General features: G+C 47.5%; 1 protein-coding gene, 2 long non-coding RNA genes and 1 pseudogene across 6 annotated transcripts; 2 read left to right on the forward strand and 2 right to left on the reverse strand.

Moving 5' to 3' along the window:
* The first annotated feature begins 1,084 nt into the window (after positions 1-1,084).
* On the forward strand, positions 1,085-32,095 carry C4H17orf67 (chromosome 4 C17orf67 homolog). Its single transcript, XM_055580159.1, has 4 exons — positions 1,085-1,139; positions 2,061-2,161; positions 27,327-27,464; positions 31,792-32,095. Exons 1-3 carry the CDS (start codon positions 1,085-1,087, stop codon positions 27,441-27,443), a joined length of 273 nt encoding a protein of 90 aa, XP_055436134.1. The 3' UTR covers positions 27,444-27,464; positions 31,792-32,095.
* On the reverse strand, positions 13,441-26,074 carry LOC129648505 (sorting nexin-7-like; annotated as a pseudogene).
* A 19,427-nt stretch (positions 32,096-51,522) lies between the features above and the next one.
* Positions 51,523-52,789, reverse strand: LOC129649763 (uncharacterized). The gene is made up of 2 exons (XR_008713244.1): positions 52,438-52,789; positions 51,523-51,770 (listed from the first exon to the last, which is right to left on the reverse strand). It is a non-coding gene; the product is annotated as an uncharacterized LOC129649763 (long non-coding RNA).
* Positions 52,790-53,142: 353 nt separating this feature from the next.
* LOC129649762 (uncharacterized) lies at positions 53,143-62,321 on the forward strand. 4 transcript variants are annotated; one of them, XR_008713243.1, is made up of 5 exons: positions 53,143-53,417; positions 54,237-54,417; positions 56,550-56,770; positions 60,496-60,584; positions 61,929-62,321. It is a non-coding gene; the product is annotated as an uncharacterized LOC129649762 (long non-coding RNA). The 4 variants fall into 4 exon arrangements; XR_008713242.1 differs by having other exon boundaries at positions 53,160-53,417; positions 56,609-56,770; XR_008713240.1 differs by having other exon boundaries at positions 53,162-53,417; positions 56,580-56,770.
* The last annotated feature ends 8,519 nt before the right edge of the window (positions 62,322-70,840 follow it).

Here is a 70,840-nt window from a genome sequence, read left to right on the forward strand (position 1 = left end):
CAATGAGAAGTCTGCGCGCTGCAACTAAAGCAAGCCCGCACGGAGAAAGGAAAACCCAGCACAGCTACAAAGAACAAAACTTTCTTTAAAAAAAAGAGAGAGGATAAATGATTCATGGAAGGTTACGTTCAGTTCAGTTCAGTTCATTCGCTCAGTCATGTCCGACTCTTTGCGACCCCATGAATCACAGCACGCCAGGCCTCCCTGTCCATCACCAACTCCCGGAGTTCACTCAGACTCACATCCATCGAGTCAGTGATGCCATCCAGCCATCTCATCCTGTCTTCCCCTTCTCCTCCAGCCCCCAATCCCTCCCAGCATCAGAGTCTTTTCCAATGAGTCAAGTCTTCGCATGAGGTGGCCAAAGTATTGGAATTTCAGCTTCAGCATCATTCCTTCCAAAGAAATCCCAGGGCTGATCTCCTTCAGACTGGTTGGATCTCCCTGCAGTCCAAGGGACTCTCAAGAGTCTTCTCCAACACCACAGTTCAAAAGCATCTATTCTTCGGTGCTCAGATGGAAGGTTACATTGCTAGAAAGACATAAACCCCAGGCATGAACCCTGGTCTATCTGGCTACAAGGTCAGCTGAAAAAAATTTTCCCCTCATCAGGCTCCTGGCTAATTTCCTTGCCCACCTCTGAAATTACTGGGGAGGTCAAATTAGATTGGTGAATGGGCTTTGGAAAAATGTCATAAAATATGCAAATGTAAGAGATGATTCAACCTCAGTGAAACAATAGGAACATAAACAGAAGCGACAGATAAACACAAGCTACTCCAAGATGTCTATGTATCTGTTTAAATGAAATGGTTGTCGCATGTTGCTCTGTCAAATTCAAGCTCTGAAAGCCATATGACAGAGGGATAATTTCCTTCCTCAGGACGAAAATTTATAGGAATTCAGAGGAAAATATTTTGGTGATCATAATAAAAACTTCTGAGTCAGATGAGTTTTGCATCATGCCGTGAGCGCTGTGAGTCAAAGCACAAACAGCGTTTGGGCCGGATGTGGCTTCCTTCAAGTAGGCTGGCTCTCTGTGGGGGGATTCATTCTGCGACAGGCAGAGAGAGGGCCCGGCAGGATGAAGGGGTTCTTTGTGCTTGTGCTGTATCTCACCTTGCTGATTTTCTTCTCAGGTGAGCATTAACTCCCGAAACCGATTTCTTTGCTGACAAGATAAACTGGGATAAATCTATTTTATATTTTTAAAGTATTTTTTCAGAATTTCAAATAATACCTAATACATAATAATTCAATGCTTTTTTTCCCCTTAAGAGTAGGCTCCCAGAATTGCTATCATAAGAGATAATTTTTTTTATCTTTAAATGCATTTGAATACTAATTCTCAAAAATGCTGATCAATCTTAAAATTTGACATACCTTTTTTCCCACATTATTATTATTATTATTATTATTATTTGGGCTGTGCTGCCTGGCTTGTGGGATCTTAGTTTCCCGACCAGGGATTGAACGTGGAGTTCCCTGCAGTAAAAGTGGGAGTCCTAACCACTGAACCACCAGGGAATTCCCTTGATATACTTTTATTATGATAATGGCTTTTAGAGTTTGTGTATGATTATCAAAACTTGATTTACTTTAATTATAATATCTGTTTTGAGGGGTCGTGGGTGCTTACTAAGTTTAACATAATCTTGTTACGGGGGAACCTTCTAGTAACAATTTAAACTTGGTTTTAGTGTGTTGAGGCTTTGAAAGAATCTCACCAAAGCAACCCTGAGGGATAAGAAACACACTGATCAGGGACCTGAAGAAAATGTGTTTAAAGAAACATATCCATTAAAGTAATGGCCACTTTTAGAGAAATGGGTCATCGCAGTAGGTAAATAAGTTTTAGTTATGCAGCCCTAGCCATCTTAGGAACAATTAAAAATTCCTTTCTGAGCCTTTGGGAAAGCCAAGCCCTCTGAGACAGGTCTCTGAAAGAACTTTTGTGTGCTGACCCAAATTGGACTTGCAAATGCTTGGCCTTGGACAGCGAGATGGCACGTGGATGGGGGTGCCTGAGAGTCCCCCGAGGTCCTTCCTGACTTTTTCAGGGGCCTCTCCCATTCTGACGGAAAAGCAGGCCAAGCAGCTCCTGAGATCCCGGCGCCACGACAGACCGAGCAAACCCGGATTCCCCGATGAGCTCATGCGGGTGAGTTCCAGGCAGGCTCTGGGCTGTTTGAAGGGACAGGGAGGTGGCTGGAGTGCTTGTTCATTATGAAACCATCTGAGGTGGTCCTCCCAGCCCAGGGAGGGCATTAGATGGAGGCTCTATAGAGTCTCAGGTGCAGGGTGATCACCTTCTTCTCAGACCGTTCTCTCCCAGAGGTGCCAGCTCCACTCCCCCGCTGTTCACACAGGCTTTAAACGGAAACAGTGCAGCCCCCGCTGGGGGTCCCGGATCCCGAGTGGGCTGTCGGGCAGCTCCTCTGAATGGGACGTTCAGGAGCTGTGCCCCGAGGCTGGTGTCAGTCCCGTCTTCTCCTTCTTGCCTTGGGCCCCGGGCAGGCTGGCCCAGCATCCCCGACCAGTGGCGATGCTCTGTCTGGGCAAGGCAGGATCTCTGCCCTGCTGCGACCAGCTTCTGCGCTCGCCCCACGCCTCTGATTTCAGGCTGGGACCTCGGCTCAGCCCTGTAGGATCCTGGTGTCCGCCTGGTTTTTCTGAACCAGGAGCCCCTCTCCTGCCTTCATTTTGTGACTTGTGCTGGGTGCTACAAGACCCTGCCACCCTGGCTTGTCTCGCCTTCCCATGACGGAAGTACTGACATTCCCACTCAGGTGAAGGTAAGGGCTTTCCAGGTGGCTTAGCAGTAAAGAATCCGCCTGTCAAGGCAGGAGACATTGGTTCCATCCCTGGGTTGGGAAGATCCCATGGAGAAGGAAATGGCAACCCACTCCAGTATTCTCGCCTGGGGAATCCCATGAGCGGAGGAGCCTGGTGGGCTACAGTCCATAGGGTCACAAAGAATTGGACCGGACTTAGCAACTAAACAACAGGTGAAGGTAAGCAACAGCGACCCGGGCAGAGTCAGCACGTCTGTGAAGCTGTGTCTGCAGTCGAGGCTGGTCCCCACCCTGTGTCCGTGCCAGCCAAGCCCCACACTCACCTCTGTTCACTGTGTCCCTGTGACAAAGCCCCGAGGATCTGCAGCCACAGTGGCTTCGCTCCCTGTGGAATCATCGAGCGGGCAGCGGGATTAGTCCCTTTAAAAGGCTCTCCTTACCATGCCCGGCCGGCACAGTGGTGGCTGTGGGGAAACCGTTGGAGTTTGAATCTCCCCATTTTCCAACTATGGAACTTTGAAGACGTTCCCTCACGTTCCTCAGTACTCTTCAATATTCTTGACTGTAGAAAGAGGGTAACAAATAGTACTACTTATATTACTATGATATCATTGTTATAAACAATAGCGTAAAGCAGCTCCTTTGTGAGAAGAGAAGAAGGTAATTCATACTAAGGCACTTAAAAGAGTATTCAGCAAGCAGTAAGACTCCTCTGAGTACTAAGTGCCAGGGACAGGGTGCAGCAAGGCTGCAGATGGTCCTCCAGGTTTCTGCTCCCCGCCGGTGGGAGACACAGAGAAGCCAGCAAAGTGCTGTTTCCCAGAGTCGCTTAGAAACCAAGCGAGGGCTTCAGACTGTGAAGGGTGGATGTGGCTTTGTTCTTTTCGGTGGGAGAAGCCAGAGGCGGCTGGAGTCTCTGAGTGCAGGGGGAAGGGCGCGGGAGCAGGGAGGGTGCGGGGATGCTGGACTTCTCGGTTCAGCGGAGGACAGTCAGAGGATGAGTGAGTGGGGGAGTGCAGACTCGGGCTTTAGACACAGCGTTTAGAAGAGGTCCGGGATTGAAGTCCGAGTCTGTCGGCGCTCAGAGGTGGGCATAAGCAGAAGACTCCTAGGGGCTCAGGAGGAATGTGAGGGGATAGGGCGGAACCAGGCAGGGGGCCACGTGAGCGCAGGGGACAGGGGTTGGGAAGGGAAAGGGTGGAGGGTGACGGAGCCGATGGGGAGCAGGGTGCCTGGCTCCAGGTCCCTGGGGGGCCCCAACTGGTTCTTTGTGCTTTGGGGGTGTTGTCTGGAGGGGGTGTTGTCTGGAGGGGCTGTTCCACAGGCTCTTCCTCGTGGGCCCCGGAGGCTGGGGGAGGCTGGTCACGGGGCTGGTTCAAGGCCCCCACAGGTGCCCGGGAGATAGGCTGTGCTCGGCTCCAGAGTGGGCCGAGTGGTTTCTCCTCCGGCGTCTGCTCTGAGCTCTGATTGTGGAAGGGCGACCTTGCGGGGATTGGAGGCGGTTTAGGCAGCAGGTGGGCGGGCCTTTAGGTTCCGCTTCCTGCCTCCAGCTTCCTTCCTCTGCCTGTGCCAGCTACGCAAGATGCTCGACTCTGTCCTCAGACAGGGCTGCTTGTGGTCCTTCCATGCCCAGAATGCCGCAGAGCTCCTTCTCTGACTGTTTCCCTCTTCCCAGCTCCTGATCATCACCAGCCTTCATCTGTGACAACCCTCCGCTTGCCTCCGGCTTTGCTATGTTCTGGAATATTTGGCTTTGGGGTTTTGTTAATTTGGTCGTCTTTCTTAGGTTTGACCACCGACTCGGGCTTCCTAGGGGGCGCTAGTGATAAAAAAAAAACTTGCCTTTCAATGCAGGAAATATAAAAGACTTGTGTCGATCCCTGGGTCGGGAAGATGGCCTGGAGCGGGGCATGGCGACCCACTTCAGTATCCTTGCCTGGAGAATTCCTTGGACCGAGGAGCCTGGAGGGCTATAGTCCATAGGATTGCAAAGAGCTGGACACGACAGCAGTGACTTAGCATGCACGCACGCACCACTGACTCATCTTAACGCCTTGAACCTGCCTGATCTAGTTCCTGTGATTCTGTCTGGACTCACCCACCATTTCCTACACATCCTGTGTGTGGTACAGTCCTGTGTGTCCGTCAGCAAGACACTGACCTGTGTCTAGAATCCTTAGCCACTCAAAGTTAGAAAAGTGCTTGTTGTGACCTATAAATATGCAACAAAGCATTTAGTACTTAGTTTATACCTGTAGTTCTCACACGGGGGTGATTTTGTTCCCCTACCTCGGGGACATCTGCTGATATCTGGAGACTTCTTGGGTTGTAACAGCTGCTGGGGGGAGGGTTTACTATTGGCATCTAACGGGTTAAGGCCAAGACCGCTGCTAAATGTCTTACAGTGTGCAGAGAAGCTCCCACAACAAAACTCATGTGGCCCCAACTGTAATAGAGCCGGGGGTGAGGAAGCCTGTCTGCAGTGCTGAACAGCCTCTTCCTGTTTCACTGTGTGTGTCTCTCACACTGTCACTCACAATCACCTCCACCCACGCACGGTCCTGGCTGAACCAACACAGTTTCCTGAATCATATTTTTTTTTCCTTAGGAGCTTGTTTCTTCACCTTGGCTATGTGCTGGAATCAAATGGGGAGGTTAAAAATATGCCACCTGGGACCCCTCAGGGATGGGTGGCCCGAGGTGTGACATCGGGGAGGGGGTAGAGGCCCCCAGATGGCATCAGTGTGCAGCTGAAGCCCAGAACCACCAGCCCGGGCCTTCTCCGGGGAGGACTGCCACGGGTAACAGTGGGGAGCACGTTTAGAAAGCAGTGGAGTGTTGAACTGAGTGGTCTGGAGAGTCGGTGGCTTAGCTGTTTATATGCAGGTGAGAGAGAGAGTGTGTGAAAGGGATGAGTGGTCGAGCAGAGAGCCCTCCATTCCTACCAAGACAGGCTCCGAATTACACTCTACATTCGCTGTGCCCTGCCGAGCACTGGGCCTGAGGCCGTAGACTAGACGTTCTTCTTTCTTTTGAGAAGCGTGTGTCTGTGGTATGGATAAGGATGAACCAGAGCCTTCCAGCCTGACTCCAGTTATCTAATGAGGTCACCTGGCACACGGGGTCTGAGGAGAGGGCCTTGAGCTCTAACCTGAAAAAGGAGGGAGGCTGGGAAGGCTTCCTGGAAGAGACACCACTGAGCTGAGGCTCGAAGGATGTGGAGTTTGCGGACAGTGTGTGGGTGGGCGAGCTGGGATGAGAGCGCCCCGCAGTGTGATTCCAGGCTGTATTCTGTACAGACTCATTCTGGATTATGGCCTTTCGACTCGGGGTGAGTCCTTTCCCTTTCCTGGAATAGCCGTTGTCTCTGTAAAATGCAGAGTTTGGCCCAGAGTCTGGCTAAAATGTTCATCCCAGGCTTTCTAATCTAGAATCTGGAGAGAGCGCCAGGGCGACCGTGTTCTTGGTGCCAGTCAGCAACTGACAGGAAGAGCCCACAGCCAGACCTGGACTTGGCAAGGACCAGAGGGGCTTGTTTGGAGCTCCTGGAGGGGCTTGTGTGGGGGTCTCCCTCAAATGCCAGCCCCCCTCGAGCTGGCCCTGCTGCCAGGGGCCCAGCCTCCTGCACTTGCTGCCTGACTTGGTCCCCCCTGTGTCTCGTTGCTGACTTTTCCTTTCAAGGGATTTACTGAGGGCAAGATGAGCAATACCAACCACCTGTTGTGTAAAAAGAGGCAACTCAGCCCTTTTTAAAAATTACAGTATTTTTTAGTTGAAGTGTAGTTAATTTACGATGTTAATTTGTGCTGTACAGCAAAGTGAGTCAGTTATATGTACACACATACATACATACATATATATATTCTTCTTTCTGTATTGCTTTCCATTACTGTTTATCACAGGATATTGAATATAGTCCCTGTGCTACACAGTTAGTTGCCTTATCATTTCGAGTCACCGCTTTTAGCTGAGCGACTGGTGGACGTCACCACCGTCTTAGCCCACGTCGCTGTCGAGTGTGAGCCCTGCGTGCAGTGACCTCTGTTTGTCAGAGGTCACCAGGAGGCCGTGAGATGCCCCTCTGGCCGCATGAACCACACCTCGTGGCTCTTTACCTTTTGCCGAGACCACTTTCTACCCTCCTTCTTTCTTTGTTCAAACCATTTACCTACATGTTCCTTTGTTAGGGATGGACACACTGTTCTGTGTGTTCAGGGTGGCAGATATTGTGTGTGTGAGAGAGTTTGTGTATGACTGTGTGTGTATAGGATATATATATATACTTGAGGGTGTGTATATATGAAGATATGTGTGTGTACGACTATACGTGTGTGTGTGTGAGCGTTTGTATATGACTGTGTGTATAGGATATAAATGTATGTGAGGGTGTGTATATATGAAGGTATGTGCATGTGTATGACTATACATGTGTGTGAGGGTATGTGTATGACTGTGTGTATAGGATATATGTGAGGGTGTGTATGTATGAAGGTATGTCTGTGTACAACTATATGTGTGTGTGTCAGGGTTTCTGTATGACTGTGTGTATAGGATATAAATGTATGTGAGGGTGTGTATGTATGAAGGTGTGTGCGTGTGTACAACTATACGTGTGTGTGAGGGTTTGTGTATGACTGTGTGTATAGGATATAAATGTATGTGAGGGTGTGTATGTATGAAGGTGTGTGCATGTGTATGACTATACGTGTGTGTGAGGGTATGTGTATGACTGTGTGTATAGGATATATGTGAGGGTGTGTATGTATGAAAGTGTGTGCGTGTGTATGACTATACGTGTGTGTAAGGGTTTGTGTATGACTGCATGTATAGGATATAAATGTATGTGAGGGTGTGTATGTATGAAGGTGTGTGTGTGTGTACAACTATACGTGTGTGTGAGTGTTTGTGTATGACTGTGTGTATAGGATATAAATGTATGTGAGGGTGTGTATGTATGAAGGTGTGTGCATGTGTATGACTATACGTGTGTGTGAGGGTATGTGTATGACTGTGTGTATAGGATATATGTGAGGGTGTGTATGTATGAAAGTGTGTGCGTGTGTATGACTATACGTGTGTGTGAGGGTTTGTGTATGATTGTGTGTATAGGATATAAATGTATGTGAGGTGTGTATGTATGAAGGTGTGTGCGTGTGTACAACTATACGTGTGTGTGAGGGTTTTTGTATGACTGTGTGTGTATAGGATAATATATATGTGAGGGTGTGTATGTATGAAGGTATGTGCGTGTGTATGACTATACGTGTGTGTAAGGGTTTGTGTATGACTGTGTGTATAGGATATAATGTATGTGAGGGTGTGTATGTGTGAAGGTATGTGTGTGTGTATAACTATATATGTGTGTGTGTGAGGGTTTGTATATGACTGTATGTGTATGAGGAAGTGTAGGTATGTGAGTGTGTGTGTGCATGAGGGTGTGTGTGTGTGTGTTTTGGAAAAGGCATCGCAGGATAATGTTTTTCAGACAGCCTGGATTCCAGTTTCCTCTCTTTTGACCTTGAGTGTCTGGGATACACGGGATGATAGGTGATGGGCACGGAAGGTCCTCTCAGGGCCAGGTTGGGAGGCGCTGGCTGTCCCAGCGGAGTGGACTTTCATTCTGTACTGGGTGGGAGCCACAAGGGGTTTGAAGAGGGGGGGTTAAGCTGGCATGGAGGAGCCACTTAGAGGCTCAGGACACAGCCTCTTGAACTCTGGCCTTCAGGTCCCATTATCCATGGTACGTGGGATATTACGTTTCTGGACATGTTATGTAACCTGGAGATGGACAGGTGGGCTGGGACAGATGAGCAGCGTGGGTCTGTCCTTGGGAGCTGAGCCTGGAGACTCATGTGCTCAAAATTACCGAGAGATGGCCGGAGGGTTATTTCATTTTGCTTCTCCCATCTGATGGACTGTGCACAAGAAAACCCTTTCAGAGAGAAGAGAGTCCACTGATGAGAGGAAACGGATGGTGCTTTGGGGAGGGATCAAGAATTCAAAATGAAAGCAAATAGGCAGATTTGTAGTCATCTCTCCTCGGGAACGTCTATGAAGCAATGTTTATATTCTTGACACTTGGCTTAAATATTGGCAGGTGTTGGCTTCTGTGGGATGATAGGTGTTTTGGAAGCAGGTTCAGACAAGCTTTGCCCACACATCCCGGGGGCTGGACTGCTTTGACAGCCTGTATCCTGCAGACTCACGGCAACAGCCGCTCTGTCCTGACTGTGTGGTGGGAAGGACAGAATAACGCCTTTGAAAAGATCACTGGTGCGCCCTCCTTGTGGGGAGGCCTGGCTTCCACCTCAGAGGAGTGGGAACACCTTGCTGGCACCCTTGACGGAAGAAGGTGAGGACCGAGGGAAAGAGGAAGAGACCGGCTCTGGGGAAGGAAGCCGGAAGTGTTCTGAGTGTCTGGAGGCAACCAGGGAGGAAGGGGTGGAAGCCCCAGAGGCGGGGATGGGGAGAGGGGTCGGGGTGGGATGAGTGGGGAGGTCAGAGAGGCCCACCTCTGACAGAGCTCCTGTGGCGGGAAATAGCCGACACATTCATTTTGTGGCAGGGCCTTGGCTTTGAGTTTGAACTCGTTTTCTGCTCTGTAACCATCCTCTGTGGCCCTCACCCTGTAAGAAAAGTCTGCTCTACGTAGCAATCTCGTGTTAGTGATTGTCTGGGGGAGTGACAGAGGGTAGGTGTGTGCTGTGTGGGCTGAAGGTGGCTGACGAAAGGGGAAGGGACGCACTCGGATCTGGAAGCTGGAGTGATGGGGGAAACGCGATCCCCAGATCTTCAGAGCAGCGGGGGAATTGGGTTCTAGATGTCGCAGGAAGGCAACAGGCCCTCTTGGAGGGCTAGGATTCACGTGGGGACAACCCCTCTGGGGACATCTGGGTGTTTGCTGAGTTCACTTACTCTGCTCTAGGATTTAGGACTGAAGGTTATGAAGACATCACGCTAGAAGTCTCCAGATGGTCAGGTAGGAGAAACAGCCTGAGAAGCGGAGGGAGACAGGGCTGTGTGGAAAGAAGGGCTGGGCTTGGGGTGCGAGGGGAGAAGCTGGAGAAAGACAGTCCTGAGCTTCTCCTGGAGTGTGTCAGCGGTTGCGACTGCGCTTCTGCTGATGGGCAGGGTTTGGGGGCTGAACTCTCAGAACTCCAAAAGTGGGCCCCGGCCCGGCTGGTGGGCTTCGCTTGGGAGCCCACCAGCCACGCAGAGCCTCAGGCTCCTCCCCACACGTGAGCGCGGACCTGAGCCACAGGCTGGGGGCCCCAGGGGCACATCTAAGTGCGAGAAGCGCTGTCCTGGAGGGGCGGTTCTTAGCTTCTACTCCCAGCGTCCTGGGGACTGGGAGCAAGCCGGCACTTGTTTTGTTTCAACACAGGGATCCCTCTTGCTTCCCTCTGGGCTCTCTGCTTGAGTGGATTCCTGTTTTCCAGGATGCCTGGTCCCTGGCTTCTCTCTCTGCTCTGTGGTCTTTGCTGCTCAGCCACAGTTTCCTTTGCTGGGTTCTTAGCGCTCGACAATCCTTTAAACATCGGAGCATTCCAGGGCTCTGCTCTCTGCCTCTTATAGTCCCCTAGTTGAAACATCACCTCTGTGCCGATGGCTCACACTCCTAAGTCCAGCCTGGGCTCTCTCCACGAGCTCCCTCATACAACTGTCTGCTGGGCTGTTTGCACTGGAACATCTAGCCAGCAGCTCAGACCTAACCGCTCCCTGCCCTAGCCTTCCCCTTGGGGTAAGGGAGGTGGCCATCTCCTCCTAGTTGTGTGAGCCTGAAATCCAGCATCTGACCACTTCTCACCCTCCCCTGCCACCACCTGAGTCCTTAGATGTGGACCCAGCCACGTCCTTTCTGGACCCCTCGGCTTCTGTTCTCACCAGAGCAGCGAGAGTCAGTTCTTAAAAACGTAAGCCAGACCCCATTTTCCCCCTGCGTAAATCCTTCCAGTGACTTCCTGCCTTGCTCCCCAAACTGCCATGGTCCGACAGTGGCCTGCGAGGCCCTAGAGGTCTGCCCACTCCCCCTGTTCCCTCCTTGACCTCCGCCTGCGTCGCATACCTCTCCCCGCCCCACTCCTGTGGGCACGCTGGCCTCCTCCCTGTGCCTTCAACGTCAGGCTTGTCTGCCCCTTCACTGCTGTGGGTCAGGCTACGGGGAAAGCAGGGTTGCCTTTATTTCGTGACTTCTTTACTATCTTTTACTTCTACAAGAAGTAAAACATCTTGTTCCAGTTCATTTTAAATTGAAGCGTAGGATATGTATTATGCTATGGTCTGAGTGTGTCCTCCCCTCCCCTCCATTCATATACTTAAATCTGAACTCCCAAGTGACGGTATCCGGAGATGGGGCCTTTGGGCCGTACTCAGATCATAAGGGCTCTGCTCTCATGGATTGTAAATGGGATTAGTGTCCTTATGAAAGAGGCCCCAGGAAATCTCCCCAGACACGTCTGCCGTGTGAGGACGCGAGGAGATGTCTGCGGCCGGCCAGGCAGCCCACGTCCGCCCCTGCTTCCGCCCTGATCTGTGATCTTCCACCTCCTGGGCTGGAAGAAGTCAATTTCTGTGGTTGGTGAGCTGCCCAGTCTGTGGTATTTCAGGTTATAGAGCCTGAATGGACTAAGACATGTTGCAACTTATTTATTTTGTTTAACTCTTCCTGGAACAATGGGCATTGTAGTTATTTCTGATCATGTGTACATCCTTGTACACATGTATGTTTTGCCAAGTTCAATGATAAATGAAACGTCCGAGTCAGAGGGTTTATGTACTTGCAATTGAAATGGGGACTGCCAAATTGCCTTATCAACTCCCATCAGTAGTGTAGATAAAAATATCTAGTTCCTTGTATTCTTGGCAACACTTGTTCTTATCAGACTTTGCATGCACAACATTCAAAATGGGAATAAATAAGGTTTTAAAAGGAAGCTCAACTGCATGCTTTTTTATCTGTTTCTCTTAATATTATACACATTTCTTCATATTATTAAAACTCTTTATAACCATAATGATAGTAAATTACCCTCTTTTGTTCGATCATGTCCACTATCTTTTTAAATCTAATTTTTCATTTTAAACTTTTTATTAAAACTGAATCTTTGCAATATATTTAAAATGACATATTCCACAGACAAATATTTAAGAGAAAACTTCTTTATGTATAATTATTGGCATACAAATTTAAGAACATATTTAAAACTAAGCTAAATATTTATAGGTATATATAAATATAGCCAAGTTGGAAGTGGAAGTGAAAGTCACTCAGTCGTGTCTGACTCTTTGTGATCCCATGGAATTTTCCAGGCCAGAATATTGGAGTGGGTCGTCTTTCCCTTCTCCAGGGGGTCTTCTCAACCCAGGGATTGAACCCAGGTCTCCCACATTGCAGGCAGATTCTTTACCAGCTGAACCACAAAGGAAGCCCAACAATACTGGAGTGGGTAGCCTATCACTTCTCCAGGGAATCTTCCCGAACCAGCAATCAAACCGGGGTCTCCTGCATTGAGGGCGGATTCTTTACCAACTGAGCTATCAGGGAAGCCCATCCAAATTGGATATATATCCAAATTCATATCAATAATCTGGAACACCTGAGTTTTAAGTTGTTGGTTTTCCAGATAGTGTGAAACACCTTTCATCCACTTTAGAAAGGACCCAGACCATCTAGAAAGAATAACTTTGTTTAACAGACACTGTTTCCCAAAGATCACATAGAAGTCTTCAATGCAATTATAATTAAAAAAAATTTTTTTTAATACATTAGTATTTTATTATAGATGTGCCTTGCTTGCTTGCTCAGTTGTTCAGTTGTGTCTGAATCTTTGTGACCTCGTGGACTATAGCACACCATGCTTCTCTGTCTATGGAATTTTCCAGGCAAGAATGGTGGAGAGGGTTGCCATTTCCTTTTCCAGGGGGTCTTCCTGACCAGGGATCAAGCCCGTTGTCTCATGTCTCCTGCATTGCCCGGTGAATTCTTTACCACTGAGCCACCTAGAAAGCCCTTATGATAGATCAGCATTATTTAAAAAAATTATACATAACAAGACAGAAATGTTTACCTTTACTAAATACTACTTGAACATACATGGCTATAGTATAAGGTTTTGATAGGTGAGCAGGGATCCATTAAAATTATCCCCCAAATTATCATTTTCTAGTCATCTTAAGCTCACGAATAACATGCTGAGACACTGCTTCAGGTAGTCAGCCCATGATAGCCAAATTGCATTATTGCTATATCGTGTTTGAGCTACAATTACTGGGAATAAGAAGGACGTTATAAAATTGTATTTCCTAAATGATATGTTTATTTGATAATTCACAAACCACATAGAAAAAAAATCACTCAGGACAAAGCTGCAGCTGCTGCTGCTAAGTCACTTCAGTCATGTCTGACTCTGTGACCCCAGAGGCGGCAGCCCACCAGGCTGCCCTGTCCTTGGGATTCTCCAGGCAAGAACACTGGAGTGGGTTGCCATTTCCTTCTCCAATGCATGAAAGTGAAAAGTGAAAGTGAAGTCACTTAGCCGTGTTCGACTCTTCACGACCCCATGGACTACAGCCCACCAGGCTCCTCCATCCATGGCATTTTCCAGGCAAGAGTACTGGAGTGGGGTGCCATTGCCTTCTCCTGCAATTACAATTTCTCTTCAGAAGCTTCTTCCAAGTGGAGATCTGTCCGTTGATGTAAGGAAGGAGTCCCACGTAGCAAGGCACTAAATAATGGAAACACGCCATCAGGAGATCAGATCAGAGAACACTTTCGCTGTTCATCATAGAGAATGTTCTCCTCAGCCATATTGGTAAATGCTGACTTGATATCATTTTGCATTGTTTTGTTTCCATCTTTCCCCATCTGCTTTCAGGGTTTTATTAGTGTACTCCACTTTATCTTCCAGTTTTCCAATCTCTTCTGTAAACAGATCAGTATCTGCCTTTCTGGAGGTCAAAGATGCAACTGTGGAATCCAGTTCTGCCTGTCTTTGGTCTCTTCTTTTCATGACACCCATTAACATTTCAGTTTAAAGCACACACTCACATACGACAGGAAGCAGGGCCTCTGAGAGGCCGGACATCTGTTTTCAGAGGCCTTACAGCGTTTGTCAATGCACCTGGCAGCACCTTGTAGAGAATCAGCCAGATCTCCTCTGATGCTGACCACAGAATATGAATTGGGTCATATTCTTTCATTTCATCAAAATATTCCCTTTCTTTCTTGCAAATTCTCTGAGATATCTTAATCTATCAAATTTATTTTCTGGCTGAATATTTCAACAAAGTTATTCATTTCCTTGGATTCCCCTGGGTGACTTTTAACTCCTCTCATTGATAATGCGGCTGCTGTGTCTGCCCCATCCTGCTGAGTAATCTAGGCCCTTGCTTCTTGCGAGAAGAGAGTTCCCAAGCTTGTGCAATAGGAAAAACTTTAGCGTCCTCATTAAATGTTAGACTTGGATGATCAGCAACTTGGGTCAAAGATTTGTGCAATGCCTTCCTGCGTGTCTCAGAGATGTCACCATTAAAGCATTCCACCATGCCTTTCACTATAAACATTTCTGACAATGGTGGAATACTCAAAGTGGGTTGTTCTTCTTCAAGTTTTTCTTTTAATCAAAGAAAACCTTGATAATGTCTCCTAACTTTGAATTCACTGGAGTCAAATTCCCCATGAGATGTCTTAGTAGTAATCCTGTAAGTAATAAAAGTTTCAATTGTAGTAACAGGGCTTTCAGGTTCATCAACTGTAACAAAAAGAAGGAGTGTGCCTTAAATTTAATTTTTATTTTATATTGGAATATAGTCTATTTACAATGTTGTATTAGTTTCAGGTATACAGCAAAGTGGTTCAGTTATACATATATACATTCGTTTTCAGTTTATTTTCTCACATAGGTTATTATAGAATATTGAGTAGCATTCTTTGTGCTATACAGTAGGTCCTTGTTGATTACCTATTTTATATATAGTAGCTGCTGCTGCTGCTGCTAAGTCGCTTCAGTCGTGTCCGACTCTGTGCGACCCCATAGACGGCAGCCCACCAGGCTCCCCCATCCCTGGGATTCTCCAGGCAAGAACACTGGAGGGGGTTGCCATTTCCTTCTCCAATGCATGAAAGTGAAAAGTGAAAGTGAAGTCACTCAGTTGTGTCCGACTCTTCGCGACCCCATGGACTACAGCCTACCAGGCTCCTCCGTCCATGGGGTTTCCCAGGCAAGAGTACTGGAGTGGGGTGCCATTGCCTTCTCCAGCAAGGATATGCTGATCCCAAACTCCTAATCTATCCCTCCCTGACCTTCCCCTTTGGTAACCATAAGTGTGCTTTCAAAGTCTGTGAATCGGTTTCTGTTTTGTAAGTAAGTTCACTTGTATTATCTTTTTAGATTCGACATGTAAGTCCTATCATATGATATATGCCTCTGTCTGACTTACTTCACTTAGTATGACAGTCTCTAGGCCCATCCATGTTGCTGCAAATGGCATTGTTTCACTCAATTTTATGGCTGAGTGATACTGCATCATACACATGAACTACCTCTTCTTTATCCCTTCGTCTGTCCAATGTTTAGGTTGCTTCCACGTCTTGGTTATGATAAATGAATGTCAGGGTGCATGTATCTTTTCTAATTATGGTTTTCTCCAGACATATGCTCAGGCGTGGGATTGCTGGGTCATATGGTGGTAGCTCTATTTTAGTTTTTCAAGGAACCTCTATATTGTTCTCCATACTGGCTACACCAGTTTACATGGCCACCTACAGTGTAGGAGGGCTCCTTCTTCCACTATTTTTTCTATTATAAACAACAGTCTAAAAGTTTGCTCTTATGGTATTTTTAACATTTTGAATTAGTTGCTAAGGACATATTGCCAGAAAATAAATTACTGGGTCCAAGTATATGAATATTTTTAAAGCTTTTAGTATATATTTCCACATTGCTTTCTAGAAGTTTTATTTATTTATTTTTTTCCTGCCACAACTCGAGAAAAACCATGCGATTCCCCCGTCATCACGAGATGAGGCCCTTCTTTTCCTGCAGGGCCTAGAGAGCAATCCCGAGTTCCCTCTCAAAACTCCATAGGAGGCTTGACTCCCTTTAGGCCACTCAAAGGGCTCCAAGAGATACCCGTCACAACTCAAGAGGAGAGCAGAGCTCTTTGCTTCAACTCGAGACGAGGCCTGACTCCCCAGGTGAATCTTGAATGCAACCCCAAGATCCCTGTTGCCACTGGAGAGGAACACGGAGTTTCTGGACACAAGTCTAGATGAGGCCTATTTCCCCTGCAGTGACTTTCGAGGAATCCCGAGGTGCCCGTCACAACTCGAAATGAGACCTGACTTCCCCGAAGCAATACAAGCGGGACCCTGAGGTCCACGTCGCAACTCGAGAGGAACCCCAAACTTCCCGCCAAGCCTCTAAAAGTTTTAAAAGATAATTCATGCTCTTGTCCTCCAAGAGTGTTCGAGTGGAGGTTTTAAGGTAAAGATATGAGGGGAGCATGATTATGGTATCTTAAATTGTAGATCAGTTGGCCGTTTCTGGGGCGGGAGGAGTGGATGCGGTCAGGGAGGATGAGGGATCAAAACTGGCTTGCTGGCATCTGTGTGGACACATGGGTGCTATTCAGTGGCATTGGAAACAGGAGGAGGAGAGGTTATCTGGAATGAGGATGTGTTTGAAGTTCTTCTCTGACAGCACCTGCCTTTGTACTTGTTTCTTCTGCTCTTGCCTACCTGGTTAACTCTACTTATTTGCAGAGATTGACCTGAAATGACGCCTTTTTAAAGAGGATTTCCTGGTGTCCCCATCCTCCCACCATGAATTACAGCATCCCTCTGGCCTAGCATTCACAGCATAAACTTGCTATTTCTGACTTAGAAAAACAAAAAACAACCAACCTCTCTCTCTCACTAGACTGCTCTAAACTGCTTGAGCAGATGGACTGCTTGTTTCACTTCTGGGCCCCCAGCACCAAGCAGAGTTTGACATTTACTAAATGCTCATGATACTTATTTCCTTTCCTCTCTCTGCTTCTCTCCAGAGGAGAAGTGTTGTAGGACATAACTGTACCATAGAACCTGGAGGTTATTTCAAAGACATCTTCCCCATGGGCTTGCTTAAATTCATTAAATTTCTCTTAGTCATTCCAAATTTTAGGGAAGAAATTACTGCCAACTGCTGGGGTGAACCATGGAAATTCTCTAAAAAGATGACATCTGAGCTAAAATTATGTCCTTTTTGATTGTATTCGTAAGCACTTGTGTGCCCTGGGAATATGCTTTCCATTTTGGCCTGTGTTCCTTTAAGGAATGTTCTTGTTGGGCAAGTATAAATCATATTAGCTTTATTGTAAATAGTCTTTATAAAATATGCTTTCATATTTGGCACCTTGACAAATGTATGTAGTGACTCCATTACCCTTTCGTGCCCTGTGGTCTCAAAAACCAGTTCAGAGCGACAGTTCAGAGGCAAATTGTGTGCATAAATGATTTGCCTTCTTTTAGGACTGAGCCTTCTGGTGGCCCTGAGCAGTTAAGTTCTGAGCCACCCTACTGCCTGTCTGATTACCTTGCTTTTACTAATGAGCAAAATACTTCATCCAAATGTCAGTGGATCTCTAATTCCATGCAAATGTCACGGGAGGAAGTTTGCCTTCTTGGAAAAAGATCCCACCTTGATAGATTAACTGTCTAGTTTATGATTCTCAGCTAAGCTCAGGTTCCAGTGGGTTTTTAATTTCATTATCACACCTCTCCTGTGCCATTATAAAGGACCTCTTCCAATTTCTGCTCTAATTACTGAGAAATTATTTACTTAAACCATTACAGTTGGCATTGGACACGGAAAACAGATATTGGTTTTTGTTTGCTTTTCTTCCCCATGAAGAAAGAAATTAAAAAAAAAATGAAAACTTATTTTCCATCTACCCTTCTTTCTTGATCCAGGAACATTTGAGATTATCATTAATGCTGGGCCATTTCTAACCTAGCCAACACAATTGTTGAATTTGTGGTTTTCAGCAGATTTGCAGTTTGGCTTTTCATCTTTGACTAATGATTGCTTTTAGGCCTTTGTGGCGTATTCATTTCCCTAACATTTTAAATAAATAGTGAAATGTCATGGAAACCAGAGCTTGTTTCTTTCTCCCTCTATGTGTGTGTCTGTATTGTTTTTCTTCAACAATGATTTCAGCCTCTATTTAGGAGTGTGAAATATATATATATATATATATATATATATATTTCATTCTTGGATGCTCTTTATGTACATTTGGCCTGGGCCATTATAATGGGCAGATTGACACAGATACCCAGGAACCTCCCAAGGAGGAGTTAGTGAGATTATGGAGAAAGAACAGTCATTTCAGTTACTCATTCACTTGCTTGTACATTTCTTCTGTGTGTTTTACTGAGGCCCTACTATGTGTCAAGAAGTAAGTCATATACTAGGTATGTCTTGGTCACTCATTAAAGAGCCAGATAGGTGTTTGGCTGAAAGGGACAAGGATTAAATGAGTAAGGATGCCAATGAGCATGTAATTATAAGAGGTGCATAAACGCTGTGTTTCAGTGGTGACATTCTTTCCTATCACCACCAGTCTCATTGGGAAAGTCTTTCTGGAAGCTATCAGGTTCATGGTTGCAAATATAAGTTTCCCAAAGTTCTAATTTCCTCTCGAAAGCTCAAATTTCATCATGTAGTAACAAGCACCGGCAGTTGTTTTCCTGGAAGTGACAAGCTCAGTGCGTTCGTTTTTGGACAGATGCCTGCCAAACAGGCGCACGAAACGCCTAGTGCAACCCTTGACCCCTACATCCCCCAGGTGCTTCTTCTTGAGAAAATCGTTGCACTCTGTTGGGCAGCGGAAGTGCTGCTTGTATACTTCCTGTTGGTCACTCTCTACGGCTTTACCAGGGCGTGTTTCAGTGAAACTGGCCTGTTAAGCATGCTTTGTTTTTATTATTTATTTTAGCCGTGAATGTGTGATGAAGGACACTGTGACCCCTAGGCTAGCTGGGTGCCTTCGCTCCTGCAGAGGCGTCAATTTTACCCACAGTGAGGGGGCTTCCCAAGTGGCTCAGGGGTAAAGAATCCTCCTGTCAATGCAGGAGATGAGGGAGACGTGGGTTTGATCCCTGGGTCGGAAAGATCCCCTGGAGTAGGAAATGGCAACCCACTTCAGTATTCTTACTTGGAAAATTCCATAGACAGAGGGGCCTGGCAGGCTACAGTCCATGGGGTCACGAAGAGTTGGATGTGACAGAGTGACTGAGCACACACACACATGTGCAGTGAGAAGGCAAATGTCTTAATATTGTTTAAAAAGTAGTTTTGACATCATGGACCTGCAAGGGGAGCACAGATCATGCTTTGAGGACCACGGCTTTAGTCTTTTATTCAACAAACATTTATTAAAAGTTTCCTGTGGACCAGTTCCTGGGAGAGATGCTCTATCCACAACTTCAGGGCATGGTCAGGTCTTCCATATCAAATAGCAACCAAAATTAACTGAGGAGGGCTTAGTCAAGGACTGTTTACAAAGGTCTGGCAGGATGAAGGGGAACTGACAAGAAATGATAAAGGCTGCAGGGCTGAGGCTCCCGAGGCAGGAGGGTGGAAGGGAAGAGTGTGGTTCCCAGACCTGGAGGGGCAGACCTCTAGAAGCTGGGTCGTCAGGGGAGCGATGCAGACCACCTGCCGGGAGTCCTCGGGGAGGTACCAGGGGAGTCCGTATGGACCCCGCCTCTTGCCTCCTGCCTCCAGTCCTCTGCTGGCACCTCCTCCTCCAAACCCAGCTGGGAGCTGCAGGACAAAAGTGTCCGTGTTGCAGTTCATCTAGGTCAGCCTCTTAGTGCCTAGGGCCAGGCGAAGGAAGGGAGAGAATGGGTTTATTTATTGATTTATGGTTGCACCGCGCCACATGAGAGATCTTAGTTCTCTGATCATGGATGGAAACTGCACCCCCTGCATTGGAATCCAGAGCCTTAACCCCCTGACGGCCAGGGAAGTCTTGAGAATGGGTTTAGAAAGGAAAATGCAGATTACGAATTTGGCACAGAGCTTCATTTGTATCATTTTGTTTAATCTTGGAAGCGCAGTGAAGTAAGTGCTAGGGCAACCTCATGTTGCAGACGGACAAATTGAGGCTGGACACGCGGTGGCTGAATGGTAAGGAGTCTGCCTGCTAATACAGGAGATGCGGGTTTGCTTCCTGGGTTGGGAAGATCCCCTGGAGAGGGAGATAGCAACTCACTCTAGTGTTCTTGCCTGGGAAATCCCATGGACAGAAGAACCTGGTGGGCTACAGTCCATGGGTTTGCAGAAGAGTTGGACACGACTTAGCAACTGAAATGGAAAGCAGCAGCTGTGGTAAGGTCTTGATTGGAACTAGCCCCCGATCCAGACCCAGACCTGACCCTCTTAGCCCCTCCACCACACGCCTGGCAAACAGGCAGGCGAGAAGACAGCAATGTGGGTTTCCTTCAGGGAGCTGTTACACGGAACAGCTGAGCAAGTAAAGCTATGTGCTGAAAAGTCCTTGTTCCTTATTTACAAGACTCCACACTGCCTTTCTGTTCCTCCCAGTGACTATTCTTCTGGCCAAAGACTCCGCAGACAGGGCAAGACAGGGCAGGGCTGAGCCCCAAACTCACAAACATGTCCAGCGCTGCTGGGGAGTCCTCGTTGGGTCCCACAAGGAGCCCTCCCAGAAACCAACCCCTCCCCAGCTGTCCCAGAGACTCCTCACCCAGAACACAGGGTACATCTTGATGAGTTAAATGAAAGCAATAACATAATCAAAACAGTTTCAAACTGCGTGAGTCCTGGGGGAAAGAAAAAATATTTCAGGAAAATTGGACACCTCATAATTCATTCCTTTGCACAGTCATTAAATTAAAAAAAATATCTAAAATAGGATGTAGACTTCCTAGAGGATTTCCTTGAAACTTAAAAACTCAGAGTTCTAAACTGGACTGCCTATTAAAGCTTTATCAATGCCATTGGAGGGTTTTCATGATTTAGGATTTTTAGATCTGTACCTGCCAAAATTATCTTCTACAGGTATTACCACCTATATGTATAAGGTGAAATGCCACTTCTCTGATTCATGGCCTGAAGCTTTGGGTTATCTACATGTGCTCATATGGACTGTTCCATGCATACTTTGCAGTGATTCCCATCCCATAATTTCAGCACCAAGCCTTATTTCAGGGCAATGTCAACAACATATATCCATCAAATTGAAAGTCAATTCTCTCTCTTTCAAAAGGAAACATCAAGTTCATGTGCCAACACATGAACCAGCATACACAGCAGTTCCACTAAAAAGTCTGCTGCTGCTGCTGCTAAGTCGCTTCAGTCGTGTCCGACTCTGTGCGACCCCATAGACGGCAGCCCACCAGGCCCCGCCGTGCCTGGGATTCTCCAGGCAAGAACACTGGAGTGGGTTGCCATTTCCTTCTCCAATGCATGAAAATGAAAAGTGAAATTGAAGTCGCTCAGCCGTGTCTGACTCTTAGCGACCCCATGGACTGCAGCCTACCAGGCTCCTCCATCCATGGGATTTTCCAGGCAAGAGTACTGGAGTGGGGTGCTATTGCCTTCTCTGAAAAAGTCTGATGAGGCCCAATTAAATCCCTACTCTCAGGGAGAGGTCACTGCTAAGCTGAGTGACCAGAGCTGTGCTGGGGGAAGTCCAGAGAGCTGCAGTGCCACAGAGAATTTGAGAAGCTGCCTGGAGGAAGTAACATCTAAGCCGAGGGCTGAAAAATCAGATCGGAATGAGAGAGCTGGACTCTAAAGAAAGCTGAGTGCCGAAGAATTGATGCTTTTGAACTGTGGTGTTGGAGAAGACTCTTGAGAGTCCCTTGGACTGCAAGGAGATCCAACCAGTCCATCCTAAAGGAAATCAGTCCTGAATATTCATTGGAAGGACTGATGCTGAAGCTGAAACTCCAATACTTTGGCCACCTGATGCGAAGAACTGACTCACTGGAGAAGACCCTGATGCTGGGAAAGATTGAAGGCAGGAGGAGAAGGGGACAGCAGAGGATGAGATGGTTGGATGGCATCACTGACGTGAAGGACATGAGTTTGAATAAACTCTGGGAGTTGGTGATGGACAGGGAGGCCTGGTTTGCTGTAGTCCATGGGGTCACAGAGAGTCAGACACGACTGAACAACTGAACTGAACTAAGGAAAAAGAGAAGGCACAGGGGTGTTTTGGGCAGAGAGAATAGCCTAAAATCAGAGAGCAGAGCAAGCATAGTCCGTCCAGGGAAAGATGGAGCACAAAGCTCATGTGGGATGATGGTGATGGAAGAGGCTCAGGAAGTGGGTGAGGCAGGATCACCAGCAACCCTGCAAACCACCTTAAGGAATTTTCCTTAGCCCAGTGGAAGCCATTCAAGTATTTTAAGAGAGGAAGCAATTGTAGATAAATTTTTAAAACAGTCGACTTTGCAACAGAATGAAGAGAGAGACCAAACCAAACCAAACCAACAGCAGGGATTTTTCACTCTCTTCTTTATAACTTAATTTTTACATAATTTCAAAACAGTAATATGTGTCACCTGTGATAAAAAACAATAAAGCCATTTTCATTATTCATATTTTAAAAACCTACCTTGGCAAAAGACCCGAACAGATACTTCACCAAAGAACATGGATTGAAAGACGAGCATCTGAAAAGATGCTCGTATCATATGTCATCAGGGAAATGCAAATTAAACAATGAGATACCACTGTATGCCTGCTGGAGTGGCCGAAACCCAGAACACTGACATGATCAAATGCTGGCAAGGCTGGAGGACGACAGGGACTCTCACTCACTGCTGGTGGGAATGCAGAGTGGCACGGCCACTTTCAAAGGCAGTCCAGTGGTTTCCTTCACAACTAAGCATCCTCTTAACATATGACCCAGGGATCATGCTTCTTGGTATTTATTCAAATGAGTTGAAAACTTATGTTCAATACAAAAACATGCACATAGATGTTTGTCAAAGCTTTATTCATAATTGTCAACACTCGGAAGCAACCAAGATGCCCTTCGGTAGGTAAATGGATAAGTTGTGGTATATCTAGGAAATGAAATATTATTGAGCTCTAAAAAGAAATGGGCTATTGAACCATGAAAAAATATGGAGGAAACTTAAATGCATATTTCTAAGTAAAAAATGCTAATCTGAAGGGGCTACACTCAGTATGACTCCAATGATAAGATATTCTGGAAAAGATAAACGTTGTTATTTAGTTGCTAACTTGTGTCCGACTCTTTGGGACCCCGTGAATGGTTAGCACACCAGGCTTCCCTGTCCTTCACTATCTTCCAGAATTTGCTCAAACTCATGTCCATTGAGTTGGTGATGACATCCTCTGTCATCCCCTTCTCCTTCTGCCTTCAGTCTTTCCCAGCAACAGGGTCTTCTCTAAGGAGTCAACTCTTCCCATCAGGTGGCCAAAATATTGGAGTTTCAGCTTCAGTATCAGTCCTTCCAATGAATATTCAGGGTTGATTTCATTTCAGATTGACTGGTTTGATCTCCTTGCAGTCCAAGGGACTCTCAAGCATCTTCTCCAACACCACAGTTCAAAAGCATCAATTCTTTGGTGCTCAGCTTTCTTTATGGTCCAACTCTCACATCCATACATGACCACTGGAAAAACCATAGCTTTGACTAGACGGACCTTTGTCAGCAAAGTAGTGTCTCTGCTTTTAAATATGCTGTCTAGGTTTGTCATAGCTTTTCTTCCAAGGAGCAAGTGTCTTTTAATTTCATGGCTGTAGTTACCATCTGCAGTGATTTTGGAGCCCAAGAAAATAAACTCTGTCACTGTTTCCATTTTTTGCCCCATCTATTTGCCATGAAATGATGGGACTGGATACCATGATCTTACTTTTTTGAATGTTGAGTTTTAAGCCAACATTTTCACTTCCTCTTTCACCTTCATCAAAAGGCTCTTGAGTTCCTTTGTTTTCTGCCATTAAAGTGGTTGTTGTTGTTGTTCAGTCACTGTCATGTCCGACTCTTTGCAAACCCATGGACTGCAGCACACCAGGCTTCCTTGTCCTTCACTATCTTCTGGAGCTTGCCCAAACTCATGTTCATTGAGTCAGTGATGCCATCCAACCATCTCATCCTCTGTCATCCCCTTCTCCTTCTGACTTCAATCTTTCCCACCATCAGGGTCTTTTCTAATGAGTCAGCTCTTCACATCAGGTGGCCAAAGTATTGGAGCTTCAGCTTTAGCATCAGTCCTTTTAATGAATATTCAGGACTGATTTCCTTTAGGATTGATTGGTTTGATCTCCTTGCTGTCCAAGGGACTTTAAGAGTCTTCTCCAACACCACAGTTCCAAAGCATCAGTTCTTTGGCACTCAGCTTTCTTTATGGTCCACCTCTTACATTCCTACATGACCACTGGAAAAATCATAGCTTTGACTATATAGCCCTTTGTTTGCAAAGTAATTCTCTGCTTTTGAATATTCTGTCTAGGTTGGTCATAGCATTTCTTTCAGGGAGCAAGCGTCTTTTAATTTCATGGCTGAAGTCACCATCTGCAGTGATTTTGAAGCCCAAGAGAATAAAGTTTGTCACTGTTTCTATTGTTTCCCCATCTATTTGCCATGAAGTGATTGGACCCAACCCCATGATCTTAAGTTTTTTGAATGTTGAGTTTTAAGCCAACGTTTTCACTCTCCTCTTTCACTTTCATCAAGAGGCTCTTTAGTTCCTCTTCACTTTCTGCCATAAGGGTGGTGTCACCTGCATATCTGAGGTTATTGATATTTCTCCCGACAATCTTGATTCCAGCTTGTGCTTCTTCCAGCCCAGCGTTTCTCATGATGTACTCTGCATAGAAGTTAAATAAGCAGGGTGACAATATACAGCCTTGATGTACTCCTTTTCCTATTTGGAAGCAGTCTGTTGCTCCATGTCCAGTTCTAGCTGTTGCTTCCTGACCTGCATACAGGTTTCTCAAGAGGCAGGTCAGGTGGTCTGGTATTCCCAACTCTTTCAGAATTTTACACAGTTTGTTATTTATGATCCACACAGTCAAAGGCTTTAGTGTAGTTATAGAAGCAGAAGTAGATGTTTTTCCACTTCTAAGGTAAACCTGGTGCTGCTGCTGCTAAGTCACTTCAGTCGTGTCCAACTCTGTGCGACCCCATAGACGGCAGCCCGCTAGGCTCCCCCGTCCCTGGGACTCTCCAGGCAAGAACACTGGACTGGGTTGCCATTTCCTTCTGCAATGCATGAAAGTGAAAAGTGAAACTGAAGTTGCTCAGTTGTGTCCAACTCTTCGTGACCCCATGGACTGCAGCCCACCAGGCTCCTCCATCCATGGAATTTTCCAGGCAAAAGTACTGGAGTGGGCTGCCATCACCTTCCTTTGAGACAGTAAAAAGATCAATTGTTATCAGGGGTTAGAGGGGAGGGAGGGATGAACAGGCAGAACATGAAAGAATTATAGGGCAATGCAAGTATTCTGTTTGATAGTCTAATGATGGATATGTGTCATTATGCATGTGTCTAAATTCATAGAATGTACAGCACCAAGAGTGACCACAGCATAAACTCTGGGTGATGATGCAGTGTTGATGTAGGTAGGTTCATCTCTTGTAACAGATGTACCACTCTGGGGCAAGATTTGATAAAGGGGGAGGTTGTGCATCTGTGGGGTATATAGGAAATCACTGTATTTTTTGCTTCATTTTGCTTTGAAACTAAAACTTCTCTGAAACATGTCTATTGAAGAGAAAAGAGAAAGAAAAAACAAACAGGTGAAAAGCACAGTCCCCACCCACCCCCCCACCCCGCCAGACCCTCCCCCTGGAGTTGAGTGGAAAGGAAGGAGGTAAGGCTGGAGGCAGGGAGAGCTCCCCAGACACCGGGGCGGGGACCGTGCAGGAGGGCTGGGGACTCTGGCTGCGCAGAGGCGATGGCGGGGATCCGGGAGCACCCACTGGACTGGGGCTTGACTGGCTGGTGGGGCTGGAGGGTCGGGCAGAGGAGGAGATCCTGGAGCACGATGAAGCTCTGCCTCCCCGACCACGTGGGGCCATCGATGGAGATGCTGCTCACAGAGACAGGCAGCACCGAACAACCAGCTGCCCTCTGTTGTGGACACACCAACACACAGAGCCAGTGACAGTTCATAGAGATGAAACCGCACAACCTGTGGTCCTTTGTGACTGGCTTTTTAGACTTAGCATAGTATTTTTGAGGTTCAGCCAGATTGCAGCATGCATCATTCCTTTCAATGGCCATGTAGGATTTCCATTGTCTGCGGATATGCTATATTTTATTTATCCATTCTTCGGTTGATGGACATTTGGGTTGTTTCTACTTTTTGACTGTGATGAATAATGCTGCTGTGAAAATCTGTGTACACACTTTTGTGTGAACGTATCCTTTCATTTTTCCCATTGCCTGCTGGTATACTAACTCTATGTTCAGCATTTTAAGAAATTGCCAGGCTGTTTTCACAAGATGCTTTTAGATCCCCAGTAACAGTTTTTTTGGCTTTAAAATTTATTTTGTTTGACAATAGCATATCAACTCCAACTCTCTTATAGTTATCCTTTACCTTTTGAAAAAGATGATTTTATTACAAATGCCATGCCATAACTAGTATTTTATTAAGTTTTGCATGTTTTCAGCTTCATTAAAATGATGCCACAGTATAAACATTGTCTTCTTGGACTTGCTCTTTTCACTCATGCTATTTCTACGACTCATCTATGTTTCTGTATGTTATTATAATCACATTTTCACTGCTGCGTAATATTCTACTTTGTGATCCTACCATAATTTATTCATCCACCCTCCTATCAATGGGTATTTGAAATGTTTCCACCTCTTTCCAGTATTTTGCTACTACAAATTTATTGCTACTGTAAACATTCTTATCTTCTCTTGTTCTCAAAGTGACCAGTGACATTCACAACTGGATACTTGTTAGAAATGCAAATTCTGGAGCTGTATCCCAGACTCATTGAATCAGAAACTCTGCGGGTGGGGCCCAGCAATCTAAGGTTTTTAAAATTTTATTTGTATTTATTTATTTCGGTTTTAGTTGCAGCGTGTGGGATATTTTTCAGTGGTAGCATGTGTGATGTAGTTCCCTGACTGGGGGTGGAGACCCCTGCATTGGGAGCGTGCAGTCTTAGCCACTGGACCACTAGGGAAGTCCCAATCTGTAGGTTTTAACAAGCCCTCTAGGGTGCTTCTTGATGCCTGATGAAATTTGAGAATCACTGCTCAAGGCTATAAAAAAGAGTGGCGTTTCAGGATTCTAGGCAACAGATTGTTTTCCAAAGTGGTTGTTCCATGTAACTCTCCGTCATCAGTGCCTATGAGCCCCCGGGATACACACCCTCTCAGCACTTACGGTTGCTGGCACTTTCTCCTCCCTGGCTGTGCTGCTGTATCTCAGAAGCACAGCCGTATCCTGCACAGGGGCGGCTCGGCCGTCACCATGGATAAAAGCTTCTCTCTGAAATGTGTGTTTGTTTTACAGGAGTACATGCACCATCTGCTCCTCCTGGAACACCGTGCCGAGGAGCAGTTCCTGGAGCACTGGCTGAACCCACACTGCAAGCCCCACTGCGACAGGAACCTGGTCCATCCCATCTAAGTGGCTCGGGACCAGCCTCTGGTATGTTCCTTCTCCCAGGCCTTCTGTTTCAGGGAGACAGCAGTGAGCAATGCAGGCAGGACTCCGGGGGCCTTTCAGAACCTGATGCTACAGGAACCAGCAGGTCAGCTAGTTATGGGTTGGAGATTGGGAGGAGCGAGGCGTGAGAGGTGGGTGGGACCAGGTGGAGAGGATCACTGGGGACACGCAGGGGGGCCTGACTCCTGCTGAGTCACCTGGAGATCCCAAATAGGGGAGGTACGAGACCTCATTTGCCACCCAAAAAGAGTCCTTCTGGAATACAAATCTGGAGAAGTGTGGCTTGTTGAGACTTGGGTCTTTCCAGCGGGGGTCAACATCCATGGGCTTGACGGGTGACATCACAAGGGTCACCACCGTCACCAGGATCAGAAACTTATTTTCTTGCTCGATCTTAGTTCCCTGACCAAGGATCACACCCAGGTGCCAGGAGTGAGAACACTGAGTCCTAACCACTAGACTCCCTAGGATCAGCACCTTCTTTACTGCCTCCCCATCTTCCAGCCTGGGACCCTGCCCAGCCAGCCCAGTCTTCCCTCCTCCTTTGGCTCTGCCCTTTTAGTGCCCCTGAGCGCAACAGCTCAGCCTTCTCAGCACGCCTGACCCCTGCACCTCTGTTCCTGCAAGGGGCTGCTTGCTGGTTCCCTCGCTGTCCATCTGTGTCCATGTCCTCGCTCCCTTTCCAATTCTTGCCAGATAACACAGCAAAACCCCTTCAGAGGTGAAGCCTGGTGAGTTTCATTTCTCCTCGTCATGTGAATGGAGTAAGCAGGACAGAGTATACAACTTGACACTTGATCAGCTGTGGTTAACAGACGTCTTGTTTCCTTGTTGTTCATTTTGTGCCACTGTGAGTGGACACATGAACATCCCCTTCAGAGGATTGCTCTTTGTAATTTTCAGGGTGCTATTACACAAAACCTCTCATTTGGTCCTCTTAACATCCCTGGGTCTTTGCAGGGCATGAATTTTAATCCTGGTTTTTTTTTTTTCCTTTTTTAGTTTTGGTTGTGCTGGGTCTTCGCTGTGACGTTCAGGCTTTCTCTAGCTGCAACGAACAGGGTCTACTCTTTGTTCTGGTGGGCGGGCTTCTCGTTTCAGTGGCTTCTCTTGTCGCGGAGCACAGGCTCTAGGCACACGGGCTTCAGGAGTTGCAGTGCTCAGGCTTAGTAGTTGTGGCTTCTGGGCCCTAGAACACAGGTTCAGTGGTTGTGGCACATGGGCTTAGTGGCTCCGCAGTGTGTGAAATCTTCCCGGGCCGTCTGCTGAACCCGTGTCCCCTGCATTGGCAGGCAGGTTCTTACCCACTGGACCCCCAGGGAAGTCCTTAATCCTGTTTTATAGGGGATTTAACTGAGTGTGATTAAGCTATTAATGCATGCCAGCCCGTGGCTGATATGGCTGTCTTCTGACAGCCACAGATCCTGCACGCTTTCTGCAGGCTATACTGCGGGGACCTGTGTGTGTGTTTCAGGGGTAGATGAGGCATGGTCCTCCTGAACAGTGAGAGGAGCATCTCCGAGGAACGGAACAGGAGTTCTGTTTTTGAGGTCTAGGGGCTCTGCTAACATCCTGCTTTGGTCCCTCCAACTCTGAGCTGGTTCCTTCCTCTGCCAGAACTCGTTCCTCCCCTGGCACCTAAGATCTTTGTCCGCCAGCGTCAGAAGCGCTTGCTTGCAGAGTACATAAGCCCTCAGACTCTGGAACCTGGTGGACTTGGGTTTGGCACTCTTGTGTTTCTGCTCTGTGACCTTGGACAAATCCCCTAACCTCTCTGAGTCTGAGTTGGGGTAGTGATGATGTGTACAGAGCCAGGCATGTAGTGACTGCCCACGAGCAGGGGTCCTTGTCACCTTTGGTGCAGGCCGGGTGAGAGCAGAGACTTCCAGGTTGGAGAGCCTCGGGGCAGCAGCCTCGCCTCTGGTGGTGGTGGTGGTGGGTCCTGCAAAAGAGAGGATTCCGCCGGGGCCTCGCTTCAGAAGACCAGGAAGCGGCCGGGGGGTTATAGCATTCTGACTGTGACTCTGCTTCGGAAAAAAATATTCCTCACTTCTGTCCCAGCTTCCTCATTTGTAACATGTAAGGGTTGCCCCTCATATGGCTATTCAGAGCATTAAAAAAGTCAGGGCATGGAAATTAGTACTGCCCCGGCACATGCTAGGAAGTGTTCAGGAAATGACAATTTGGTAGCTGTTTCCTCTGCCCTCCTCCTCCGCTTATTCTTATCAACAGCATCATCACATTGACATTATTTTCTTTTAAAATTTTTTTTAAAAAAACTTTTTATTTTGTATTGGAGTACAGCCAATTAACAATGTTGTGATAGTTTCAGGTGGACAGAAAAGGGTCTCAGCCATACATATACGTGTATCCATTCTCCCCCAAGCTCCCCTCCCATCCAGGCTGCTCAGTAACATTGAGCAAAGTTCCCTGTGCCATACAATACGTCCTTGTTGGTTATCCATTTTAAATATAGCAGTGTGTACCTGTGGATCGAAACCCCCCTAACTATTCTTTCCCTACAGCTTTCCCCCCTGGTAACCATAATTTCCTTCTCTAAATCTGTGAGTCTATTTCCATTTTGTAAATAAGTTCATTTGTATAATTTCCTTTTAGATTCTTCATGTAAGGGATCAGTTCAGTTCACTTCAGTTCAGTCGCTCAGTCATGTCTGACTCTTTGCGACCCCATGAACTGCAGCACGCCAGGCCTCCCTGTCCATCACCAACTCCCGGAGTTTACCCAGACTCATCATCGAGTCGGTGATGCCATCCAGCCATCTCATCCTCTGTCATCACCTTCTCCTCCTGCCCCCAATCCCTCCCACCATCGGGGTCTTTTCCAATGAGTCAACTCTTTGAGTGAGGTGGCCAAAGTATTGGAGTTTCAGCTTCAGCATCATTCCTTCCAATGAACACCCAGGACTAATCTCCTTTAGAATGGACTGGTTGGATCTCCTTGCAGTTCAAGGGACTCTCAAGAGTCTTCTCCAACACCACAGTTCAAAAGCATCAATTCTTCAGCGCTCAGCTTTCTTCACAGTTCAACTCTCACATCCATACATGACCACTGGAAAAACCATAGCCTTGACTAGACGGACCTTTGTTGGCAAAGTAATGTCTCTGCTTTTGAATATGCCATTTAGGTTGGTCATAACTTTCCTTCCAAGGAGTAAGTGTCTTTTAATTTCATGGCTGTAATCACCATCTGCAGTGATTTTGGAGCCCAGAAAAATAAAGTCTGACACTGTTTCCACTGTTTCCCCATCTATTTCCCATGAAGTGATGGGACCAGATGCCATGATCTTAGTTTTCTGAATATTGTTGAGCTTTAAGTCAACTTTTCACTCTCCTCTTTCACTTTCATGAAGAGGCTTTTTAGCTCATCTTCACTTTCTGCCATAAGGGTGGTATCATCTGCATATCTGAGGTTATTGATATTTCTCCTGGCAATCTTGATTCCAGCTTGTGCTTCTTCCAGCCCAGCATTTCTCATGATGTACTCTGCATAGAAGTTAAATAAGTAGGGTGACAATATACAGCCTTGACGTACTCCTTTTCCTATTTGGAACCAGTCTGTTGTTCCATGTCCAGTTCTAACTGTTGCTTCCTGACCTGCATATAGGTTTCTTAAGAGGCAGGTCAGGTGGTCTGGTATTCCCATCTCTTGAAGAATTTTCCACAGTTTATTGTGATCCACACAGTCAAAGGCTTTGGCATAGTCAGTAAAGCAGAAATAGATGTTTTCCTGGAACCCTCTTGCTTTTTCCATGATCCAGTGGATGTTGGCAATTTGATCTTTGGTTCCTCTTCCTCTTCTAAAACCAGCTTGAACATCTGGAAGTTCACAGTTCACGTATTGCTGAAGCCTGGCTTGGAGAATTTTGAGCATTACTTTACTAGCGTGTGAGATGAGTGCAATTGTGTGGTAGTTTGAGCATTCTTTGGCATTGCCTTTCTTTGGAATTGGAATGAAAATGGACCTTTTCCAGTCCTGTGGCCACTGCTGAGTTTTCCAAATTTGCTGGCATATTGAATGCAGCAGTTTCACAGCATCATCTTTCAGGATTTGAAATAGCTCAACGGGAATTCCATCAGCTCCACTAGCTGTGTTCGTAGTGATATAAGGGATAGCGTATGATATTTCTCTTTCTCTGTCTGACTTACTTCACTTAGTATGACAATCTCTAGGTCCATCCATGTTGCATTATTTCATTATTTTCAGTGGCTGAGTAATATTCCATTGTATATATGTACCACATTCTTTATTAACATCATCATCATAACATTATCTTCTTGTTCTTTTCCAGCAGGCACTTTGATGAGCAAAGGCCCAGATACTATTGAAACAAGATGAGGCTCCTTTCATTTCTTTTCCAGTTGTGGAGTGGAGATCTCCAGGGCTTGTGAACTGTGGGCACAGCAAGATTGTGTTGGGGACTAACAGCAAATATTTATGCTGCTTCACTTTACTAACCTGAACAACTCATTAAAACCAATCACTTAAACTATAGCTCCTCCCTCCTCCCCTTTAACGGTCCCTTCCTACCAGTTTGAAGGGTAAGTAGAAGGAGAATCTTTCCTGGGGCTGGTGGACCTGGGGCCTCCAGAACAGGAGAGGGGTTAGTGGGAAGGCCTTGTTCAGCCCAGTGAAACACACCACTCAGGCTGCGGGGGTTTTGGTCATCGCTTTTTTGTCCTCTCGTTTTCTGCTCCAATAAATACTGGTGTTAAACCTACTTTCCATTGGTGTCTCTTTTCATTTCCTAGAAGAAAAGCAGAAAATTTGTCTCTTGTTTATCTTTGTGACTCCAGCATCATAAAATTCACTCTTCTTAGAAGAGTAGGATGGATAAAAACACAAATACCCAGGAGTTTTCCACAAAGGTCATCTTTTTTGGTAAAGAGATTATTTGTCCAAGACCAGCTGTGGGAATATGGCCATAAGTTAGTACTAGGTCCACACCCTGGTCTTCTAGCCAAGGGGACATTTCCTGTAGAAAGTGGGTCACAGCTTCTGTATGTCAGTGCCCCTCACCTGCTCACAACCCCAGAATCAGAGATTGGACTATCAAAGACCAACAAAAGCAGAAATTGGGAGGGCGACAGAAAGTGGGCTGGGTGGTCCTGTGGAGAATGTGGCATTCTCAAAAAGGATAAGGAGAGATGCTCGTCCACCCTGGGCTACAGAGGTGGGTCTGTGCCAAGGGAGCCCAGAAGGGCTTTTCCAGGAGACAGTTACTGAGCTTCTCAACAATGATACTATATTTATTTTATACCTACTAAAGTTCTGTCTAGTCAAAGCTATGGTTTCTCCAGTAGTCATGTACAGATGTGAGAGCTGGGCCATAAAGAAGGCTGAGTGCTGAAGAATTGATGCTTTCAAACTGTGGTGCTGGAGAAGACTCTTGAGAGTCCCTTGGACTGCAAGGAGATCAAACCAGTCCATCCTAAAGGAAATCAACCCTGAATATTCATTGGAAGGACTGATGCTGAAGCTGAAGTTCCAAAAGTTTGGCCTCCTGATGCGAAGAGTCAACTCATTGGAAAAGACCCTGATGCTGGGAAAGATAGAGGGAAAGAGAAGGGGATGACAGAGGATGAGATGGTTGGATGACATCATTGACTCAATGGACATGAATTTGAGCAAACTGTGGGAGATAGTGAAGGACAGGAAGTCTGGTGTGCTGCAGTCCATGGGGTGGCAAAGAGTTGGACATGACTGAGCGACTGAACAACGACAGTGTGTGCTCAGTCATGTTCAACTCTTTGCGACCCCATGGACCGCAGCCCGCCAGGCTCCTTGGTCCATGGGATTTCCCATGCAAGATTACTGGAGTGGGTTTCTATTTCCTACTCGAGAGGATCTTCCCAACCTAGGGATCAAACCCACATCTCTTGTGTCTCTTGCACTGGCAGGTGGATTCTTTACCAACTTTGCCACCTAGGAAGCCCACGATGGGCTGAACCCTGCACAAAGACGTTTATATACATTACTTCATCTGATCATCACACTGTAGACAAAATATATTGCCTGCGTTTCAGTAAACAATGAATGTTGCCCATCATCAAGCCACCAACCATGGCAGCTACCCCTGACCATGTGTCCTGAAGGGAATTCAGGACAGAGAAAAACAGAATACTGGCCCTAGATATGGAGATGCCTATCTAAGGAATAATTTCAATGTGTTCAGAGTTGCAGCTTCCATAGATGGAAAAGTGGCACCAGTGGTAAAGCATCTGCCTACCAATTCAGGAGATGTTAACTTCTATGCAGAGTACATCATGAGAAACGCTGGGCTGAAAGAAGCACAGGCTGGAATCAAGATTGCCAGGAGAAAGATCAATAACCTCAGATATGCAGATGACACCACCCTTATGGCAGAAAGTGAAGAGGAACTCAAAAGCCTCTTGATGAAAGTGAAAGAGGAGAGTGAAAAAGTTGGCTTAAAGCTCAACATTCAGAAAACTAAGATTATGGCATCTGTTCCCATCACTTCATGGGAAATAGATGGGGAAACAGTGGAAATAGTGTCAGACTTTATTTTTCTGGGCTCCAAAATCACTACAGATGGTGACTGCAGCCATGAAATTAAAAGATGCTTACTCCTTGGAAGGAAAGTTATGACCAACCTAAATAGCATATTCAAAAGCAGAGACATTACTTTGCCAACAAAGGTCCGTCTAGTCAAGGCTATGGTTTTTCCAGTAGTTATGTATGGATGTGAGAGTTAGACCGTGAAGAAAGCTGAGTGCTGAAGAATTGATGCTTTTGAACTGTGGTGTTGGAGAAGACTCTTGCTAGTCCCTTGGACTGCAAGGAGATCCAACCAGTCCATGCTAAAGGAGATCAGTCCTGGGTGTTCATTGGAAGGACTGATGCTGAAGCTGAAACTCTAATACTTTGGCCACCTCACTCGAGGAGTTGACTCATTGGAAAAGACCCTGATGCTGGAAGGGATTGGGGGCAGGAGGAGAAGGGGACAACACAGGATGAGATGGCTGGATGGTATCACCAACTCGATGGACATGACTTTGGGTAAACTCTGGGAGTTGGTGATAGACAGGGAGGCCTGGGGTGCTGCAGTTCATGGGGTCGCAAAGAGTCAGACACAACTGAGTGACTGAACTGAACTAAATTGAAGAGACCAGAGTCTTGCCTGGAAAATCCCAGGAACAGAGAAGCCTGGCAGGCTACAGTCCATGGGGGTCTCAAGAGTCGGAGGTGACTGAAGTGACTTAGCATGCGTAGATAGAAAAGCAGTGTATTCATTAATTCATTGACTAATTCATTAATTCATTGAGTAAATTCATTGAGATGTCTGCTTTTTTGTGATTAGCAGTAATTTTTTGATGTTTGCCTACAAGTCTTCTATTTTTTTCTGGCGGCACCATGTGGCTTGCAGGGTCTTAGTTCCCCAGGTAGGGATTGAACCCGGGCCACGGCAGTGAAAGCGCTGAGTCCTAACCACTGGGAATTCCTTGTCTCCACCCTGCCCCCCAGAAAAAAGTCCTGTATATCGTGGCTTCTCCCCAAATCTGGGAGGCTGTGTCTCGGGCTATAGCTCTCAGTAAGGTCCCTGAATAAAACTTCACTTGAAACCTTTAGGTGGTAACTTTTTCTTCAGTTGATAACACCTACTCTGGGCAGTGACTGTAGGGATTATTCCCACTTTATAGATGAGAAGACTGAGGTTTACAGAATTTAGGTGCTGTATTAATTTTCTGCCTCTCTCTCTAAAAAAAAGACCAGAACCTTTAACGCAAATTTATTTTACATTCTGCGGGTCAGAAGCCTAACATGAGTGTCATGAGGTTAAAGTCAGAGTGTCAGTCTGACTTTAACCTCTAGGGGTGAATCTGTCTCTTTGCCTTTTCCAGCTCTGGAGTCTGCCTGCATCTCTCATCTTGTGTCTTTTTTCCTCCATCTTCAAGGCCAGGAATAAGGAGCTCTTCTCTCATCATATATCATTCTGAGCGGTCCTCCGGCCTTCAGTTCAGTTCAGTCGCTCAGTTGTGTCCGACTCTTTGTGACCCCATGAATCGCAGCACGCCAGGCCTCCCTGTCCATCACCAACTCCTGGAGTTCACTCAGACTCACGTCCATTGAGTCAGTGATGCCATCCAGCCATCTCATCCTCTGTCGTCCCCTTCTCCTCCTGCCCCCAATCCCTCCCAGCATCAGTCTTTTCCAGTGAGTCAACTCTTCTCATGAGGTGGCCAAAGTACTGGAGTTTCAGCTTTAGCATCATTCCCTCCAAAGAAATCCTACCTTACTCTTGCACTTTTAAGTACCTTTGTGATTACACTGGGCTCACTCACATAAGCCTGGACAACCTCCCAATCTTAAATTCAGTTGATTAGCAACCTTGATTCCCCATCACCACCCAAGCTAACATAATTACAGGCTCCAGGGATTGAGATGTGGACATCTTGGAGGGAAGGCATTATTCTGCCTACCATAGGCTATTTGTTCAAGTTCCCGCAGAGCTGGAATCTGATCCAAGGAAGCCCCTCACTACTCTGAGCCCCCCAAACACTGCTCCTCTGCCCTTAACTTGAAATTCGTCTGCCTTAAGCAGTCAGGTCATTGCTTCATCTGAGCTTCCTGAGTGCTCAGGATGTGTCTTTACTGGGACCCCACTGCAACCCACCTAGCAGGGGTGTCACTGAGCACCAGACCCGTTCCGCGCATCTGATATTTAACACAGAGACTTGGATGGGTCGCAGCGGCAGACAGAGCAGTCCTGCTCAGGCCACCTCAGCGCCTGTGTCTCGGGCTGTTTGCTAAGAAGCAGGAGCTGCACATGTGTGTGGGGCACAGAATGCAAGATAATTTCCCTGATAAGTCCCAAAGATGAGAAGGAATGAAGCATAATTCAAAGCAAAGCAGACCCTGAGGGAGCCAAGGTCTCCTGTCCCATCAGAGAAAGAGGGGCCTCTTTGAGTTGCTAGGAACCCTGGACGCAGCTCAGATCTCAGGGGCAGACACTCCTCTTAGGATCAGAGGGAATTCTTCCTCGGTCAGACGGACCCTGATTTTCAACCTCCTCCCTGGAGGCGCATTGGGGCACACGGTCCCTGAGGCCACAGATGAAGGGGCTCGAGCTCTGGGTTCACAGTGAGCTCATTCCAAAGTCAGCTTCCCTGCCTCACAGACAGCAGGTGAGTGAAAGCATGGGTGCTACAGGAAAAGCCTGACTGCAGCAGGGAGCAGCAGTTCAGCAAACGGGCTTGGGGCTTCCCTGGTGGTCCAGGGGCTAAGGATCCGCCTTGCAGTGCAGGGGACACAGGTTCAATCCCTGGTCCAGGAGGATCCCACGTGCCTTGGGGCAACTAAGCTCACGAGCCAAAACTACTGATGCCCAAGCGCCTGGACCCCACGCTCTGCAACAAGAGAAGCCACCTCAATATGAAGCTTTCACAGCATGACTGAAGGGCAGTCCCGCTCTGCACAACTAGCGAAGGCCCAGCGCAGCTACAAAACCGCACACAGCCAGAGAGGAACAAACACACAGAAGCAAGATACAGAAAGAAAGAAAACAGGCTTGGAGCCAGGCTGCGTGGCCTTGGGCAAGTTGAGTAACTTCTCTGGGTCTCAGCTCATCCATAAAATGGGAATAATGATAATAACACCTAGTTCAAGTGTTATTGTGATTATTCCCTTATTGAGTGAGTGCTCGTTGCTCAGTCATGTCTGACTCTTTGCAACCCTGTGGACCGTAGCCCATCAGGCTCCTCTGTCTATGGAATTGTCCAGGCAAGAATACTGGAGTGGGTTGCCATTTCCTCCTGTAGGAGATCTTCCTGACTCAGGGATTGAACCTGCAGCTCCTGCTTGGCAGATGGATTCTTTACCACTATGCCATCTGGGAAGCCCTTTCCTTTATCAAGTGGCACTCCATAAACGTAGTCATTACTATTTAAAAAAATTATTGGACATTGTTTTATTAATCAAGATAAATTCTATTTATGTATTGGGGCTTCCCTGGTGGCTCAGACAGTAAAGAATTTGCCTGCAATGCAGGAGACCTGGGTTCGACCCCTGGGCTGGGAAGATCCCCTGAAGAAGAGATTGGCAACCCACTCCAGTGTTCTTGCCTGGAGAATTCCATGGACAGAGGGGCCTGGTGGGCTACAGTCCACGGGGTTACAGAGTCAGACAAGACTGAGTGACTAACACTATTTATGTATTAAAACTTCTTATTTAGGTAAGAGATAGAGAGTGGTTGGGGGAATACAGAGTACAGAAAGGCTGCCCCCTACTTGAGAAAAATTTGTTATCTTTACATTATTGAACCCTCATGTGTGTGAACATGATCAATCTCAGCATTTATTTAGGCCACTTTCTAGCATCCATCATTACAATTTTATAATTTTCTTTGTAAAGATTGTACATAGTTTTTGTCAGCATTATTCCTAGGCACCTTGCAGGACTTTTAAAATTGTAACTGGAATGTTCTTAAGATTACATTTTCTCCGGAATTCCCTGGTGGTCCGATGGTTAGGACTCCACACTTTCACTTCCAAGGGTGTGGCTTTGATCCCTGGTGGGTGAACTAAGATCCTGCCAGCTGCCATGCAGCACAGCCAAAAAAAAAAAAAAAAAAAATTTACATTTTCTAGTTGGTTATTCTGCTGTATATGGGAGTGATATTGATTTTTATATATTGTTTCCGGACACCTTTTTGGTATCCCTTATTACAGGCTGAGCGCCGAAGAACTGATGCTTTTGAACTGTGGTGTTGGAGAAGACTCTTGAGAGTCCCTTGGACTGCAAGGAGATCCAACCAGTCCATTCTGAAGGAGATCAGCCCTGGGATTTCTTTGGAAGGAATGATGCTAAAGCTGAAACTCCAGTACTTTGGCCACCTCATGAGAAGAGTTGACTCACTGGAAAAGACTCTGATGCTGGGAGGGATTGGGGGCAGGAGGAGAGGGGGACGACAGAGGATGAGATGGCTGGATGGCATCACTGACTCAATGGACATAGTTTTTGTCCATAGTTTTTGTCAGTGAGTCTGAGTGAACTCCGGGAGTTGGTGATGGACAGGGAGGCCTGGCGTGCTGCGATTCATGGGGTCGCAAAGAGTCGGAAACGACTGAGCGACTGATCTGATCTGATCTGATCTGATTACTTCTAATAGTTTCAGGTTTTGAGAGGGTTACTATGTATGACCTTTGCTCCTCTACCAAGTTTAGAACAAATTGAGAAGTTAGGAGTCTGCAGGATTCAGATAGACAGAGGTGCAGACTATCACCTTAATTCTTCATAGAATCGTTTGGGAACTATGGATTAGATTTGTGGCTACAATAGGCTCTTTAATATCCTATTCCATAATTAAGTGTATCCAGTTGCAGACAGAGCTGGAGAACTGCTGGTCTTGCCATTGTAGCTATCACAGGGTGGTGGGGGGTAGAGGATGAGAGGTTCCTATGGGCAGGCTGGCTCCCCAAGAGGGTAGAAAGGAGGGTGCTGGTCTGTGCAGGCCCAGTTCTTTCTCCAAACTTGATAAGTTATTCTTTGGTGATGGGTGAAAAGAGAGCCCAGGGCACTATTCTAATGGAGTTATCACCACGAAGAATCATCAGCACGAAGAAACAAATGTCCCTCGCATATTGTAGGTTCTTTTGCATTTTCTGTGTAGAAACTCTTATTGCTCAGGACAATACCGTTTCTTCTGTTACAAGAGGTATAACTCTTGTTAGTTTTTTCTGTCTTATCACTACATCTAGGACTTCTAGAACAGTGTTGAACAGAGGCCTTCTTGCCTCCTATCTGTGTTCAAAGGGAATAATATGATTGCTATCACCTTTTGGTCAGAGAAGGCAATGGCACCCCACTCCAGTACTCTTGCCTGGAAAATCCCATGGACGGAGGAGCCTGGTGGGCTGCAGTCCATGGGGTCGCTAAGAGTCAGACACGACTGAGCAACTTCACTTTGACTTTTCACCTTCATGCATTGGAGAAGGAAATGGCAACCCACTCCAGTGTTCTTGCCTGGAGAATCCCAGGGATGGGGGAGCCTGGTGGGCTGCCGTCTATGGGGTTGCACAGAGTCGGACACGACTGAAGCGACTTAGCATAGCATTAGCATCACCTTTTGGTAGAAGGCTATTTGGGGGCTATTTCTCTTCTGTTCTTAGTTTGAAAAAAAATTATAAAAGGGTGTTTGCTTTTTTGAATGCACTTTTGCATTAATTGAAATGACTATAATATTTTTAATAATATCAATATGATAATAATTAATAGATTTTTAATTCCTTAAAGATCCTGAACTAATGCAGCTTGTCAGGGAAGCCTTCTTACAGGGAAGGAAGGATTGTAAAGTAATCAGTCAGACAAAGGAGATGGAGGTGGGGATGAAAGGGAGGGAAGAGGGAGGGCCAGAGTTGTTGCAGGCAGAAGCAGCAGAAAGTGCAAAGGCCCCAAGGAAGGAACCACTTTGTTCTAGGAGCTTTCAGAAGGCCAGTGTGGCCTCACTTCTGAGGAGCAAGAGATGTGTCTGAGTTGAGGAGGTGGATAGTAAGTCTCCTCCAGTCCAGTTAGACTCCCCACCAAACCTGTCAACTCAGCTGATAGAAAAACAAGTCTACCTCAGAGACTTTTCAACTGATTAAAACTGATGTTTTTTTTGTGCAGCTGCATTTGTGGTTTAAATCTATTTCTCTTTTAATTAAGCACCAGCCCTGGCTTTCCTCTCTCCTGGTCACATCAAAGTTCCTCTTCTCTTGGTGGTTTAGTGGGCAGCAGAGAGCAGTGGCTTCAAAGCGTGGCCCTTGGGCCAGTACAGAACTTGTTAGACAAGCAAACTCTCGCGTCCTGGGCTTAAGCCCTGTAGTCTGTGTTTCAGCGAGCCTTCCAGGTAACTGGATGACCCAGAGGTTAACAACCACTGAGTTAGAGCTTTCTGATGTTGTGGAAAGAACTCACAACTGGGAGCTGGGAGGCCTGGGCTCTGCTCCTTTCTATTCGTTTCTCCAACAAACATGTTTGGAGCACCTGCTGAGTGCTTCCTAACATTCCAAGCCCCGGAGATCCATAAATGAACAAGACAGACAAGTCTGAACTTTTTAAAAAAGTTTAAAATTCAGACATATATACACCACCACTTTAACCATCATAAAGTATACAGTTTAGTGGCACGTAGTACATTGATGATGTGCAACCATTATCACTATCCAGTTCAGGAACATTTTCTTACCCAAAAATGAGACTCTCCAACCATTAGGCAGCCATTACCTCTTTGTTCCTCTCCTCACCCCTTAGCAACCACCAGTCTGGTCTCCGACTCCATGGGTTTAGCTACTCTTGACATTTCATGTAAACGGAATGATGCAATATGTGGCTTTTTGTGGCTGGTGTTTTTCACCGAGTGTATGTTTTTACAAGTCATCCATGCTGTGGCTTATGTCAGCCCTCGATTCCTTTTTACGGCTGAATAATATTCCACTGGATGGACAGACCACATCTTGTTCACCCATTTATCAGCTGATGAGTCATCTGGGCGTTTCCACTTTTTAGTTATTGCGAATAGTGCTGCTATGAACATTCACGTATATGCTTTTGTTTGAGTCCCTGTTTTCCATTTCTTTTGGTATATACTTAGATGTAGAATTGCAGGGTTGAATGGCAATTCTATGATTCAATTTTTGAGGAACCACCAAACTGTTTTCTATAGTGGCTGCATCATTTTACATTCCCATTAACAACGTATGAAGGTTTCAATTTCTCCACATCCTTGCCAACACTTACCTTCTGTTTTAAAATTTTTTTAAATTTAATTTTACTTTTTAGTGGATAGAGTTACTTTACGCTGTTGTGTTAGTCTCTGCTGTACAACGAAGTGAATCAGCTATGTCTATACACATCTCCCTTCCCTATTTAATCTCTCACCCACCCCACCCCCAATCCCACATCCAAGTCACAACAGAGCACTTACTTGGTTACAGCCTTCCCAGCACGTGTGCAGCGCTATCTTATGGTTTGATTTGCGACTGGACGTGGAACAACAGACTGGTTCCAAATAGGAAAAGCAGTACGTCAAGGCTGTACATTATCACCCTGCTTATTTAACTTATATGCAGAGTACATCATGAGAAACGCTGGACTGGAAGAAACACAAGCTGGAATCAAGATTGCCGGGAGAAATATCAATAACCTCAGATATGCAGATGACACCACCCTTAGGGCAGAAAGTGAAGAGAAACTAAAATGCCTCTTGATGAAAGTGAAAGAGGAGAGTGAAAAAGTAGGCTTAAAGGTCAACATTCAGAAAACGAAGATCATGGCATCTGGTCCCATCACTGCATGGGAAATAGATGGGGAAACAGTGGAAACAGTGTCAGACTTTATTTTTTGGGGCTCCAAAATCACTGCAGATGGTGACTGCAGCCATGAAATTAAAAGACGCTTACTCCTTGGAAGGAAAGTTATGACCAAACTAGATAGCATATTGAAAAGCAGAGACATTACTTTGCCAACAAGGGTCCGTCTAGTCAAGGCTATGGTTTTTCCTGTGGTCATGTATGGATGTGAGAGTTGGACTGTGAAGAAGGCTGAGCACTGAAGAATTGATGCATTTGAACTGTGGTGTTGGAGAAGACTCTTGAGAGTCCCTTGGACTGCAGGGAGATCCAACCAGTCCATTCTGAAGGAGATCAGCCCTGGGATTTCTTTGGAAGGAATGATGCTAAAGCTGAAACTCCAGTACTTTGGCCACCTCATGAGAAGAGTTGACTCACTGGAAAAGACTCTGATGCTGGGAGGGATTGGGGGCAGGAGGAGAAGGGGACGACAGAGGATGAGATGGCTGGATGGTATCACTGACTAGATGGACGTGAGTCTGAGTGAACTCCAGGAGTTGGTGATGGACAGGGAGGCCTGGCGTGCTGTGATTCATGGGGTTGCAAGGAGTCAGACATGACTGAGCGACTGAACTGAACTGAACAACTAATGAAGCACCTGTTCATATGCTTATGGGCCATTTGTATGTTTTCTTTGGAGAAATTTCTATTTAAGTCCTTTGCTGCTGCTGCTGCTAAGTCGCTTCAGTCGTGTCCAACTCTGTGCGACCCCATAGACGGTGGCCCACCAGGCTCCCCCATCCCTGGGATTCTCCAGGAAAGGACACTGGAGTGGGTTGCCATTTCCTTCTCCAATTCATGAAAGCGAAAAGTGAAAGTGAAGTCACTCAGTCGTATCCGAGTCCCAGTGACCCCATGGACTGCAGCCTACCAGGCTCCTCCCTCCATGGGATTTTCCAGGCAAGAGTACTGGAGTGGGGTGCCATTGCCTTTCTCCGATTTAAGTCCTTCATGCATTTAAAAATTCAATTGCTTTTCTTTTTGCTGTTGTTGCTTCTGGCTGTGCCGGGGGCTTGCAGGATCTCAGTTCCCCAATCAGGGATCAAACCCCAGGATATAGCAGTGAAAGCATGAAGGTCCTAACCACTGCACCACCAGGGAATTCCCTTGTGTTTTTGCTGTTGAAGGTTGATGTCTTTGTAGCAGCTAAGAGCAGTGCTCACTAAAGGTGGAATCTTGGGCAAGTTACCAAACCTCCCCCGTCTCAGGTTCCTCTTTTGTAAAATGGGGATAATAATGGAACCTACACGAAAGGAGCGTGTGACAATTAAATGACCTACTGTGTGCAGAGCTCTTGAAGCTCTGCTGGCACATGGTAGCTTTGTGCCGTGTAACTGATAGCCTGCATTATACACGAGATGAGACTAACAATAGTAACTGGACATGAAATTACCAGAGATGAATCACTGCTGGGAAGAAGACAAAACAGTGATGCAATAGCGAGTGACTGGAAGGCTATTTTAGGTTGGGTGGACAAGGAAGGCTTTTCGGAGGAGGCGACACTTGAGCTGACACCGGAATGACAGGAAGGAGCCAACCAAGTGAAGATCCATGTACAGGAAGAGCATTTCAGGCTGAGGGAACGGCTGGGGCAAGACGGGAACCAGTCGGCCAGTTCAAAAGACTCCATGGGAGACCGACAGGGCTGCCAGGGTGGGGGCTGGGCTTTCCCCGGTGAGGGTCCTGCCTGATACTGACAGCACGTGGGAGCGTGGGCTTTGCAAGGCCGGAAACCGGCTGGCCAGGTCTTTATGTATTAGCTGGGAAATGAGGACAAGTCAGCCCATTTGGAAGAGCCTCTGTTTATCTTGCTTAATGTCGGGCTGATTATATTTATCCTACGGGCTCTTGCTGTGAAGCTCAGATGAGATAAATTCGGAGGTGGGAGGAGGACACACTTTAGAAAATATTAATTACAGGCATGTGCAGTAGGGGGCGCTCAATTACAGCCTAGCTTAGGGCTTCCCAGGCGGCACAGCGATAGAGAATCCACCTGCAAATGCAGGAGACACGGGTTTGATCCATGATGGGGAAGATCCCCTGGGGAAGGGCATGGCAACCCACTCCAGTATTCTTGCCCAAAGAATTCCATGGACAGAGGAGCCTGGTGGGCTAAAATCTATGGGATCGCAGAGTTGGATACAACTGAGTGACTAACACACACACACACACACACACTTTATGGCCCAGAAGAGCATGGGTGCGTTTGAAAATACCTTTTCATGGGGACAGTATTGGGAAACATGATCTGTGCTTTTCTGTCTCAGCATCGTGGTTCTTGCAGTCCTTGTAGCCTCCCTCCCACCTTCACTGAAACTTCCTTCAAGGTTCATGAACCTTCTTTCAAGGTCCAGTCCGGCTGAGCACCCCTCCTGCCACGTGCCCGGTCTGGGGCTCTGAAGGTGAATGGCATGGTCCACGACTTCCAGGAGATTCAGTGCGGCCTTCTCCACTATGTTTCTGTAGAAGGTCTGTGAGCTCTCTCCTGTGCAGCTGCAGCGTTTTCTCCTCAGGGGATAAAAGACCTCAGGGAAAGAGCTGGGATTTGGAGTGCTGGTCTCCTCTATACAAGTATCCAGGATACAGGCTGCCTCGCAGCGGCCAGAGTGCGGTGAAGCCAGACTGCGGGGCTGCACACCAGATCCACCACTCACTAGTGATTTAACCTCTCTAGGCCTCAGTTTCCTCATCTGTGAAATGGAGGTAATAGTACTTCACAGGTTTGCAATAAAGATGCAGTCTAGTTAACTGGCCGATAGATACAGCACTAGATGACTGCTTGACAGGTTTTATGTCAATATTTGCTTATTAAATAAAATCAGTAAAGAGAACTGTGATGTGGGCAAGCCACACAGCCAGAGCTTTAGTATCCTAATCCGTTCTTTGGGGCTACTGTGACTCCCGTGGGGAAAATGTGTGCCCAGGGCCTGGTTCACGGGAGCCCTCCACAGGGCCGGTCCTCCCCTCCCTTTCAGCCCTGGGTCCTGGTGGGCCCCCCGGAGGCCTTTCTCACAGCCCTGCACGCCGGGAGCAGCAGAAATAGGCCTTATCTGCGAGCCCCGAAGCGCCCACGGTGAAGGTTCTCGGAGATGGATGCTCTGCGAAATCGGAGAAGAGAATTGGGGCAGCGTGTGCGCGGGTCTGCGTGTGTCTCCCTGTGGGCGGCTGTCTGTGTCTGCGCCGGGGCAGCCGTGGGGGGACACAGAGAGACCACCCTGCTGCTCACACGCTGCGGGGAAGGAGCGGTCTGGCCCCGCCCGGGGCGAGGCTGGGGGCGGGGGCGCCCGGCTGCGAGGACCCGGCCGGCCACTGGGGGTCAGTATGTCTCCGCCGCTGGCCGCTTTACCTGATGGGGCCGGCGCCCACTGACAGTTCCTGACAGTTTCCAACATCTCCTGCCCCAACGTTAAAAAAGGAAAAAAAAAAAAAAAATTAATTAATTAATGTATCTTTCTCCGTAGCAAAGAAGGGAGCCCAGAAAACCGAAATAACGAGCCGACTCTCTTTGGAAAATGTAGGAGGTGGTTAAACCGACCGACCTTCGCATTCCTGGGCTGAAGGAATTAAGAATCCAATTGTGGTTTCTGCTCTGGTTATCTTGGTGCCGCCGAGGGTGCCACGGGGCAAAATCTGCTGAATTCTCCCTTTTCTGTTTTCTTCCTCGGCGAGGAGGAGGGCGTTAATGCCGGTTGGCAGTTACATGAAACTGAGATGGATGGTAATGGGGTGTGTTAACAAACAAGGGCAGGAAATAAAGTGTCATATTTTCTGGAGGGCGAACCGCTCCCCGGAGACAGTGCGGCAGCATTCTAGTGAGGAGACACTTTGAAGCAAAACAAAACAAAAAAATGCTCTGCATAATCATCTCTGTGTGTGTGTGTGTGTGTGTGTCTCCGTCTCCTTCACTTTTTGGTGCCTCTTTGGTGAGACATAAATTCTGTCTTATCCCAGGGCTGGCAAACAGGCAAATAACTGGGCACCGAACAGAAAAAAAAAAAAAAAAAAGAAAATCCCACACTCAGACTCCAGCTTCAGTGTTTAGCTATTCCTTTGTCTCGGGGTTGAGTCTGGAGATAAAGAAGACTGGATGGAGTCTTCGCCACTTCAGAGCTGCCTGCCTGGAAGCCCAATCCCTGTCTGATGGTGACGCCCCTCCTCAAGCCCACTGACCCCTGATGTGTGATGCCCTGAAGCTGGGCCCTTACTGGCGCTTCTGCAACCGCAGGGGACACCCTCAGCCCCCTTGCTGCAGCCTCCTTACCCTCCTTCTCCGCACCGTCTTGATTTCTCTGCAAGGAGCCGAGGCTTCCAGGGCCTCGCGTCCCCGCCCGCGCTGGCCCTCGCGTGCACCTAACATCACAACCTCTCTGACCAGTGTGCTCTTTGAAGACCTCGCTGCTCTCTCCTCCCTAGTAAAAGCCCAGGGAGGGAGCCCATTTTCCCCATGGGAGCCAGAGTCGCCCCAACAGACAGTTTGGGAAACTAAAGCTCTGGCTGTGTGGCTTGCCCACATCACAGTTCTCTTTACTGACTTTATTTAATAAGCAAATATTAAGATAGTCCTAGCACCTGGTGCGGATGTCTGGTACATTCTCCTAGGTGCTTGATCCATGTTTGTGAGTGAAGAACTGGCAACGTCCCGAACCGCATGCTAGAAATCATAGAACCGATGTTTACTGAAGATATATTCTCTGTCCTAAACGTTTTGCACACTTTCTCTCATACAGACCTTGAGCCATCCCTGGGAGACAGGAACTAGCACATCTGTTACCAGCATTTTCATTTTATGGATTTGGAAGTTGAGCCTCGCAAGAGGAAACAGACTTGTCAACAACCGAGGAACATGGCAACCTCAGAGCAGAGAGGTAACCAGGGATCAGGGCTTCAGGACCTCTGCCTACTTGGATGGCCCAGTCCCTGGCACCTGGTTCCATAGCATGGCACGTCACACTAGCTAATTTGTTCTACTGTAGACACGTGTGCTCCTTGGGGCCAGCACCCTGCCTGTAGCTTCTCCATAGCCCTCAAGAGAGAAGAGACCCAATCAGGGCAGGGGGCTGCTGCTGCTGTTGTTGCGTCGCTTCAGTCGTGTCCGACTCTGTGCAACCCCATAGACGGCAGCCCACCAGGCTTCCCATCCCTGGGATTCTCCAGGCAAGAACACTGGAGTGGGTTGCCATGTCCTTCTCCAATGCATGAAAGTGAAAAGTGAAAGTGAAGTCGCTCAGTCACGTCCTACTCTAGCGACCCCATGGACTGCAGCCTACCAGGCTCCTCCGTCCATGGGATTTTCTAGGCAAAAATACTGGAATGGGGTGCCATTGCCTTCTCCGAGGGCAGGGGCCAGAGTCCTCCAAAAGCAGGATCCTGGGTTCGGCTTTGGTTTGGACTGAATGGATCCCCATGGGGCCCAACTCCTCTGGACTGTGGGGCCAGGCTGCCTGGATTCATACTCCAGCCCTGCCACTTACTAACAGGGCCCATCACGTAATCTCTCTGGGCCTTGGTTTGCTCATTTGCCAAAAAGGGCATAATAGCAGCACTTACCTTGTACAGATGCTGTGGGGGTTGAATGGTGGGGTACGTTTGTGTTGAGGATGTGTGTTCAGTTGCTCAGTCGTGGTCTGACTCTTTGCAACCCTTTGGCCTGTGGTCTACTAGGCTCCTCTGTCCATGAGATTTTTCAGGCAAGAATACTGGAGTGAGTTGCCAGATTCTTCTCCAGGGGACCCTTCACACCCAGGGATCAAACTTGCGTCTCCTGGCAGGCGGGCTCTGTAGAGGGTGCTGGACACTCATACCTGCCGCCTGTTAGTGGTTCTCATTTGAGACCCGGACACCGAATCTGCACTTTTTGCCGCCCCTTCTTAACTGCATGCCTGTCCCTATACTGGTCATTAAACGTCTGTGGGCCTTACCATGATCTTTTTTCATTGAAAGGAGAGTCATTCCATTAAAAACAAACAATATGCCAACAAACTCTCGCCTTTGAGATCACAGGGGAGGGTGAACATTTGGCTTTCTGCCTGAGCCCCCTTCATGTCGTGTATTCATATATAAATCAACAAGGGATGCCCATATAAGGTCTGGTATTCAACATATTCAGCGTATGGCTGCCTTGGGTGAACATACACTCACAATTAATGAAACCAGCCAGCTTCTCCGGATGGATATAAATACTCTAGGAAGAGAAACCCAAGACCGAAGGCTCAGGACACCCGCGCTGGCGGCACCAGCTCAGCCTCTTCCTGTGTGTGGTGCAGCCTGACCCCATCCTCGGTCCTTCCTGAGGGCTGGGTGAACCCCCCACGGCTGCATTTTTGTCAGGCTTCCCAGGGGTGTCACCAGAGTCTGTGCTGTTGAGGGTGTGCTGTTGAGTTTTCTTCAGAAAGGGCATTGAGAGGCATGAGGGCGGGACACCCAGGTAGCTCTCAGGGTTATCGCTTCGTCTCCAAGTATCCACAGAGTACTGCCTATATCCCTGGGCACTGTGCCAGGTGTGAGGCACTGCTGGGTCCCTGTTCCAAGGAGCGGGCAGCCTAGTGGGCATCAGCTAGTGGACAGGGAGCACCTCTATGCTGCATGCTGGGAGGGAGGAGGCCAGGGCACCCCGGGCTTTACGTGGGAGCCAGGGGGCCCTGCTTTGACCTGGGGACCCCAGAGGAGTGCCAAGTTGAGGGGTGAGGAGTGAGCTAGGCAGGGAGAGGCCCTGTTCCTAGCTTGTTCAAGACCCTGACGCTGAGGAGAAGGTGGGGGAAGCACGTGGGGCTGGAGTGAAGGGCTCCCAGGGCAGGGGGCATGCACGGAGGTGAGCCTGCATGGGTTGGAAGGCAGGGCACACGCTGCCCTGATATCCGTGTCAAGGACGTGAGGCTTCATTGCTACCCAACCAGGTTCCTTTTGCCTGGTGCACGCTGAGCCGAGATGCTGAGACTTGCAGCAAAGAGGGTTTATTCGCAAGGCAGTCAAGGGTGGAGATGAGAGAACAAACCTTAAACCCACCACCTTGAAGGCAAGGGGCTCAGGGTCTTTATAGGCTAATGAGTAAAGAAGCAGGGCAGTCTCAGACATGGGGAGTGGTGATTGGAAGAAGGTGGAATAATGTGGTTCTGGCGTATCTACGCCACAGGCCCCTGTGTGTTCTGATGGTGGAGTTTTTAAGCCCCTGATGTCAAAAGATTACTGAGTGGACACACACGTGCTCAACTGAAGGGTTGGTGGTCCTATCTAGTCTTAACCAGCTCAGCTCGAATTAGACACAGCTGGCTCCAAGTTCCTGGAAAAAAAGTTGGGCGATCATCTCATTGTTTAGGCTATGATCTTCTTGGAGGACATACAGGTCTTAAAACAACTTTGATGAGTGAAGACAGGTGAGATGGATTTAAGCCACGGTTTCAGCCCTCCCTGATTATTCCTCAACCTTGAGGAAGAGAGGCAATGATTGCTCCAGCTATTTCCTGCCGATAAGGGGCTTAGACCCAACAAGGGCTTGAGGCTGTAGAAGGCTTAAACACAGGAGGACAGTCATTCTGGTAGTGTGACAAGTGATTCAGATTTCCTTTAGAAGAGTTTTACCTTACCAACATCACCCCTGCCAAGCCGCAGACGAAGATGATCACCCAAATTTCTTTCTCATAGTTTGCTTCCGTTAGAACTTGAGATCTGTTAGGGGTTCCCTTGCTGACTCAGGAAAGTCAAGGTTCGAATGATCTCTCATTTTTTCTTGCAGTTTTTCGAATGATCTTGCAGTTTTTCTCCCGCAGCATGGTCTCCATATTCCGTTGTGTTCCTTACAAGCTCCAGTCCAGCAAGGATGGATCTGGTTTTCTGGATTTTTAATATTCCAAGATTTTAGCCCAGAGGTTCATTGTTTCCTCCTTTAAGAAATTCCTCCCACAGCATATTGTTCTGGAATGGTTGCAAGCTTTTTTGTTTTTTTTTTCAAGATTGGAACAGAGGAGACTGCAATATACAAGCCTGCTCTGGTTTGTACGTTGTGTCCATTTGTCCAGGTGCAAAGGCAAGCCTTTTGCGGAGTTCCCTGTGAAAGCTTCAGCTTGGCGCTTCTTTTCCCTGTGTTAGGGCAGCTGCCAGCAGAGTGGCCTGTCTTATTCTCTGTTGTCCCCTTTTCTCCTGAACCTGGCCTCTGCTATTAAAAACTTGAAAGGCAGTTTCAGCAAGCTAAGACATAGGCATCCTTTAAGCCCCTCAGTCACCAGAGTAACCACCAGACCCTTGCTCAAAACCCATCAGCTCCCTCCCTTGAACAGGAACTAACATATACCTTTAGATCATATAGTTTGGACACAAAGAAAGGCAGCTATAGGAAGGGAAAAGCAAAAACTGTATGGAACCAGCTGAAACCAAGGTGGCAATGAATCTGACCTCCAACAGACTCCGAGTCTTACTCTCTGCTGATTTTACTACATTAGCAGAAAAAATGACACCCCTACTGGCGGCCATGACTGGAAGCCACAGACCAAAAAGGGGTGGCACCCCACTCTCTCCCAGGGAACTGATGTGCCTGCCTACCATAATTAGCCTCCCTCCTCTCCCCACTGTTCTTATACCCTCTAAGCAAATCCCTCTTGCTTAAGGTGAGAAGCTGATTTGAGAACCAAACTCCTGCTTTTCCATTCTCTGGGCGTTGCGTAAAGCTTGTGCTGCTCTCATCTTAGCTTCGGTTTTATTTTTGGCTGCATGAGCCTGAATGGAAACAGAACCTTCAGAACCTCAGAAAAAGAACAGAGTAGGGTGCATGTGGTAGACAACACTTCTATCTCTTGCAGTTTCTTCTGTATATTGGGGGTCACTCTGACCGATAAGTCATATTAACTATGTTTAAATTCTCTGGGACTGCAGCTCTCTATGTACTGCCTATGGGCTTTAAAGACCATTTTCTGGAATTCCAAAGGATCTTCGTTTGGTTTCTCTTTTACGTCCTGAACTTTATTAAGGCTTCTTTGTTTTGGTGCCCCTTGTCGTAATCCTGCAAGAATGCAATGTCTACAGTGTTCAGCTTGAAGCCCAGCATTCCCATCCCAGTTAGGATCCGCTGCTGGTACCAGTGTGCTTGCTGCAGCCTGTAGCAGGCTGCCAGGGCTTTCCGCGTGAAGCCATCAGCCTCCTCCCTAGCTTTATCCAGCACCATTCTATATTCTTCTGAAGTGAAGAGGGTATTTAATGAGTTTTGATTATCTGTCCAGGTTCGGTTGTGGGTTGCCCGCCCCCCCAAAAAAATCAAAAAGCTTTCCCGTTTCCTTTGGATCATCTCTATAAGTTGTCATGTTGCTCTTCCAATCAAATTAATTGGAAGTTAATCTGGGTCCACTCCCCTTTTTCAACCCCATCAGCCGCCTAGTCTCAACATTTACGCCCCTTCACCCAGTGGGGACTTGCCCTGATGGATCTTGCCCCACCTGAGTCTGGTAGTTCCCTGGTCACATTCAGTGCCCTAGTGGGTATGAGAGGGGGAGACCATTCTTATTTCTCCACAGCCAGGCCTGAGGCTGTGGCTCAGATACTGGCAGTGAAGGAGAAGTAACACCTTCGTGTGGGGGAGGAGGAGCCTTTGGAGTGCTCAGCTGGATCAACAGCAGTTCAAACAAGTTTCCTTAGAGTCAAGTGAAGCCAATTTATTTGCCTTCTTTCCTGTTGGACAATAAGATCACATCTTCTTTGCACAGGTTTATTCTGATACAATAACACGACTGTATGTACGACCTTTCATCCCATTTTTCTTCCCATTTACATAATAAATCTAGTTGCAGAGTTCTACTGTAATTTAAGGAGCCATTTTTAGGCCACCTTGCTCCTGAAGATGTTGTGACCATGCAGTGTTACAGAAGATTAATGCCATCTTTTTCTTTACCATGGATGCGTAATCAAAAGTCATTCAACTTGGAGAATACAGCCTAGAGGGCTGCAAGAGGAAACTGGATTAGCACTTCTCCTTGAAACCGAAGGCGCTTTGCTTCTACGCGGTAGCAGCAACAAAATCTTTTCAAGAGTTCTTGCTTATAGTCACCAAGAAGCTCAGTCTCCAATAGCCTATTCTTAACAGTTAAGACAATCAGACCTAGACAGACAAGAACCAAACAACACAACCAAGAGCTAGAGTCCTGGTTCTATAGAACCCTGGGCTTTTAACTCAGATATCGATTGCATCACCCTGGGCCTTTAACTCAGATATCGATTGCATCACCCTGGGCCTTTAACTCAGATATCGATTGCATCACCCTGGGCCTTTAACTCATATCAATTGCCTCAGCAGTAGTAATCTTTTATGTTGCCTGCCAACGACCTGGCAGCTGGACCCCAACCTACCTTTTGGTGAGGACTGCGAAAACAATCTAGACATAGGTGCATTTCTTTAACAAAATTACTCTCCAAAAGAATGTCTTCCAAACCTCAAGACCCTCAAATCCCCAAACCATCTCTTTGCTACAAAGCAAAGCTAAGCACTGAAGGTCAGTGGCACCTTGCCAGGAAATCTAGGGGCTGGACCCTGGAACAGATGGACCAGGCAGCTGCTTTTGATACAGGCAAGGGGCCAGTGAACCACGGGCAGAATGTCTGTCTGGTCTTACCTTCTGGCTGCCTTGCCAAATGCTGGGCTGCAGAGGTTTGTAGCAAAGGGAGAGTTTATTTGCAAGGCAGCCAAGGGAGGGGATGAGAACAAATCTCCAATCCACCTTCCTGAAGACAAGAGACCCAGGGTATTTGTGGGATAACAAACGGAGAAGCGGGGTGGCATGAGGTGTGGGGGAGCAGGGGAAGGGTGCTGCAGTACCCATGGTTGGGAGCAGGTGTGACTAGCTCATAGGCTTCTGCATATGCTAAGGGGGGACCTTCCAGGCCCCTGGTGTCAAAAGGTCACTGAGCTGACACACACACACCTAGTTGAAGGGTGGGAGGTCCTGCCCAGTCTTAACCAGCTCTGCTTGAATTAGACGCAGCTGACTCCAAGTTCCTGGAAGGTAACTTGAGCAAACATGATGTTGCTTAGGCTACATATTATTGCTGAAGCTCCAATACTTTGGCCACCTGATGCAAAGAGCTGACTCATTGGAAAAGACCCTGATGGTGGGAAAGATTGAGGGTGGGGGCAGGGCGACAGAGGATGAGATGGTTGGATGGCATCACTGACTCAATGGACAGGAGTCTGAGCAAGCTCCAGGAGATGGTAAAGGACAGGGAGGCCTGGTGTGCTGCGGTCCATGGGGCCACAAAGAGTCAGATATGACTAAGCGACTGAACAATTAAAACAAGGCTACATGTGCTTGGAGGGCATTGCAAGTCTTAAAACAATCTCAGTGAAGGCAGGTGAAATGAGTTTAACCCATGGTTTCAGTGGCAAGGGCTATAGGGTAAAGCTGAAGGATTTAAGCAAGGCAAATAGGGTAATAAGATTACCATTAAAAATGATGCTTGTAGCTGTGCTGCGGATTGAAGGACTGCTGCTGCTGCTGCTAAGTCGCTTCAGTCGTGTCCGACTCTGTGCAACCCCATAGACAGCAGCCCACCAGGCTCCCCCGTCCCTGGGATTCTCCAGGCAAGTAACACTGGGGTGGGTTGCCATTTCCTTCTCCAATGCATGAAAGTGAAAAGTGAAAGTGAAGTTGCTCAGTCGTGTCTGACTTTTTGCGACCTCATGGACTGCAGCCCACCAGGCTCCTCCATCCATGGGATTTTCTAGGCAAGAGTACTGGAGTGGGGTGCCATCGCCTTCTCCGATGTAAGGACTAGAGAGAAGCAAAGGTGACCCTGGGAGACCAATTAGAAGACGCCGTAGCTGGATGGGGGAGAGATGTGGGTGCCTCCGGGAGGGTGGGAGGGGTGGGGATGGAGAAGACCACTTCTACAAACATTTAGGTGGTAAAATCAATAGGGCTGGGTTTGGGGAGAAAGGAATCACAGCGGACTCCGGGGTTTTGAATTTGCACGAAGGAGTGCATGGTGGAAGAGAAATGGGTTTGGGGCAGAACAGATTGCCTGTTCAACTTGGACACATTGAATGTGAGGTTCTGTTGAGACATCCAAGTGGGGAGGAACTGGTAGGGTCTGGAGTCCGGAGTGCAAGCAGATAGTGTTACAGACTAGGAGTCATCGGCCACATAGGTGGGATTTAAAGCCATGGAATGGATGAGGTCGCCCAGACAAGTAAGCAGGTACGGGCTGGAATGGAGAAAGAGAACGGTGCTCAGGGAAGTGGAGGAGACTACAGACAGTGAGGCCGGGCTCCCCTGCAGCTCCATCTGGCATTTGTCTGGGTAACCAGTCTTCGGTGGCAAACCATTTTTGGTACTCTTGCTTTGGAGGGCTTCCCCGCTGGCTCAGGGGTAAAGACTTGGCTTGCAATGTAGGAGACATGGGTTTGATGTCCCAGGTCAGGACAATCCCCTGGAGGAGGACCCACTTCACTTACCATGCTTGCCGGGAATCCCATGACGGAGGCGTGTGGTGGGTGATGGTCCATATGGTCACGAAGTCAGACAACAGCTGAAGTGACAGCACGCATGCATTCCTTTGCAAGAAATAGCTGTGACATAGGCCCTTTCAACCACATGGTAAGAATTTACAGTCATTTCTTAATCTTCTCGGGGACCCGCCTAAACCTTGTTGGGATCTTCAAGTCACAAGTCCTTTGCCACTGCTTTGCTTTGCTGAAATTCTTCCCACCTGATCTTGTTGGAACAAAGACCTCTCTTGGGTGCTCATTCTGTCTCTTGTGGTACTTGCCCTAGGCAAGGTGGAATTCTTGATCGAGGAAAGGCTGGAGAGGGGTCCCCCTCTCAGCTGGTGGCCTGTCTGACACTTGGATCAGCTCGTGGTAAAAGCTGCTTTGGGGGGTGGGTACCTCTGGAAGAGCTGACATTTCAATGCATGAGCCAGCCCTTGCGTTTATGCTTTCTCTTATTCTGTCTTTCCCAGTGTATTTGATGTCCTCCGCTGGTGGTGTGGGAGAGGACTTTGAAATAGATGGACACGTCATTGTGTGTGCTAAGTTGCTCAGCTGTGTCCAACTCTTCGCGACCCCGTGGACTGTAGCCCACCAGGCTCCTCTGTCCGTGGGATTTTCCAGGCAAGAATGGGGTTGCCATTTCCTTCTCCAGGGGATCTTATTAAATAAGATGAAGTCACAAAGTGATCCATTTATTTTCAATCCTGCTTATGGAAAGAAGAAAATCACAGGATGTTTTTATTTCTTACTAATCCTTCCTTTTACCAAAAAGTGAGCAGACACATGGGGCCAGACAGAACCTTGAGTCAGCCCCGCTAGTTAGTGTCATTTGCTTTATTTGCATTGATTTTTATCCCCCTTCCCCCTTTTTATGGCCCACAATGCTGATTTATCTTCACAGTGGTAGTGCTATTCCTGCGTATTTCCAGCTCTCTACTTGGTGGGGTTATTTGTTGCCTCAGGGCTTCCCTGGTGGTTCAGATGGTAAACAATCCGCTGGCAATGCAGGAGGTTTGATCCCTGGATGGGGAAGATCCCCTGGAGAAGGCAATGGCAACCCACTCCAGTGTTCTTGCCTGGAGAATCCCATGGACAGAAGAGCCTGGTGGGCTATAGTCCATGGGGTCACAAAGAGTTGGACACAACTGAGTGACTAACTTTCAGCTAAGCTGGGTTATCCTGATTGCTGCAGTAACAATGTAAAACAAACAGTGTGTGTGTGTGTGTGTGTGTGTGTGTGGCTGCCTGGGCTCTTCATTGCAGTGTGTGGATTTCCCTGGCTTTGGCGTGCAGCATGCAAGCTTACACCCCACTAAGATGTGAAATCTTAATTCCCCGGCCAGGGATTGAACCCACATCCCCTGCATTGGAAGGCAGATTCTCAACCACCAGACCACCAGAGAATACGTGTATTTGAGTAATTTCACAGTTGGAACGACCGAAATAGCTCAGTTGGGAGAGCCTTAGACTGAAGATGTAGAGGTCCCTGGTTCAATCCTGGGTTTCAGCAGTGTCTTTTTTTGGGCTTCCCTCATAGGTCAGTTGGTAAATAATCCACCTGCAATGCAGGAGACCCAGGTTCGATCCCTGGGTCGGGAAGATCCCCTGGAGAAGGAAATGACTACCCACTCCAGTGTTCTTGCCTGGAGAATCCCATGGACAGAGGAGCCTGATGGGCTACTGTCCATGGGGTCATAGAGAGTCCGGCAGGACTGAGCAATTAAACCACCACAGTGGGAACACAGTTACGACAAAGTATCTGAAGGTGATAACTTACCTGTGTGGCAAGATTTCGAGAACGATGGGTGAGATTATAGGATTTTTTTTTTTTAAAGAGGCTGACCTATTTAGTGTGATGAGCTGTCCTAATTTTCCTGGGACTGTGTTTTTTGGATGTGGTACTTTCAGTTGTAGAACTGAGGAAGTCCCGGGGAAACTGAGATGAGTTGGTCAGCCTGGTTCTAAGTGAAACAAACTGATCATCTTCTCTCACTGGTCTTAATCAAAGTGGGGGTGCTGGCTGGTGCTCTCATCGGAGTCTCCAGAGGTTTGGGGTCTGATGAGGGAGTTCGAGGGTTTTTGTCAAACCTCCCCAACCCAAAGAAGTTTAACTCCCTCCCACCAGACAGATGAGGACACTGGAGAGGAGGAGACTGACAGATTTGTTCCCAGCTGCACAGGTTGTAAGTGGCAGATTGGAGAGTAGAACCACGTCTCCTGACTGTCAGTTCTGGTCAGTTTTCCCCCTCCTGTATCCCTAATCCTAAGGGAAATCAACCCTGCATATTCATTGGAAGGACTGATGCTGAAGCTGAAGCTCCAACACTTTGGCCACCTGATGCGAAGAACTGACTCATTGGAAAAGATCCTGCTGGGAAAGACTGAAGGCAGGAAGAGAAGGGGACGACAGAGGATGAGATGGTTGGATGGCATCACCGACTCAATGGACATGAATGAGAGTAAGCTCCGGGAAGTGGTGATGGACAGGGAAGCCTGGCGTGCTGCAGTCCAGGGGGTCACAAAGAGCTGGACACAACTGAGCAACTGGACTGAACTGGATTCCCAGCTAGAGCTCTTTGCTCTATTCTGCTGTTCCCTTCCCAGCCTGTTTGCTTTCAGATGCCTCTATAGTAACATTAAAACAATGAACAATTAGATGGCATTTGTTAAGTGTGAGACACTGTCCTAAGAGCTTCCTATTAATATACTATATTAACCAGTACTCTAGATTAAATTAATGTGCAGTATAATAAACATTAACGTTATATAGCATATCAATTATAATTGGAGAAGGAAATGGCAGGAAGGAACCTCCAGTATTCTTGTTTGGGAAATCCCATGGACAGAGGAGCCTGGTGGGCTACAGTCCATGGGCTTGCAAGAGTTGGACACGATTTAGTGACTCAACCATCACCAATGCCATCAATCACTATATATATATAATATAGAATATATATTAATATTATAATATCACTATAATGTATTATATAACATATTGTAATATATATTAATTATATAATATAAAAATAGTATTAATCATTGATCTTCACAACAATCCTATGAGGCAGCTGCTGCTGCTGCTAAGTTGCATCAGTCATGTCCGACTCAGTGTAACCCCATGGATGGCAGCCCAACAGGCTCCTCTGTCTCTGGGATTTTCCAGGCAGGAGTACTGGAGTGGGTTGCCATTGCCTTCTCTGATCCTATGAGGCAGGTATTCTTATTATACCCCTTTTACCCATGAGGAGATGGAGGCATTGCCCAAGGTCATCAATTAGTACGTGGCAGGGGCAAGATTTAGAACCCAGGCTGTCTGGCTCAAGAGGCCACGTGAATAACTGCCAAGCTCCATGGTGCTCTGTGCTACTGTCCTTTATGAAAGCAGCCCACGATGGGGAGATGGGGCCCAGAGGGTGGAACAGGTTTATGTGAAAAGGGTTTAGGTGTAGGCTTCGTGAGAGCTGAGCTTGAATCTTGGTTCCAGCATTCACTTGTAATGCCTAGGCTGTGCTTTAATAGGATAATAATAATAAGAATATCATATCTGTTTCTTATTTCTCTGCTAGGTCATCATAAAGATCACATACAAGTAAGTCTTTGGGACAGGATTCTGTGAAGAGTAAAGCACAAGACAGATATAGTTAGTTTTGGTAAAACAGTGGCATAAAGAGATGCTTGTTAAAGGCATGGTAATGATGGAAAGGCTCAGTGTGAAAAGGCAGTGGGGAGGGCTTGGCAACCCACTTCAGTATTCTTGCTGGGAGCATCTCATGGACAGAGGAGCCTGGTGGGCTACAGTCCATGGGGTCACAAAGAGTCAGACACGACTGAAGTGACTTAGCACGCGTGCACGGGCTAACTACAAAAGTTTGGATCGAAAGTCTGGATGGTGGTAACATAACTGGTAAGCACTCAGTCAGTATGTGGAATGGACAAATGAGTGATAAGACCTGGAAATGAGAATGAGCACATGCTGGGCAGAGCCTTGACCTCTTGACTTCTCTGCACCTCCTCTTCCTTCTCTCGCATGCAGTGTGGAGAGGACTGGATGTGTGAGCCCGGGCCGAGTGATCAGCCCAGCGCCTGGCTCCTGGGAATCCCTCAGTCAATATTAGCTATTATGATTAGTGGTGGAAACTGCTTTTTAAAGTGAGCCCACGCTCGCCACCTGGAAGGTGATTGCATTTCTCCGTCTCCGCTGAGTGGCGGGAAACTGGCTGGTCAGGAGCTGGGAAGTCTTGCTCTGGTTTCAGGATCCCTGTGACCCTCTCTCAAGGCAGAGGAATGTGTTTCGAGACCCCTTGCAGCCGCTCCTGGATCCCAGTCCCTCCTCCGCAGTTGAGGATCTTTCTGCCCATCCTTTACCAGCTCGCTGCTTCAGGGAAGGGCTGCCAGATACAGGGATGAACTTTCCCCCGGATTCCTTGCTGCCTCCCTTCAGAAGCGAAATGCCGCGGTGCTAACAAAGTGTCTTTCAAGCGACCAGAGGCCCAGACCGTGGGCTGCTGCCTGCCAGCCAGAGAGCTGGTTCCCACCCCCACCCCGTTCTGGGGGCAACGGCAGGCGGTCCCAGCCGCCCCTCCCTCTCCCCTCTGCTCCATGTTATCTATGGGGATTGGGAAACATTATCAAAACAGGCCCCATCTGTTCCTGAAGTCGTGGAAGAATACTCGTGTGATAAATTTACAGGGCGCTGGAAGACCCTCTAATTTTCTGGGAAATGACAAGGCCTCTGTGGCCACCTTGTGTAAAATTTCCTCTTTTATCCCCAAGTTACATGCCCTGGACTATTTACTTGGAGTCTGAGGGTATATTTACCATTCAGGCAACATCACAAGCCGTCAAAGAAATCTACTCAGAGTAGGATGTGTTGGGTGTCTTGCCTTTCTAAAAATGACAGTCAGCTATTTTTTTTTTTTTTTTAATAAATCTTTTTAGGTGTTATGTTCATAGTGTAAACAGTTCAGGAAGGACGCGGGTAGGGAGTCAAAGTTCAAGTCAGGGCAGACGTCCTGAACAGAAACAAGACTCAATCCAGCAGCTCTGCCAAGACAGAAGCTGGTTAGATATTGGATTGCCTCTGTGCGTTCTTCCTAAGCCAGCTATTGCTCTATCGATCTGCTGCGGGAGCACCTCGAGTGTTTGAAGCCTGAGTGCGTCATTCAGAACCAACCCTGGACAGCCACACTGAGGAGAGGATTTGCCAGTAGCTGAAGGAATGCTTTGCGGGAGAGGTGGAAGGACATGGTTTTCCAAATTTAGAACTCACTCACATTTCGTGGGTTCTGACATTAATATTGAACTTGAACATAAAGTCCTGGCAAGATCCAATTTCCTAATTCAAAACAAGCTGCTCAGGGAGCCCACCAAGGTGCCTGGGAAGTGCTCTGTCTCTTACAAGACAGCCCGTTGGAGGATTCAAGCGTGAAGTCACCTGGACCACGTTGATCCCGTGTCCCTTACAATCCATGTGGCTTTTAGAGTGAAGCAGCTCTGGGGTGTGCAAAGGAGCAGAAAGCACTGGAAAAAAGCGCTTCTGAAATTTTGCGGACCTGAGGACATTTGAAAATTAGTTTGAATCCTTCTGCCAGGTCTGGACAGTCCGCGAATCTTGTGGACTTTGTTTTTGGCCTTATGACAGATCCTCAAGAGGAGCTGTTGGAGAACAGAGTAGTGTGGCCTTCCCCCACCCCTGGGAACACAAGAACAGCCTCTCTGGGGCCCTGCTGCCTGTTTTTATCATAAGACCCGTCCCCAGGAATGGCTCTGTCTGGTCTCATACCCACTCTCCGCTGGGCTGGAAGGCACAATGCTGCCTTGCGGTGACTTTGGCCCTGACCTTGGGGTTCCCACAGCCTCGGGGTTGGGACTGAGTGACCCCATATGTCTCAGCCCCTATAATTTTTCGGAATTCTCTCACCAGCTTATCACCTCTTGGCTTCAGATCTCTCAGCAGCAGCTCGGCAAGCAGAGATTCAAGCCCATGGTCCTCAGTGGGCCCCCCGGCCCCTCCTGGCCTCACCCTGCCCGCCTCTCTCCCCAGAGTTGCCTTCAGCTCCGCACACCTGACGCTCCTGCCCTGCTGAGCCACGTTGTTGCCTCTAGCTTGCCGTGCCCTCTCTGGCTTCTCTGTCCTCTCCACTTGTCCTACTTGAAATGTCCTGATCTGATGTGTCTCTTCCAGGAGTCTTTCCCGCAACCCAGCCCTCTCTGGACACCTTGAGCTCGCCCTGCCGCCACATGCCGCTTCCTGCATTGTCGCCCTCCCTTCCTGTGAGTAGGAGCACTTCATCTTCACCAGGTTCTGGGGGGCCGGCTGCCCCAGGGACGTGTCAGGGTAGGGAGTGAGGACTGGACCATCCCTGCAGGGGGCCGTGCCGATCGCTGGGCTTTGGGGAAGTGGAGCGTTCCTGGGGGCAAACCAGGAAGACGGTGGAAGGCCGTAGCGTGTCAGGTCTACAGCGTTACCACATCCATAACATTGCCGCCGGGATTATGTTTCCTACGGATAACTAGTGAAGGGGCTTAGGGCTTTGCGCTCAGTGGCTCAAGGCCGTATTGGGATGACACTTAATGAACAAGCATGGGGACAGGATCAAGAGGAAGAAAGTAAGAATCTGCATAAATTGTGAGGAAGGAGCCTGGATTCATGGAGGTTGTGAAACTGGGGATTTGTACTATGGGTAATGCTTGTCTTTCCACTGAACTGTGAGTTCCTTGGGGGTGGGAGGTATGGATTATTCATCTCCAGATGCCCAGGGCCCAACTTAATACCTCATGTATAGCACACAGGGCTCAGTGAATACTTATTGGGTGTATGGGTGGATAGATGGAGGAATGAATGGAGGGAAGAAAGGAAGGAAGGATGGATAAATGGATGGATGGATGGAAGGATGGATAAATGGATGGGTGGATGGAAGGGTGGATAAATGGATGGATGGATGGAAGGATGGATAAATGGATGGATGGAAGGATGGATAAATGGATGGATGCATGGAAGGATGGATAAATGGATGGATGCATGGTTAGTTTTTCTGAGGCAGCCTGCAGTCATCTGCCTTAGGTGCTCTTTCTTATCCTGCCCTGCTCCCTTTCTCAGCCAGCTACCTTGGACTCATACTTCATAACACAGCATCTGGGGCTGAGGGAGCAGTACAAGCAAAGGCCTGGAAGTAAGAGGGGGCAAGGCCAGTTGGGAAACTGTAGGAAGGTGTGTGTGCTTGGAAAGCACATTTCAAAGGAGAGAGCAGGGGTGGGTGACGCAACTGGAGACTTAATCAGGGGTAAGACTCTTGAGAGTCCCTTGGACTGCAAAGAGATCAAACCAGTCAACCCTAAAGGAAATCAACCCTGAATATTCATTGGAAGGACTGAAGCTGAAGCTCCAATACTTTGGCCACCTGATGCCAAGAGCCAACTCATTGGAAAATACCCTGATGCTGGGAAAGATTGAGGGCAGGAGGAGAGATGGTTGGATAGCATCACTGACTCAATGTACATGAGTCTGAACAAACTCTGGGAGGCTGTGAAGGACAGGGAAGCCTGGGGTGCCACAGTCCTTGGGGTCGCAGAGAGTCACTGAGGGTGGTCTTTCTGAATTGTCAATTCTGCTTGCAGCACAGCAGGTAAAAGTCACTTTGTACTTTGTGTATTTCTGAGCAACTGAACGACAACAGACTATAAAAGGACTCCGTCTCTGGCCCTTTGCCTGAGAGCAGTGGGACCTGTTGAAGTGTTCTGTGCAACATCATGGACAATCGCATTCCACTTTTTTTGTCTGCCCCACTTTTCAAACAATGCTTAGAACTTCCCTGCCAGGAACACCCTGGAGCAGAGCTGTGACCCAGGGTGTCAGCTGTTTCAACGGGAAGCACACCAGACCTGGACTCAGACGGCCTGAATTTCTTTTGAGGCTCACCCTTGCGGTTGCCAGCTGAGTGACACTGAGTCCCTTTCCCTTGTGCCTCAGTCTCTTCACCTGTGAAATGAATAAAATAGAATGTGCCCAGGGCTGGCTTCATGGACGTGTAGCTTGTGCAGTAACACAGGATTCCATCCTTACAAGGATCCTGGCCTTGGCTTAATGCTGTGCTTCCACCGTATTGAAATTCTTATTAATTTTTAAACAAAGAGGCCCATATTTTCGTTTTGCACTGGGGCTCACAAATTATGCAGTTGGTCCTGAATCGACCTCACAGGGATGGTGTGAGAATAAAATAAGATCCAGTATGTGAAAAGTCTTTCCTAGGTTTTCTGGCTCTGTAGCTCAGCTTGCGGGATTTTAGTTCCTCAACAAGGGAAGTCCTATGAAAGATCTTAAAAGGCAATAAAGCCCTTAGCAAATCCTAGGCCTTACTGATATCATCCAGAGTGATGTGATTATTCTGTTTATCCATCCTCCTGTGTGCCAGGTGCTGGGGACCAAAAGATGATGGGACCTAGTCATTCTCTTCAAGGAGCTCTAGGCTATTTAGTAAAGGGCAAAGCTGGAACTTGAACCATGTCTTCAGTCCTCAGTCCAGGGCTCCTCTACAGTAAGCCATTTGCTTCACTGTTCTTTTAGAGCCCTAGTGCGCAAGCTATCTTCCCTGTCTTCATGGTGCCTGGAATAGCATTTTGTACATACAAAGTGCATTAGCCATTTAGTCATATCAGACTCTTTGCCACTGCTTGGACTGTAGCCCGCCAGTCTCCTCCATCTATGGAATTCCCTGGGCAAGAATACTTGAGGGAGTAGTCATTCCCCTTTCCAGGGTATTTTCCTGACCCAGGCATCAAATCTGTGTCTCCTGCATTAGCAGGTGGATTCTTTACCACTGAGCTGTCAAAGTGAAAGTGAAAGTCACTTAGTCGTGTCCGACTCTTTGTGACCCCATGGACCATACAGTCCATGGAATTCTCCAGGCCAGAATACTAGAGTGGAAGCCTTTCCCTTCTCCAGGGGATTTTCCCAAAACAGAGATTGAACTCAGGTCTCCCACATTGCAGGTGGATTCTTTACCAGCTGAGTCACAAAGGAAGCCCAAGAATACTGAAGTGGGTAGCTTATCCCTTCTCCAGGGGATCTTCCCGACCCAGGAATTGAACCAGGATCTCCTGCATTGGCAGCCCGATTCTTTACCACTGAGCCATCAAGGTGCCCAGTAAATGTTCATTCAATTAATTAGTACATTTGAGACAGTGACATGATTTTGTTCCAAGCATCCTTGCTTAAATGTCCTTTAGGACTTCCTCTTACTTTCAGGATAAACCCCAAACCCCTTGTCTTGGCACAAGGCCCCTGTGGTCTGGCTCCTTCCTCCATCTCCAGCCTCCTCTGCTGATGGGCCTCTGCCCTCTGACGGACACTCCGGCTTCTTTCAGTCGCTCACATCTGCCATTGCTCTGCTTCCCCAGGACCTTGGCACTTGCTGTGCTTAGCTCTTTTCTGTTGCCTGGTTATCCCCAGCTCATGGGTCACGCTGCTTCCCAAGCTCGACTTTTGGAGAGGCTTTTGCTTACCTCACCAGCCAGACCCCCCTCCTCCGGACGGTCTCTCACAGCCCAGCAAGCTGCCCCACGCTTCCTGCAGGCACAACCGTGGATTCCGCATGGTTTTGTCAATGGCGGCCTATCTTGGGTGCTGGCCAGCCGAGTGTGGCTTTGTCCCCTGCAGTATTCCTGGGGAATGGTGCAGTGCCTGTCCCAGAGTGGGCGCTCAGTAAAGTTTGGTGAGTGTGTGAAGAAGTATGTAGTGTTTGTGAAGGTTATACCTGGGTGTTGGGGGGGTGGGTCTCTCCAGCACCACAGGCCAGGGCCGTATGACAGAAAAACGATGTCATGGGCCCCTCACACTGTCTGCATTATGTGTCCACTGTACAGATGGTGAGGTCGAGGCTCAGGAAGGTTAAATGATGTCCCCAAGGTCACCAGTCTTGTCAGGGGCAGCCTGGGCCTGAGGCCAGAGCTGGTTAACATGGACGTCTAGGCTTTCTTTCACCACCTCCTGTAGCTCTTAGGTTTTCCCCAATATGCCTTTCCCCAACCAAGTGTCCCATAGGCCTGTGCTACATACATGTGAGCTGTGACATGTGACACATGGAACAAACGTGGGCCAGACTGTCACAGGTCCGGGGACCAGTCCCAGCTGTAGTCTTAATCTCAGAGTTACCCTGAGCCAGTCAGGCTTGCTCTGTGAGCTTCTATTTCCCAGCTACAAGGCTGAGGATTGGACCCCCGCGGTGAGTGTCTCTTCCTGGCACTGACTCTGGACCCACACGGTTCTGTGGCACTCTGCCCACCCCGTGCCTCCCTCTGCTGCCTTTCTTTCTGCTCACTGAGCATGGCAAGCTCCTTTCTGCCCTGAGGCTTTGGTGCCTGCTGGGCCCTCTGCCTGGAGCATCCTCCTTGCATCTTCACCGGCCGGCTGGCTCCTGGGTGCAAAAGTTTCAGCTTAAGTGTCAAAGAGAGGCTTTGCCCACCCACCTGAGCTAGCGTTAGGGCCCCACAGCAGTCACTCCACTGCCTGGTTTGCTGCATTTCACTTGTCACCATTTGAAAAAAAAATTGTATATATGCGTGTATGTGTGCTAAATTGCTTCAGTTGCGTCCGACTTTTTGCAACCCCATGGACTGTAGCCCACCAGGCTCCTCTGTCCATGGGATTCTCCAGGCAAGAACACTGGAGTGGGTTGCTATTTCCTTCATCTTCCCGACCCATATATATATATATATATATATATGTGTGTATATGGGCATATATATATATATATATATATATATATATATGTTGCCAAGTCGCTTCAGTCATGTCCGACTCTGTGTGACCCCATAGAGGACAACCTACCAGGCTCCCCCATCCCTGGGATTTTCCAGGCAAGAACACTGGAGTGGGTTGCCATTTCCTTCTCCAATGCATGAAAGTGAAAAGTGAAAGTGAAGTCGCTTAGTCGTGTCCGACCCTCAGCGACGCCATGGACTGCAGCCTACCAGTCTCCTCCATCCATGGGGTTTTCCAGGCAAGAGTACTGGAGTGGGGTGCCACTGCCTTCTCCATATGTATGTATGTATACATATATATGTATGTATATATATAAGTATATATATATTCACACACATATATACATTTTAATCTATTTATAATAAATACTAAAGTTCTCTCTCCATATCTACCTATCTATGTGTCTATCTGTCTACCTGTGGTCGTTCCTTTGCGTGCGAGTCTCCTGTCACTCGGACGTGATGGGGAGCAGGGCAGCGGGCTGTCTCATTCATGGCTGCGCTTCTAGCTCTCGAGAGGAACACAGTGAATATTGACTGAAAGCATGGAAGGGTCAGTCGAATGAGTGAGTGACTAGTTCTCAAGAGCAGCAAGGGGAGGGAGTAGCAGGGAGACAAGGTTGGGCACAATCAGGACCACCGTCGTCAGAAGCCCAGCGCCCACCCTGAGCTCACGGAGCAGTGTGCACGGTACGTACTCATCACAGTCACGGGCTCACTTAACCAAATCGGTCATGGCAGCTGCCCTGGTGTGGCAATTATAGCGCTTGCAAAGCCAGGAAGAATTATCCTGAGAAGGTGGCACACATCCAACACGGCCCAGATGAAAGGACCACCTCCTAACATGCCTCCCAAGCCCCTTTCTCTTCCTTTTACCAGAGGATGTCAGTGTCCAGCTGCTGGGAGACACAGCTTGTTTGAGTCTGACCATGTCACCTGGGGAGTTATTCAAATTTTAGGGGCCTATCCAAAGCTCTCAGATGCTTGTGTAAAATCTATAGCTCCCCAGGAGCTCAGGGGGTTCACATCTACTGTTTTAGGAAATGTTCCACAACGTGAGGAACATACACTCTCTGCTCCACGTCTGGCCTGCCCCCACACCTGGGCCCTACCCACCGCCCCCACTCTCCAGCCTCTCTTCCCCTGACCCCCGATCTGGGTTTACCTTTTGCTACTTTAGAACTTCACAGGGACTGGAAAGGAATGGATTTTGTTTTACATCCTACCGCTGTTACAAACCTGGAGAAACCCCACATGCTTAAAATAGTAAAATGGCTTTCAGGCTAAGAGTATTTCTCATTTAGTATTTGAAAATCTGGAGCCTGCTACTCGGTTGAGTTGACCTATCTCTGAAAAATAAGATAAAAAAGTAAACTGTGAAGCTTCATCCTGTACCTGTCACGCCCACCTCCTTCAGAGTCTGAAACAGTTGCTGTCCTGATCCGCTTTCTGGACTCAACTGTAAACCCAGAAAGGCCGGGGAACCCTAAGTTCTTAGATTGGAAAGTGCTTCCTGGGAAGGGAGGAAGAGGCTTGAGAATTTATCACCTCTCTCTGCCTGCCCCTGGGCAGGCCCACCATCCACCGCCCTAAGAAAGGAAGCAAGAAGCTACAAACTTTGCAAGAAGGCGATTTCACAGTCTCTCCAGGAGGACCCCTTTCATGGCCCAATAGTCCTGTGCAGGCAGGAGGTTGTTGCTTGGGTTGACCTACGGTTCTTACGCTACATTAGACCGTGTTGATCTGCACGAGTCGGGTTTTCCTGGATGGTACCTATTGTGGGCTTTCCTGGGGCCCAGGAAGGTAAATGAGCTGCCTTTAAAGGCACATTTCAGAGGAAATCTGTCTTCCACTGCCTAATGGCCGGAATATTCCTGCTGCTGGAGCCTTTGATGATTTCCTTGGTCGCCAAGGATGCCTGCCCCACAGCAGGGAGACCGCCCGAGTCCCCCAGGATCCTGGGGATGGTCTCTGAGGCGAGGTTTAGATGAGGCTGTCTGTGCTCTATCCTAATCCTTAACCCTCCTGGGGGGCCAGGCTGAGAGTGTTCTTAATTTCGTTCTTTAATTGCTTTACTAACCTCCCGGCTCCATCTCATTCTTCATGCCTCTCTTTAGGATACCCCCGGCTGCTCCAGGCTGTACTCAGCCCGGCAGAGGCTGAAGGCACTTTCCCTTCTTCTTTTCACTCTGACCAGGGTTGGTTGGTTCTCCTTCCTAGTTTTGAATGAAGCTGCCAGACCTGCAGCTCTGAGTTGCTGCGGCAGGTAGAAGACTGGCGATAGGCATTTGTGAATGGGGATATTAATGAATGAATGGGATAGTGCATGGCCGTGTACCCGACCAGACGTGGTGGCATTTGGGGTTTTCAGTTGCTTCCCTGTTTAGCAGTGGGTTTTCTGCCTCCCACGACCTGAGATCACAAAGCACATTTAGTAAGTAGAGAAGATGCCAGCAACCCAGGACAGGGAAGCCCCGTCTGGGAATCCGGGAAAGAGTTTGACCAAATTTTGGCTTCGGCACTCAGCCATGAACCAGGCAGGATCCAGGTCGGGGAGACAGAATGACCTCTTGTATTGGTGGCCTCCGCTCCAAGGTGCTTTTACGACTCCATCTTTGGGACCCGGTAAACTCTTCTGTCCTTGATTCTCTGAGCCCCCACCTCCACCTCAAGACTAAGGGAGCCAAACTGAGGAGGGTAGTGTTGAGTTCAAGGTCCTCTGAATTTGAAGTCAGCTCACTTTCCTAAGGAGGGCTATGCTATAAATATGACGCCTGCCTCTCTCTGTCCTCTCTCGACAAAACAGGCCATGGAGCTTGGAAGCCATGCTTTTAGAAGGAAGTGTAAGAACGTAAACTATGGGACTGGAGAGGTCAACAGGGTTTTACAAAGGTCATGAGAAAGCAATGAGTTTGGTCATTGGTCATCCCAGGAACCAAATCCCACTCCATATTGTAAAAAGGAATTTCAACAGCTATGAAAAAGCTTGTTGCTCCAATATTTTCTATTACTAACACAATAACTCTCCCTCTCTGGCACACACCTTGCCCCTCCAGAGGGGACGCTACAGCCTCTTGGGCATTACCATCCCCCAAGCCTCACATGGGAGCACTGGAATCTAGGCTTCCAACACCCTCAAGAAATAAATGTCCATCTCAGCCCTCAGCTCTCAGACTGAATATCACCCCCAAGGTCCCACAGTACAGACAGTGAACCAGCGAATTAGTAAGTCAAGGAGCTAGCGAAATGCTGTATCTACCTGCCCTCCAGTTAAGGGAGCTGATTACTCTGTGGTTCTCATCTTTTTGCAGCTTGAAAGACAAAATAAAATACAATTGGATAAATCTTGAGTTTCTCTCTCTTGGAAGGTGCTTTAAACTCCTGCTCTTCCCCCATGCTGACTTCCTCTCTCCTCCAGGAAACAGGATGCTGCCCTCAGGCTATGATGCCCTTTCTTGAAGCTCACAGGAGCTCCTCGTTTTTAATTTCAAGGTCATTGTTGAGTTCACGGGTGTGCGGGAAGTTGCCTTCGCTGTGGGAAGTCTTCTCTATCTGAATTTTACTCTGCTTACTGTACCTGATGGTGCCCAGGAAAAAAGGTGGCCTTGCCTAACAAACTAGCACACATCTTTTAATGGTGCCCCTCATCATCTTTCCCTTTATGCCTTGGTCACCAGGAAGCTCAGTGACACTTTTTGCTCAATTGCACTCGCTTTCCTTAACTTAAGCTTTTTCATTCTGACTTGATTCGGGTTCATCCGTCAGAGTTTTAATCATCCTGTACTATTTGTTGAAGTTTGGCCTTCAAATCCATGAGAATCCATGAGATGTTCAGAAAACTTGGGTATCTGGGGGGATTCTTGCTAAGCTGTTGACAGAGGGAATTTGAAGGAGTCCTGTCATGTTGGGCAGAATCCTAAAGAAGAGAAGGCAAGTCAGAACCAGAAAAAGAAGGCAAGGTTTTGTCTTGCAGTAGGGCTGGAGCCTGCAGGGGTGCGGTGGGGGAAGCCCAGAGTATGAAGTCCCTTTCAAGCGAAAGATTCAGAACTTGCTTATACATTCATTCATTTATTCCTTCTTCCATCCATCCATCATTCCATTTTTTTTAACTTAAAAAATTTCATTTATCTATTTTTGGCTGTGCTGGGTCTTTGTTGCTGCACAGGCTTTTCTCTAGTTATGGAGACGAGGAGAGGAGGCTCCTCTCTGGTTGCGCTGTGCGGGCTTCTCCTGCTGCAGAGCACAGGCTTAGGGTATGCGGGCACACAGGCTCTGAAGCGCAGTCTCGATAGTTGCAGAGCACAGCTTAGTTGCTCCGAGGCATGTGGGATCTTCCTGGAACAGGGATCAAACCCGTGTCACCTGCATCAGTGGGCAAATTCTTTACCACTGAGCCACAAGGGAAGCTCGTCATTCCATTTATTAAGAATGTATTCCATTCTACAGACTTTTGCTGGCACTGGAAACAACTGAAAAAGTTCTCTGTTCTTATGGAACTTACATTTTGTTGAAGACAAACAATAACAAAAAGTATTTGAAATATATCATGGGGAAAGAGGAGTAGGAGGGTTATAACTTTATGTAGGGTGGCCCAGGACAGAGGACGGCATTGAAATTAATGGAAAACATATGCCAGAAAAGCCCATTAACATGGTGTCAGGGATGAGCCACAAGAGTTGAGATGGTCCAGTCAATTTCTTCAAGGGGTAGAACGGGTGCTACAGAAATAATTGATATTATAAAGATATTTAGACCTCCCTGGTGATCCACTGGTTAAGAACCCACCTGTCAATGCAGGGGACATGGGTTTGACCCCTGGTCTTGTTGCTCTGATAGACAGAGTGTCTGAAGAACTATGGACAGAGGTTCGTGGCATTGTACAGGAGGCAGGGATCAAGACCATCCCCAAGAAAAAGAAATGCAAAAAGGCAAAATGGTTGTTTGAGGAGGCCTTACAAATAGTTGAGAAAAGAAGAGAAGTGAAAGGCAAAGGTGAAAGGGAAAGATATACCCATCTGAATGCAGAGTTCCAAAGAATAACAAGGAGAGATTAAGAATGCCTTCCTCAATGATCAATGCAAAGAAATAGAGGAAAACAATAGAATGGGAAAGACTAGAGATCTCTTCAAGAAAGTTAGAGATACCAAGGGAACATTTCATGCAAAGATGTGTTTGCATGAAGGGCAGAATAAAGGGCAGAATTTAGGACAGAAATGGTATGGACCTAACAGAAGTAGAAGATACTAAGAAGAGTTGGCAAGAATACACAGAAGAACTATACAAAAAAGATCTTCATGATCCTGATAACCACAATGGTGTGATCACTCATCTAGAGCCAGACATCCTGGAATCTGAAGTCAAGTGGGCCTTAGGAAGCATTACTACGAACAAAGCTAGTGGAGGTGATGGAATTCCAGCTGAGCTACTTCAGGTCCTAAAAGATGATGCTGTTAAATGCTTCACTCAACATGCCTGCAAATTTGGAAAATTCAGCAGTGGCTACAAGACTGGAAAAGGTCAGTTTTCATTATAATCCCAAAGAAAGGCAATGCCAAAGGATGTTCAAACTACTGCACAATTGCGCTCATCTCACACTCTAGCGAAGTAATGCTCAAAATTCTCCAAGCCAGGCTTCAACAGTATGTGAACTGTGAACTTCCAGAAGTTCAAGATGGTTTTAGAAAAGGTAGAGGAACCAGAGATCAAATTGCCAACATCTGTTATATCATAGGGAAAGCAAGAGAGTTCCAGAAAAACATCTACTTCTGCTT

The sequence above is a fragment of the Bubalus kerabau genome, chromosome 4 (assembly GCF_029407905.1).
Source record: "Bubalus kerabau isolate K-KA32 ecotype Philippines breed swamp buffalo chromosome 4, PCC_UOA_SB_1v2, whole genome shotgun sequence".
NCBI lineage: Eukaryota > Metazoa > Chordata > Mammalia > Artiodactyla > Bovidae > Bubalus > Bubalus kerabau.

Bases quoted from the DNA above. Each gene is read 5' to 3' on its own strand.
- C4H17orf67 (XM_055580159.1), top strand. From the start codon at position 1,085: ATGAAGGGGTTCTTTGTGCTTGTGCTGTATCTCACCTTGCTGATTTTC. The intron at 1,140-2,060 runs GTGAGCATTAAC...TGACTTTTTCAG, and splicing joins CTTGCTGATTTTCTTCTCAG to GGGCCTCTCCCATTCTGACG. The intron at 2,162-27,326 runs GTGAGTTCCAGG...TTTGTTTTACAG, and splicing joins TCCCCGATGAGCTCATGCGG to GAGTACATGCACCATCTGCT.